Source organism: Camelus ferus, chromosome 6, assembly GCF_009834535.1.
Source record: "Camelus ferus isolate YT-003-E chromosome 6, BCGSAC_Cfer_1.0, whole genome shotgun sequence".
Classification (NCBI taxonomy): domain Eukaryota; kingdom Metazoa; phylum Chordata; class Mammalia; order Artiodactyla; family Camelidae; genus Camelus; species Camelus ferus.
The window spans coordinates 41,381,986-41,454,074 of NC_045701.1; the positions used below are offsets into that span (position 1 = coordinate 41,381,986).

Here is a 72,089-nt window from a genome sequence, read left to right on the forward strand (position 1 = left end):
ATGATAATCTTTTTTCTGGAGGGGAGAGGTAATTAGGTTTATTTATTTATTTATTTTTAAATGGAGGTACTGGGGTTGAACCCAGGACCTCGTGTGTGCTAGGCATGCACTCTACCACTGAGCTATGCCCTCCCCCCATATCAGCATATGATAATTTGAACTATGAGATAATGGAATCATAATAAAAACATAAATATGGGGACTAGGAATGTTAACAAGTTTATTGTTTAATTCCAGAACTAACGTCTACAAGTAGACAATTAATACAAGGATAGGCCCTATACCAGTGAACAGACTATTTCAAGCACCTTTAGATTGTTTTATTCTTATGTGTTTTATTCTTATGCAATTGGAATCATGGTCTTATACAATTGTATAATTATAAATTGGTCTCATTTAGTTGTCACGGTAAGTCTCTAAAGACCTACATTTAGTGTGAATGATTAAAGTGTTTACCCTGATTTGAGTATTAGCCATCAGTTGCTGCCTCTTGTCTCCTGCGTTTGTTTTTTCCAGCTACCAGCATCTGGCCTGGGTCAGTCAGCAGTGACAAGGTCCGTAGATGTACAGCTGATGTCTCAGCTCCACCATGTGGTAGTGGTTGGAATTTAAATTGCTTCCCTTCAGAGGCAGAATCTGCTGATGAAAAACAAGAAAACAATATAATGAGGGTGAATGAGTAAAAAATGGGCTTATTGCTTCTTTCCTATATCTACTTTATTCCAAACAAAGATGAAATTGAAAATTACATAAACAGAAGTTTTAATATTTTCTTCCCATTCTCCAGGATATATTCCCTGGATACACATGTCCAACTTTGGGGAGCCCACTGACCTCGAGAAATATACACATGCCCCAAAAGATACATATAAGAATTTCATTGACGCAACTGTTTTTAATAATGAAAAAATTGGAAGCAATCTAAATGTTCATTAACAGGTAAGTGAGTAAAAGTTTTAATATTCATTCAATGGAATATATATATACTCTGTGGATTACCTTACAGCAGGTTAAAATAACTGTATTAGAGCTACCTGTTTCACAATGGAAAAGACTCAAAAACTGTTGAAGACAAAGAAAGTTGTTGCGTGGAATGTAGTGTATGAGACTACGTTACAATATGTTAAACAATCCTTTCTATTGTTTATGGATACATACATATACAAAAATGGTATGTACACCTGCATAGCAATCAAAAACACCAAAGTAGGGATAATGGTTACTCTGGAAAGGGAAGGAGAGAACTGGGATTGAAGAGGGGTCTGGAGAAAATGTGGTAAAATGCTAAGATTTGACGAAGCTTAGGGGTGGGTACTGTTTTTTATATATATATATATATATATATATATATATATATATATATATATATATATAAATCAAATATACTGAATACCTTTCAGTGTGTTTGTATTAATATGTAATATTAAAATATTCAATGAAACATATTGGGAAAAAGTTACCCCACAAAAAGTATGGGAAGAAAACTAGAAAGAAAAGGCCAGAAATATTTTATGTCTACTCTGTACTAGAGCAAATGCAGTAAGAAATAGAGTGGTATAGGATTATCTACATGAATACTAAAATGACCAAGAATTATGATAGATGTACCATGGGAGAGAATGAACCAAGAGCTAAAATCAGAAAATGAGGGGGAGTTCCCCCAGGAGTATGTACATGACAGCCACAAATAGAGATCCTGTGTGGTATATCCTGGTGACAAGCTGGGATTTTCGAGGGAGGAGTGGGGAGGATGATCTGGAAGGAACAAGGACGACAAGGCACATACCTACTCCATGACAAGGCTCAGTGGGAGCAGGGGTGCAAAGGCAGCAAGGTCCCAGGGGAGAACCATGTTTCCATAAGAAAAGAAAAGTTAAGGGACCATTCAGAGAAGAGGGCGAAGACATAGTAGATTTCGCTGATGATTGACCATAAATTTTAGAAGGGTCTCCATAAATATGAATGGATTAATGAAAAAGTGAGACTTAAAATGTATCTAATGATTCTGTAAGCCCTATGTAAAATGTAAAGTGCTGCAGAAATGGATGGCATCGTTTCTACCTTTTTAAATGCCTTGATTGAGGAAACTTCATTCTGCTTTCATGGTTTTCTTTACATTAATCTGTATTTTCTAAATTGACAATAGTCTTTTCCAGCCTTACTCATTTTTTTCCCCACATGGTTCCTTCTACATTTCCTACACATCTTTTCTAAAATCTGTTCGGGAAGAGGAGAGAGAAACTTTCCTGTTAAGCAAAACACAATCATGCAACTCTAAACTTTTTTTTTAAATCAAAGTATAGGCAGTTATAATGTGTCAGTTTCTGGTGTACAGTATAATATTTCAGTCATACATATATATACATATATTCATTTTATATTCTTTTTCATTATACGTTACTATAAGAAATTGAATATAGTTCCCTGTCATCATGAAACTCTAATTGCACAATCTCCTATTATTCTGTCTGCCGTAAACATAAATATAATGATGACAGGAATTTTAGAGCCGAAAGGGTACTTAAAGAACATAATGCAACCTTCTTATTTTACAACTGACTAGAGATTATACAATTTGCCAAATTTAATTGGCTGGTTACTAGCAGAGCCAGGGCTAGAATTCATGACTCCTTTCCAGCTTCCTTCCGTTTTCCATTAAACAGCAAAAACATAGAAAGCACCTGCTAGAGGGGCACTGTATGCTGGTGGTTGAGTGCAGGCTCTGATGTCAGATTACTCAAGTTCAAATCTTAAAACCTGCTACCTATTAGCTGTATGACCTTAACCAAGTAATTGCCCTATGCTTCAGTTTCTTCATCTACAAAATAGAAGGCACAATTATATCTACTTCATAGAGTTGTGGTAAGCATTGAATGAATTACTGTACTTAAAGCACATAACAGTGTTTTGCACATAAAGAGTGAACAGAAATCTGAGCTATTGTTACTATTTAGGACATACTCTCATAGCTGCTGATATAACAGAGATTAACGGAGCCCAGAGATTTTACCCACAGCTGTTTTTGTTTGGTCTGGAGTTTAAGAAACCAAACCAAGACAAGAGCAAAAAAAAAAAGTATATATATATATATATATCACACTTCAGCTAATGTTTACAAATCTGGTTATTTCACATGGAGATATAAATTTCCAGTTTTTCTTGAAAATTGGAAGGTTTGATATCTAGGTCAGAACTTTTTTTTTTAGATAGGTTTATTTATTTATTTTTTCTGAGGCTTGAACCCAGGACTATGTGCGTGCTAAGCAAGCACTCTACCACTGAGCTATATCTTCTCCCTAGGCCAGAATTCTGATGCAGCATCAGTTGGCTGTAGCTAAAAGCAGCTGCCTCCTTTAGTCCCCACCACTCACATAATGTATGTGCATGTACTCATACTCTTGCAGTCTCTATCTTTTAACTTTACCTACCTGACTACTGCATGCCTCTGAAATAGCATCCCAGACTAAGACAGTCTCAAGGAATTCATAATCCAATAGGTGAGATGCATTGGCTAAACAATTCACAATACAGTATGATAGAAACAAGTGCAAAGTTTCAAAGTACAAAGTATACAGTAGCCTGAAGGAACATGAGTGTGTACTGAATGGTGGAGGTGCTGCTGCTGCTGTATGTTGTTAAGAAAGTGGCATTGAAAAAGAAGAGGAGTGGAAGAAGGTTGAGGGTTGCAGAGAGAAAAGGATGTGTACTGACAGATGACTGGATAAAGAAGTTGTGGTATATTTATGCAATGGAATACTACTCAGCCATAAAAATGATAAAATTATGCCATTTGTAGCAACATGGATGGCCCGGGAGAATGTCATTGTAAGTGAAGTAAGCCAGAAAGGGAAAGAAAAATACCATATATCACTCATATGTGGACTCTAAAAAAAAGACAAATGAAATTACATATAAATCAGAAATAGACTCACACACATAGAATACAGACTTATGGTTACTGGGGGGAGGTGGGTGGGAAGTGAGAAGCTGGAAGCTTGAGATTTGCAGATACTGACTGGTTTATATAAAATAGATAAACAAGTTTATACTGTATAGCACAGGGAAATATATTCAATATCTTGTAGTAGCTTACGGTGAAAAAGAATATGAAAATGAATATATGTATATTCATATATGACTGAAATTGTGCTGTACACCAGAAATTGACAAAACATTGTAAACTGACTATACCTCAATAAAAAAAAGAAAAAGGATGTGTTAAGACACTGAAATGGGAAACAGTTGTGTTTATCAACTGAGTTCAGTTTTGGACATGAGAAGGGGACAAGTAGGCTGGCACTAGATAATAAAAACCCCTTAATTTGGATTTAACCCTGTAGGAGATAGATAGCCTTTGAAATGTTTTCTGTCATTAAATTCCAGATCTAACTTTAATGAAGTTATGCTTGGATATCTTTTTAACCATTCTCTGCCAAATGTCTTTGGACCTTGTGTTTGAGAAAGAAGTGCTGTATAATCCACAATATTCTATGAAATATCTTTCAGTAGCAAATTGTCACTTCAGGAAGAAGCCCTGTCTTTATAATGGATAAAATACAGTTTTTAGGTTTGTCTGCAAGTAAAGTTTCCTCATCTGTAAAATGGGTATAATAATAGCACCTACCGCAGGGCTATTAAATTGAGTATTAAACTCAATATGTCATGTAAAGAACTTGCCAGGGTACCTCATACAGATTAAAAGTAGTAAATTAATTTGTTATTATTATTATGATATCTAATGAGTTCTCCTTGCCTATCATCCCTACTGTTGAGAAAATATAATATTTCATTAAGTCAAATACGTATTTTTCATTAAAAATTGAAGTTAAATCAAGACGGGTGGCATTTTTAGGCTGCATATGGTAAAAAGTAAACCCCCAAAATACTAGATGAAAGTGCCAAGATAAAATTTCCTTTCCTTCCATATTATTGATTGCACAAATTTCAAGAACAATTTAAAGGTTTTTGTGCAGCACAGAAAATGCAAGTTATTGTCTGCAGAAACTAATTCAATAATAACAGTTCATTAGTGGCAATAAAGGTGCTTAGGTAAAGAGACATTTCTCCAGTTCCCCCAGCCTCAAAGAGGAGGAAAAACACAGAGACAAAAGACCTTTTCACATCTGACAATAACATCTTGGTCAGCCTGGGAGCTCAGACAATCACTTGGCGGGAAAAGAATAAATACAGACCAAATTCGCACAATCTGTTTCTGTTTAGGTTATAAACTGCGATCGAGTGTGGCAGCTTTCGTGCCTTGTGGGACTTGAAGTCCAGAGGGGAGAAGTGATCGCGGCGGCCCCTGCAGGTCTGAGCAGAAGGGACTACAACTCCCGAAACACAGTGCGAGGCCGCGCCGTAATTACCGGCAACCAACCCGACGGGAACAGGACAAGCCCCATCCCCCGGCTCGGAGGACGGCCTCCGCCAATGGCAGAGCTCCCAGCTCAGAGCCTGCGGGTTAGGTTGTGAGGCTCCGGCCGAGGGCGGGGAGGAGCCGAGGGGGTGCAGAACGAGCTCGGCCGCTGGGTGGGTCGGGGCGTTCGGCGCGCCCTTCATTGAAGCGGCGGTGGCCGGGCTGGGCGCCGGGAGTGGAAAGCGACGGCGCGGCTGGAAAATGCCAGTCCACTCCCGAGGGGATAAGAAGGAGACGAACCATCACGATGAGATGGAGGTGGACTACGCCGAAAATGAGGGGAGCAGCTCCGAGGACGAGGACACCGAGAGCTCGTCGGTCTCCGAGGATGGAGATAGCTCAGGTATGCGACCCGGGAGGGCTGGGACCCGGAGACCTCGCGCCGGGGTAGCGACAGGCCGCTCTCCGCACGCCGGCAGCTGCGTCCTGCTGGGAGAGCGGGGCGGGGAGAGAGGGAAGGGGCGGAGACTGGCTCCCGGCCCTCGGCGGCACCGGGACTATTCGCGGGGCGCTGCCTGGCTCCTGGCGGGTCCCGGTTGGCGGGGCGGGGCGGGGCAGGGCGCGGGCCTGGATTCGCCCGGCTCTGGGACGCTGTGCCGTCCTGCGCGCGGTCCTTCCTGCCCTTGGGACCTCCGGGCAGTGCCCGGGGCTCTCCCGAGCGGAGAGCGGAATGTCCCGCCTCTTGTCTAAGAGACCCTGGAAATGCCTCCTCTTCCCAGACCGCCGACTTCTTATTTTTCGGCTTTGCAACCCTTACTTCTCAACGTGGGTGGGTTATCGGAGCCGAGGATAGATTTGTTTTGGCTCTTCGAATTTGGCTGGCTGGCTTAGAATTTATTAATCTCAGCTTCCAAGTGAGCCTGTCAGTCAGCCCTTGACATCGGTGCTCTTTTGGGGGCTGACGTGGGAGCTGTCCGATTTACAGCATCTCTCCGAACTTTTCAAGACTGATAAGAAGAGCCCAGCATCAGGGGTGATTTGGGATCTTCATATGCTCATAAATAGACTAGTATTTGGCAACTTTGAATTTCTCCTGATGTTTTCTTCCTTGCTATCTTTGGGTTCTTTTAGGGTGGGGTTCTTGTTTGTTTGTTTTTTGCGGGAGTGGGATGGAGTGGTGGAGGGCAGATTAACACCACAAATCAATTTTTGCAAAATTTTAGGAATGGTTATTTAAAAAAGAAATGGAATTTGGATTACCTGGATTCTTTTTCTTCTATCCGTACGATGAAGGTGAGACTTCTGTGTCTTGGCCTGATTTGGGCCCTGTAAAGCAGGGATTGATAACAGATTGATGACAGTCTATTGTGATCTCGACACCCTCTTTTCAGGTTTCCTTTTCAAAGAAAATCTCCATGGAAGTATGTAATTTCAGTCAATAGATTAACTATCTAAAAATAATTGTTTACGAGTGACTTCCTTGTGCAGCACTGGGTTCTACTGTGAGGTATAAATAGTTATGATCTGATCTCAATTAAAGAGTTGCCCTAAGTCATCACTTGATTAAATTGCCAAATGAATGTTTAACAGTACTGTAGGAATTCAGAGGCAGAGGAAGTCTTTTCAGAATAGGGTGGTCAGCAAAGGCTAGTTGAAGGAGGTGGGATTACCTGAATTATCTTGAAGAATGAGTAGACTTTGGATTGGAGTGGTAATGGTCAGGTGTTTCTTTAGGGGGAGGAATGCAAGAAAAAAGTGCAAAGGCCAGTGCTTAAGGCTTATTTAAAGGAGTGAGAAAACCAGTTTGGTTGGAAAAAGGATTTCAGCTAGAAAAGGAAAAGATATATATGTGAAAAAAAATTTTTTAAAGCACAAAGCAAGATTGATGACTACAAGCTTAGGAGTGAGGGTAAGAGGAAAAAAGCCCAGGTACAAGAATGGTGGTAGCATGAACAGAAATAGAAAAATAAAAGATTTGAGATGAAGATGGAAGATACGGTATTACAGACATGTCCAATTGACAGGTTGAAGTGTGGCATTGGAACCTGCTAGGGATGGGAAGCATAATTTGGAAGTCATCTACCTAGTCATGAAAACAGGTGAGATTTCAAAAATGAGGAATACGGAGAAAGAACATCTAGACTGTATGTGAATATATTTCCTAGGTCTGTAAAACATTTTATCTTCGATTGCTCTTTGTTTTTGTTTGTTTGTTTGTTTGTTTTAACAGGAGCTAGAATCTCACAAAATGACATCTATTTACTAAAATTCTGCCTGTCTGATTTTTATGTTGACTCTTGTGATTTCTCTCTGTTTTTTTATTCCATCCTCGAAAATAACAGACAACTTAATTTGTGAAGAATAACAATAATTTGAACTACAAGTCAAATTTCTTAAGTGGAAAGAAATTATTTAGGTAAATTTTGCCATTTTGCGTCCTGTGAAAGCATCTCCTTTCTACCACATGTCTTGCATGTTGAACTTCTGCAATTTTATTCTTCTCCAGCCTTGGTCCTAAGGCTGCAGAAAATCTCTACTGTCCAGAGATGTTGGGGAGTGAGTCATCTTGAGGGACCAAATTTTAAATAGCCAAGGAATAAGCTATTAAGAACCAGAAACAATTTTAATCTGTTTCTGAAAAGTTAAAATAATTGCATACTTCCTTGTTATACAAAAACAACATAATTTAATTTCCACATAGTTTGACCTTTATTTGATGAAGATCAATTTGCTGATCATTTTGTGCTTTAGTTATTCTGGTGTCAACTATATGTGATGTAAAAATAGAAGATATGAAATATAGGACAAAACTAGTAATTAACAGTTGCTTTCTTTGAAAAGTTTTCTTGTTTTTCTCATTTTTCTCCCCTCACTGACTGACAGTAATTTGGGGAGTGGGAACCAGTGGGAGTATAAGAGTAAGAGAGCAGAAAAAAAAAAAAGTAGGAGACCAAGATATCTTATGGTAAACATAATGAGATTCGTTTTCTTTTTTTATGTGACTGGCAAACCATCCATGAGAGCAGTACCAAAGGAAGAATTCCATAAGTGTTTTTGAGCAATATTAACCTTTAAAGGACATAATCATTTTGGTGCTTAAGTTCTGGTGAGTTGATGGAAAACAAACCAAAAGTGGGTTAATCATAGTCATAGTTTAATATCAGCCCTTTAAAATGATTTAAAAATGAATAAAAATAAGAAGTTCTTGAGAGACTGCTATTGTTTTAACTCTCATCTATATTTTAGGTTAAAATCTATATGGAAATTATTTTTGATAAATATTTATTTGGTGTTAAAGCTTAGTATAGGCCTTGCGTATCTAACTTCATAGTTCGTTTTTTTTTCCTTTTTTACCATTTGAATTAACATTCAGATGTATTTGGAACTTAAAGTTAATTTTATCTTTGATATTTGCCTTCTTATTGACAGAAATGGATGATGAAGACTGTGAAAGAAGAAGAATGGAATGTTTAGATGAAATGTCCAATCTTGAAAAACAGTTTACCGATCTCAAGGATCAGTAAGTAGTGACTTCAGAAAGTCATTGTCACTGAATCTCAACCACGTCACTAGCATGAGAGAAATTATATTCACTCTAAACTATTTTCCTTTTTGTATTTTATGGGACTGAGTGATCTGAAAAAGGCTTTAGCTATTGTTTGCCTGCTGAAGACCGCATTAACTAAATTTGAGGCTGTTTTTTGGGGGGCTGTCGTAAGATTTTTATGTGAGTGTTGATCATTAAGATGTTTCCGTAGGTCGTTACACCCTTGGTTCAAATCTGCTTCATTCATTCCTGTGTTAAATAATTGGATAAAGACAGCATTGTAAAAATAGAGAATAAGATTTTTCCCGAAGACGGCATAGTGATTTTGTTTATATCTTAACATTGGATACTTCATACATGACATGTTTCATGTGCATTATTTAGTTTGCTTCTTGCAGCAACTCTGTAAGTTTGGAAGGCAGTCTTATTTCTAATTTACCTGTGAGACTATTGATGCTCAGAGAGGTTAAGTGATTTGTCCATAGTTCATCAGAAAATGATAAATTAAGCCAGGCTTTCTGCCTCCTGTGCTATGGTGTTCCTTACATTAAGGCATGTTACTTTGGAGGAATTGTAGTGGAATAGAAAGAGCATAGGCTCTAAATGCAGGCTTTCTTGACAGATTATAAAGGTATAATAATAGATCCTTTATTATCTGCTATAAAGATTGAATGAGCAGTATGTAAAATCCTCAACCCTTTGTCTGGCATGTCGTGCGTGTCTATTAGATACTGTTTTTTTCCCCTCTTTATGATGTCAGAACTCTTAGGTAAAGTTGGTAACACAGGAGCGGGCCCCAATGATTTCAGAGCATAGAATAGATGCAAATGCAGATTAGAAAAACCTTAAAGGTGAGCTTTCTCTTTGGAACTTGCTGGCAAGGTCATGGAGCATGCTACATTTTAGACTAAATGAAAGAGAGAAAATTTTGAGACTATGGACATCTTAATTTATTCAGAAGCTTGTTCTTTAGTTTATGAATTCTTAGTGATTTTGCTGCTTATTCTTTTTCTCTACTTCTTCCCTGGAGAGGCCCAAAGAAGAGATGAAAACCTGTTTAATATCTGGAATTGCCAGACTAAAATAAGACATATTTGTTTACCGTATGAATCTTGCTTTTATACCATTTCTGGTCTTAACTTTCATTGATTTTAGAGATGAATGTATAGGTATGTTCCATGCTAGTGCAGGAAATTAATATAAGCAATCCAAAATAATCCAGGCTTTAAAATTTTGACTTTAAAAAATGTGATATCATTTTCTTATCCTAAAGATTTACATTGTTAACTTGAAAATAGAATTAGTTTGGATCTCCTAAGAATCCTTTGTTGGGGCAACATGGAGAGTTTATTCAGGATGATTCTGGAAAAGAAGAAGCAAATTTGTATTTTTGTATTTTAGCACAAGTAATTCATGAGTGAATAATTCTTACACAGTTAATTAAGATATACCTACTGAGTTTCTTAAAGAGCATTTTATGGTTGTCCAAGAAATGAAAATTGCAGCAGAGTTCTAGTATAATGTATCACATAGGAGAGCTATGCGTCTAGTCGGCCATTTGGCCTAGTCTTGTTCATGCTGGGGCCGGCAGTTGCTGTGATTTTTGCTTTCTCAAGGCTCACTGTGACCACAGCCAGTTACCCACCCCTATCAGCTTCATTCATTTCTGAAAGGATTAAAAATAGACCCATTACTACTACTTAATAGGAATTTTCCCCAAGGAATTGGTATCCAGAAATATGTTCTAGAAAAAAATAATCTTGGCACCATGTTTATAATTATTTTTTGTCTTGCCCCAATTGCTTTGTTGTTTTTATCTTGTCATACTGTGTGTCTCCACAAGCTGTCCCTAGTCCTCTTTGGAAGAGGTGGGAAATGTAATAATAATAATAGTAACAACATCAACAACAATAGCAATAATAAAATTATCCTGCTCTGCCTGTTGTAGCACTGCAGGGCACAGTAGCACTCCTTTCATAAGGCAGAAAATCTGCAGTTTGCAGTTTGTAAAGTGGTGGAAGGTGAGTTCTTCCACCTCCTTGAAAAGATAGAGGAACTTGTGCCACCCAAGCTTCCATTCATTTCGGTGTTCAATACCCAATAAACATTAGTTTAGCTTCTATTTTGTGAATAGTATTGTGATTGCTGCTGAGGGACTCGTGATCCATGCCTTTGATGAGTTTACATTTGAATTGCAAGGTTGTAGAAATCATATTGATTTTGAGGAATCTATTCTTTTAAAACTTTTATTCTCTTAGTTAATTGAATATTGTTAATTCACATAGCCTCTTCATTCAAGATACTGTTCACCTGTTCAGGATACCTTATCAATATTTTGTTTGATGTTTTTCAGTTGCAGTCATTTTTTGCATCAGATTTTTAGCATTTTGCCTAAAGTTGTATTTATAATTTCAGAAACTACTAGTATCATGTACTTTTCTGACTTTACACATTTGTTTATCACTGTACATTGAGTTTTAGAAAAATTTAACCCAGGCATGATAATATATTGTTTTGGTCATTAATACAGATAATTTTTCTTTCTGTTTTTAAAAAAAGAATATTTATTACATTAACATTCAAACTTGCTTTATTCCTTTAGAGTCATTATGTAAACCTCTACGCTAAATATAAGGACCATTAATAGGCAATTAATATTGATTGCCTTAATTGTATTGTATTGGCTTATATTTTCAAGAGAATAGAGCAGAATTTTATATGAAAGACAGATATCATAATGTTTTCAAAAGCTAGTTATACTGAAACCTGCAAGCATAAACTGTGGTTTCTTTTGGAAGTTACTACATGCCATCCTTGGACATTTTATGACATTTCTCCACCTATAATAAAATAATAAATGGCAAAAAAAATTTACAAAGTGATCTTAACTTGTTAATCTGCTTTGAAATTTTGGCCTATCCATGGAATGCCAGAAAACCAGGATTAGAAGTGCCTTTCATAAAAAATGACAATTTAAACATTTTCCTGTTAAAAAGTTAGTTCTGTCCTGCAGGATTATGGCTAAAAATAAACATTGAGTTGTCTCACATATTCTGTCTTTGATAATTAAGCTAAAGATGTGACAGCTGGTAAATTAGAAGTATTTATAGGTGGGCTCATTAATACAGGAACAGGGAACTCCTGCCCACTTTTCATTTCCCCATCCACTGAGCAACTCATATTGTTATAGCCTATTCATTTGCAGTCCAGATGAACTGTGTATGCCAGAACACGAATTCTGGAGTCATTAGTTTTACCTTCATCACTCTACTTCTTTGTTCTTTTAAAAAAATCAAGTAGGCTGAATATTGTAATACTGACTCCTTTTCAGGAAGCTTGGAGAGGAGACAGGGAATTATTTATTTCTGACGACTAGTAATGCCTATATCTAAATCATCCAAAATGATCTCTTTGTTTCTTTTAAATTCAGTGTTTATTTGGTCTTTTCTTTTGGAATTGATTTATTGTTCTGTAGTTAAAACAAAAACACATGTGGAATGCCCCAAAGTTGTCATTTCAGTTGTATTTTTTGTATTGTAAATTAACCATTAAAGAGTAATATAGCTAAAAAAATAGAAAAACATTTTGTGATAATATGCATGAAGTCAAATAATGTAACTGAGTTCTTCACTTGAGTTCAAGGCAAAAATACATTTGGTAGGTTATTAGAATATGAACAATGCTAAGAAGAGATAATGTATAGAAGTGGTAAATTGTTAGCCTTTGTTGGGCTTTTAAAATTAATATCTTAATTTTTGCTTTGTTAAGACTTTATAAAGAACGATTAAGTCAGGTGGATGCAAAACTACAAGAAGTCATAGCTGGAAAAGCACCAGAATATTTGGAACCACTGGCAACTTTACAAGAAAATATGCAAATTCGTACAAAGGTAGCAGGTAGGAAAGTGAAACATCTTTTCCATATAGTAGAATATGAACTCTTCACTAGACTTAAAAGGTGTTTTTCAAGTGAGTGGTTGTTGTTAATGGAAGTACGGATATATTTACATTGACCAGAGCTTTTCATTATCAGTCAGCCCACATTATTTATTAAATGCCTCAGTGCTTTTATCTGTTGCTGTGGGGGGTTAAAAAAAAAAAATGCCCTCAAAATTGCTCACAGTGTTTTTGAGAAGATACCTCCATGTGTGAAACACTTAGAATCCATGCTATTTTCATTAAGGGATACTGTTACTATCACAGTTTAATTTCCTGTTAAATATATTAAGGTTCAAATTAAGTCCTCTTAGCATTTTTCAGCTATAAGAGTGGTAAGTATTTTTTATTTGTAAAACTATTTTTTTGAATGTTTGATCAGGATATTATAGAACAGGGAATTAGTCTTCAAACTTACAACTTAGTGATAAGTTAATTTTGGTAAGTCTGATGACTCATTTGTGGCTTTGAATAAATGAAGATGTACTACGTACGTATAGTTAAATTTCAGTCTGTTATGTAATACCTAAGGCATTATTGATAATAGATTCTTTTTGTACTAAATTCAAATTTTGTTCTTGAGTGCTTAATATTAAGTATATAGATGATGTGATACTTAATCTGCTATCTTTGCATCTTGGCTTAGCACACCCTTTTAAAAGTAGACATATTCTTAATTTTACTTGGCATTCTGAAAGAACTGAGTGAGACTTACTGGCTGTTTAGGAAATATTACTTTATTACTTGAGTCAATTATTCACATTTCTACTTGGTGGCCTCCTTTACTTTTTGATTGTATAAGAGTAGTGGGTATGAGTGTGTTGCTAATAGCATAGTTCCAGATATCTGTCCCTTGCCTTTTCTATACAAGACAGAATTGTATTTCTAGGGGCAGTTTTGGCATAGAGTTAAGTATATACTTCTGGACCTCTTTCTTTGCCGTTTTTGTGATGGCATATTTGAATGGTCACATTGCCTATTTTATGCTGTTGTCCTTATACCTCTAGGTTAAACTCTCTTGAGCGTCCATCCCCTAGGTAAAGCCCTGTCAGGAGCGCTCAAACATCATATCAGTTTATACATTTTGTTAAATTAGTTTATATATTTAATCCTCTTGGAAGCTTTGGAATCTGAAAATAAGTAGTAGTTGGAAAACAGTAGTTTTGCTGATTATAGTATCCAGGTGTTACTTTGAGTTTATATGATTAATGACACTGGGGTTTATTGGCTCTGTTTCCATTATGAGTCCTGAGAGATTGTTTTTCATAGGTAGAGTTTTATTTTCATTTTAATCATTCTCTATCAAACATTTAGGAGTATTCTTCAGAAAAATAGGTTAAGAACTAAAAGTTGCAGTGTAGCTTCTGTCTGGCTCTTAAACTCTTAGTATTCTAGTCTTCTCTGATATTTATTTTAACTGAGCCTTTTTATTTTTAGTTTTTAAAGGTTAAGTTAGACTCACTTGCCAATTTCTTCTTGGTTCATCTTATAAAATAGTTAGGACAGAATTCCTGTAGGGAAGTGATAATGAAAATCCTTATTGCTGATATAATCAGAGTAATTGTGTTTGGTTGCAGGAATCTATAGAGAGCTCTGCTTAGAATCTGTAAAGAACAAATATGAATGTGAAATTCAAGCTTCTCGCCAGCATTGTGAGGTACTGTTATTTTGCTTAACTTTTAAGCTGATTTCAACTCTTCAAGTCTTCTGAGTGCAGCAGTTAAAAAAGTAAATAAAATAAGTGAAACAAAATTAAATAGTACTTCAGCTCAGCACTTGTGTGATTTTTTTTTTTTTTATTTTATACAGTTGCACTGGAAGCTGTATTGGAAAATAGGACACAAAGAAGGGACCATAGAAAAGAAATAAATGATATAATTTTAGAAGTTTTGCAACTATTACCTTAAAAAGACTTTGTAATGATTATGTCATCTGGCATCACTGAAAATAGTGTAATTAATATGATATTCAAGGCTCAAAAAATGTATATCTGGTAGTACAATTAGAATGTTGGGCCATATTAATTTCTTGATTTCTAGATCTGTTTCCACATCCTAGGATGAAAATCTCTGCAGGATAAAAACAGATTCTATATATTCTGTTTTGAATAGTATTTAAAAAACATAGTGCTGATTTTGTAGATAACTTTTCATGAAACTTAGACAAGATTATAAATACACTAGTGAGAAATAAGAGGATAAGTTCTATGATGATTCTTATCTTACTTTAATATATCTTTATAAATCATTAAAATACTGAAAGTAGATAGGTATAAACATGGTGGAGCTTGTTGTTTCATTTTCTTGATTATAACTGAGATGAAACATCTTCTGGTGGTTATTGGCTGCTTGGAATTTCTTTCCTAAGAAGTGCCTGTTCATATCTTTTGCCTTTATGTTGGGCTTTAAGTCTTTTCCTCAATGACTGTAGAGGTTCTTTTTATGTTCTGGATTAAAATGCATTGCTGGTTGTATGCTTTGCACATATTTTTATCCAGGCAATGTGGTATCTTTTCACTCTTTTTGATGACTTTATGAACAAAATTTTACATTTTAATGTAGTTGAATTTATCATCTTTCCTTTATGATATATGCTTTTTGTGTGTTCCCCACTTTGAGGAAGAACAATGTACTGTATTTAAATTTGAAAGTTTGCTTTTTAACATTTAGATTGGTAAACTACCTTTACTTGTAACTACTTTTGATTAAACTATCTTTAATTTTTAATTGCTAAACTACCAATTAATTTTTATGTGTGGTTAAAGAATGGGTCTAATTTTACTTTTTTGCATATGGATAGATAATCTCAACACTACTTATTACACACGTCATTGTTTTCCACTAATCAGCAATTCCATCTCTTTTTATATCAAATATCCGCATATGTGCTGGCTTGCTTCTAGCTTTTCTCATTTGTTCTCTTGGTCTGTTTGGCTCTTTCTGCACAGTGTTATAGGTTTTTTTTTACAGCTTTCCATCTAGTAAGTCTTATTAACTCAATAGCCTAATAATTTTGCCTTATTCTTTTTCTTCTTACAGTTGTTATTGTTAAAAAATTTTTTGTTGTTCGGTAACAACTTTAAAAAAATTACTTTTTATTTTCTGCTGCCACACAGAAAAATAATTTTGTACATTGATATATCCAACCTTATCTACCTCTCTTAATTCTAATAATTTAATTACAGATTCTTAGATTGTCCATGTGGATAGTAGTGTCCCTTGTAAATAATGGCAACATATTTCTTCCTTTCTCATCTACTCTGATTTGTTTTACTTGTCTTAATGGCACTGATAGAACCTCTAGTACTTCTTGGAATAGTAGCAGTGAAAGCAGGTCATTACTGTGTTCTTGATTTTAAGGGAATGCTTCTAAGTTTTCTAATAAGTGTGGTATTCACTGTTTGGTTCTGATAAACATTGTTTTTATCAAGTTAAAATTTATTTCTTATTTTCTGAGAATTTTTCCATAAATATTGACTTTATTAAACACTTTGCCTGCATCTATTGCATTAGTCATTTTTTTGCACTTATGTGAATGTAGTGACTTAGATTATTAATGTATTTTCTAATGTTAAACTATCGTTGGATTCCTGGAATGATTTTTCTTGTGCATACCAGATTCAATTTGCTAATATTTGTTTAGAAGCTTTGTTTCTATGTTAATAAGTGAGATTTAATTTTTAATTCTTATACTGTCTTTGATTTCAGGATTCATAAAATAAGTTAGGAATATTCATTTTTTTCTTTTCCATAAAAGTATATATTTAAGATTGCAATCATCAGGTCCATGAATGCTTAGTACATACTGCCTGTATGCTACATTTTTAAAAACAATCTCATAGTAAAGCTGAGAGAAAGTACAAAATAACTTTTTTGGTGAACATGAGAATCAGTTGGCAACATGATGCCCCATAACCCTTGAATACTGTAATGAATATTTCAAACAAATGAGGGATGTTCTCTTACATAACCACACTCCCATCAAGTCTTCAAAATCAGGAAATGTACATTGTTGTTACTACCATCTAATCCTCAGAGCCCATTTAAGTTTCAGCAGTAGTCACAATAGCACTCTTTAAAGCAAAGAGATCCAGCTCAGAATCACATGTTGTCTTTGTCATTGCATCTGGTTCTCATGTCTTTTTAGTCTCCTTCAATGTGAAACAATACCTCAGTCTTCCCTTGACTTTGATGATCTTTGCATTTTTGAAAATTTCAGGCCAGTTATATTTTAGAATGTTCCTCAATTTTGAATTGGTCTGCTGTTTCTTCATGATTGGGTTTAAGTTTTGCTTCTTTGATAGGAGTGCCACAGCAGTGATGCTATGTTCCTATTGAATTCTAACAGGCAGTGCCCAATTTTGGTATGTACCATTGTTGGTGATATACACTGATCACTCGATTTAAGTGTTGTCTTCAAGGTTTCTCTAAGTAAACTTACTTTTTGTCATTGTGATAAATAAGTATTTAGAGGAGAAGTACTTTGAAACTGCAAATATCTCATTCCTCATAACACTATCTATCTATCTATCTGTCTATTTATTTATTTGTATATATATATGTAAGTATATACATTGTTTCCTCTTTTTTTTTTTATTTTTGGTCGGCTTCATCTTTCAATTACTAAACGAGATGAGTCAGAATTTCTCTCTGTGATGGTGGATTTATTAATAACCTCCTTTTATTTATTTATTTTATTTTAGTTACTAGTTTTCTTTTTTATTACCTAAGAAAACCCATATACTATTCCTTTCAGAATAGTTAAGTCATTAACCATTTGAGATCTAGGGGCCAAAAGTGCTAATGATGAGATGCCCCACAATGTATGTCCACTGTCACAGATTTCTTTGATCAAAAAGGTTGGTACTGTCCCAAAGACACTGAATGCTTATGATTCCAGAGTGCCCCGTTGAAGCTTATCTCTCATGGAATTTCTTTTATCTTTTTCCTTTTTTTTTTCTTTTTTCTCTCTCTCCATTCCTTCCTCCCTTCCTCCCTCCCTCCCTCCCTCCCTCCCTCCCTCCTACCCTCCTACCCACATCCTATTTCTTTCTCTTTTTTAAATTGAGATAAGGATACTTAACATCAGATCTACCCTCTTAACAAATTTTAAGTATGTAATACAGTATTGTTAACTATAGGCATACTGTTGTACAATAGATCTCTAGAACTTAACCGTCATGTGTAACTGAAACTTTATACACATTAAATAGCAAGTCCCTATCTTCCCTTCCCTGTAGCTCCTGGCAACCACTGTTCTGCTCTCTGCTTCTGTGTGTTTGACTAGTTTATATACCTCATCAATTTGGTATGCAATATTTGTCCTTACGTGACTGGCTTATTTCACTTAGCATAATATTCTCAAGGTATATCCATGCTGTGATACGGCAGGATTTACTTCTTTTTTAAAATTGTGTGTATATATCATATTTCCTTGTCCATCCATCCTTCAGTGTATATTTAGGTTGTTGTTGCACTTGTTGGCTATTGTGAATAATTCTGCAATGAACAAAGGAGTGCAGATATCTTTTTGAGATCCTGATTTCAGTTCTTTTGGGTATTTACTCAGAAGTAGGATTGCTGGATCATATGATAATACTATTATAAATATTTTTGAGGAACATCCATTACCTCCATTCTGTTTTTCACAGTAACCACACCATTTTACATTCCCAAGAACTATGCTCAAGGGTTCCAATTTCTCCATATCCTCACCAACAGTTACTATCTTTTGTTTTTTGATAATAGCCATCCTAACAGGTGTTAAGTGATATCTCATTGTAATTTTAATTTGCATTTTTCTTATGATTAGTGATGGTGAGCATCTTTCCATGTACCTGTCAGCCATCTGTATGTCTTTTTTGGAGAAATGTCTATTCAAGTCTTCTGTCCATTTTTTAATTGAGTTCCTTATATATTTTATATAACTCCTTAACAGGAGGATATTAACCCCTTATCACATGTATGGTTTGTAAATATTTTCTCCCATTCTGGTAGTGTGCCTTTTTACTCTAGTTGTTCCTTTGATATGCAGAAACCTTTTATTTTGATATAATGCCACTTACCTTTTTGGGTTTTTTTTTGGAGCGGGGAGGTAATCAGGTTCATCTATTTATTTACTACTTTTAGTGGAGTGACTGGGGATTGAACCCAGGACCTCGTGCATGCTAGGCATGCACTCTACCACTGAGCTATCCCCTCCCCTCTTTTTGGGTTTTTCTGTCTGTGCCTTTGGTGTCATATCCAGGAAATCATTCCCAAGACTAATGTGACAAAACTTATCTTCTGTATTTTCTTCTAGTAATTTTACAGTTTCAGGTCTTGCATTTAAATGCTTAACCAACTTTGCATTGATTTTTGTGTATGATGTAAGATAAGGGTCAAATTTTAGTCTTTTGCATGTGGCTTTCCAGTTCTCCCAAAACCGTTTGTTGAAGATCTATTCTTTCCCTATTATGTATTCTTGGCACCTTTGTCGATGATCAGCTGACCACATAGGCATGGGTTTATTTCAGGTCTGTGTATTCCGTTCCATTGGTCTAAATGTTTATGCTCATACCATATTGTTGTAATTACTGTAGCTTTATAATATGTTTTAAAATTAGGAAATGTGAGGCCTCTAGCTTTGTTCTTCTTTCTCTAGATTGTTTTGGCTCTTTGGGGTCCTTTGTGTTTCCATATGAATTTTAGAGTTTTTAAAAATTTCTGTAAAAAAAAAAGTCATTGGAGTTCTGTTAGAAATTACATTGAATTTGTGGATTGCTTTGGGTAGTATGGACATTTTAACAATATTAAGTCTTCCAATTCATGAACATGGGCTCTCTTTCCATTTGTGTTTTCCTTAATTTCTTTAACCAACATTTTATAGTTGTCAGTATATAAGTCTTTCACTTTAGTTTGTTCCTAAGTATTCTATTATTTTTGATGCTTTTGTAAATGGGATTTTTAGTTTACCATGTCTCCTTGCATTTCTATCAGTTTTTGCTTTATACTGAGGCTATAATATCAGACTCACACATTTTAGAATTTTTATATTTTTAGTAAATATAGTATTTTTCCTTTTTTTATACACTTCTATTTCTGTAACAGTGATTTTTGCCTTAAAATCTATTTCTTCTGATAATTGAAACAGCTACCCTAGTTTTATTTGGTCTGGTGTTTGCCTGATAAAAGGTTTTTTTCATCCTTTTTTCCCTCCCAACTTTTTTTCTGGCCTCATATTTTAGGTGTATTACTTGTAAATAGCATATGCCTTGATTTAAAATAAAATCTGTTTTAACAATCGCTGTGTTTTAACTGGTAAATTTAGTACAATTATATTGATGGTGATTATTTTGATATTTAATTCCAACCTATTTTGTGTTTTCAGTGTTTTGCTTTATCCTTTTTTATTCATTCCTGACCTTTTTGGGAGGTATGTGGGATTTACTGGGTTTTGCAATTACATCATATTAATTTTTATTTTATTGATTACCCCTATATCGTACATTTCTGTGTTTTAATGATTACCTTAAATTTTCAGCATGCATGCCTACATTAGTAGAATCTAAATATTAATAACTCTGTCCTCATCCTTGGAACTCCTATGAAGGACCTTAGAACTCTAACTCCAGTTACTCCCTCCCAAATTGGAAGTTAGATGTGTTCACTATTTTAGTTCCATGTTGTTTTTTATACTTCAGATGAGACATTATTTTGATCTTGTAGATTTGGTTCTTTTTAGGTTAATCCACTTTTACTAGTTTCTTGTTCACTGGCTTTGAGTTGCAGCCCTCCCTTGCAGGTGTATTTTTCGCTTCTTGAAGAACATCCTAGGCATTTCTTCACTGAGAGTCTCTTAATGGAAAGCTCAGCTTTTATTTGTTCAAAAATAGTTCTATTTGTAAAAATTCTGGAACTGGAATATCTGGTTTAGGGGGATATAACATTGTAACATAACAAGTATTTCCTCTTAATGTTTTTAGGATCTAACTTTCCTCAGTCTGTGCTAGAAGTCTATAGTCATTTGTAGGTAACTTTTTCTTCTCCTCACTGGCTATTGTAAGCTCTTTTCCTTATTGGTCTTCAGTTTTTCTACTTTGTGTCTCCACAGAGATTATTTTTCTCTCCTGATTTGGATTTGTGCTTTCTGAATCTCAGAATATGTTTTCTATTAATTCTGGAAATTTCTCAGCTGTTATCTTTTCTGGTATCTCTTCTTCTTCTATTTTCTCTACTTCTGTCTTCTGGAACTCTAATTAGTCAAATGTAAGTCCTCATTCTGTCTTTCATATCACTTAATAATTAATTCATATTTTTTATTCAATAAATTAGTGTCCGATGTTCTTCAGAGCCTAATTCTGCTTTTTTTCATTTCTGCCAAACCTCACAGCTTATTTCCCTATTTCATGATTCTGGAGGCTTTCTTGGTAGGAATTCTGTGAGCCTTGGACAGAGGATGTAGCTCTTCAGATAGTATCTGCTTTTATTTCGGCTGAGTTGTTTCAGCCAGACATCCTGCTGTGCCACCAGCACATGACTGCTTTCGCTTTTGTCTTGGGATTTTCTGAAAGATGCAGGGTCTGTATTTGAATCTCAAATATGTAGAGATGAGGCTTGAGATGACATGTTTTCAGGGGAAACTTTTTCTCACTTATTGCCTAGGCTGAGACAGATAGCTTTCCCTCAGGTGGATTGTTTCTGGTCTGCCTTTTCACTGAAGATGGTAACCCTCCAGGGTTGTGCAAGGATCCCAGTTCCCCCCACGAACCTTCTGTTTTAACCACATTGCCACTAAAAACTGTGCCTCTCCATTCAGTAACCAGCAAATACCCTCAAGAAAACCACAGCTTCAACATCAGGTTAGCATGCTGGTTTCTAGCTCCTTCTTTATTTTTGGTCCTTAGGTATATCTCTTATTTTCTCAAGAGATGATCTCAATACAAAGATGTTTGGTATTTTATCTAGAATATCTGTCTAAGTGTGTTGGGAGTTTTATTTTGTTTTGTTTTGTTTTGTGGATAAGTAGTCCACTATATTGCCATAAATAAAAGTCAACAAGATATCTTCAAGTACTGTTTTTACAGTTACAGACAATTATATGAATATTCTTTCTCGTCCAAAAGTTTTCAACTTTGAAAGTTCTCCTTCCTCCATAGAGATGCTAAATATTTACCTAAATTTCTTCTGGTCGAGTTAAATGGCTTGATGTTTTGTATGTTTAATATATAATTAATGTTATAAATAATCTGTTTAATTATATACTTAATCTGAAGATACTTCACCCATTCAGGGGCATTTTAGATAGGAAATAAACAGTGAAAGGGAACTTATATTTAGAGTGTTACATGTTTTATGTTCATGCTCTCATTTTAACCCTTACGACAATTTTATAGAATAGGAATTATCTTGATTTTATGAATGAGTTAACTGAGGCTCAGAGAGGTTAAGTAATTTGCTTGGGGCTTGGGGGTGGTCACATAATTAAACAGAACCAGGACTGAAATCCTTTGATCTTTCTAGTTACTCATGTGGTTTACCATTCAGTCTGAACTTTGTTATTCTGGGCTTTGTATCTGCTTATTCCTTAGATCTGCATTTGACTCATATAGAAATAACCTGAGAGGCCAGGGAAGTGGGAAGAAGGAAGACACACTGCCAGTTGTCAGAGTAAAGGTTTGACTAGTGGCAGATAGAAAGGAGGGGCCACGACCAGACGCTAGACAGGTTCACACAGGTGTGCACACAGAGAGTGCCAGAAACCACAGAGACAATCAAGGCAGCAGATAGTTTGTATCAAATTAAGGAAGGAAATCAATTTTATAGAGTACAACAGTGTGCCAGACACTGAGATGGGTGGAGATGCTTTATTTAGGTTATCTCAGTTAAGCCTTCCCACAGAGCTGGAAATGAGTATTAAGATGTGACAGCAGGCAGTAGCGAGGCCTCAGTCAGGCCCCTGGGGTTCAGATTCCAGTTCTTGAGAAGACTGGTGAGAGAGCTTCACAGCTCTGATCTTTGGTTGTCTAGTCATTTAATTTTTTTTTTCCTGATTATAACATTAAAAAGTATCAATTGAGAAAACTTGAGAAATAAGTCTAAAGAAGGAAATAAAAGCAACCATGATCTACTAAGCAGAGGTAATCACTGTTAATAAGTGTGCAGAGGTTTGTAGAACTGTTTTTCACATACTTGGTATGACTCTGTATATAGTATTTTGTATCCTAACTTCTTTATAAGCAGCATTTCATGGACATTTCCTTATGGCTCTTAATCTTTTTTTTAGGATCATTTTGTGTTCTTTTAAAATTTATTTTTAAAATTTAAAACATTTTTTCTTTCAATTTTATTGAGGTATAATTGATATATAGTGCTGTATAAGTTTAAGGTGTACAGCATAATGGTTTACGTGCATCATGTCATAATCATTAAGTTTAGTACATAGCCATCATCTCATATAGCTACAAAATTAAAGAAACAGAAAAAAATTTTTTTCCTTGTGATAACTGTTAGGGTTTACTCCCTTAACAACTTTCATATATAACATACAAGAGTGTTAATTATATTAATAATGTTGTACATTGCATTACATCCTCAGTACTTCCTTATCTTACAACTGGAAGTTTGTACCTTTTGAATGCTTTCATCGAGGTTCCCCTCCCTAAATATTCTTCCCTCCCTCCGTCCCTCCCTCCTTTCATTCTTATTTTGTACTTTTTAAGAGCATATTCAAATTTCTCTTTAATCCTTCTACTGAATATTTTATTTTAATTTTACATTTAATTTCCAAGAGCTCTAATGTCCTGTGATTGCTCATTTTTTATGTTTTTTTATAACTCCTGTTCTTTTCTCATGGATATAATCTCTTGCCTCTGTGGATATTAAATAGAGTAGTTGCTTTGAAATTTTTTTCTGTGTCTTCACTTGTCTCTGTTTCCTTATACTTATTTTTATTTGTTTTTCTCTATGCCTTTTGTTTTGATGCTTTTTGCAAATAACTAGGCACCTTTGGCCATCATTCCTATTTCAGAGTGAGTCAGTAAAATCTGCCTGTGTGCAGAGCTTGTCAGCTGCTGACCTCTGGAAGTTTTCTTCTCACTGGCGAGCCTAGCACGATAAGGAGGGCTTTCTCTCTCTAGGGTTTTCTATGTACTTTGCCTAGACGGCCCATCCAGACCCTCCTTCATTTCTTCCTAGATTTGGAAGTATGACTTTTCAGAATACTCCCCCCTCCCTGACATTCTTTTTTTACAAAGCACACACTTGTGTGTAATGTACATAGTGCAGATTTGGGGTTCTGTCTCAGTTTAGTTAATGTGTTCAGATATTATGGCATGACAATGGTGCCCCTTCCTTTGTTTGATAACTGCAAGTGTGGTTTGTTGATTTATTTTGCACATTTTTTGTGTGTATTTCATTATGTTTTAGGGGAAGAAAGAGTTTATGATCTGGGTTAATTTGAAATCTTATCCTAGAAGTTTTTCCCTACTTTGTGAATTCTGAATTGTTAGTGTATGGATGTACAATAATTTATGTAGGCAATACTCTATTTTTGGATTTTACTTTGTTCCTCATTTTATGCATTGCACGTATGGCTATTGTGAGCATCCTTTTACATACAATTTTAGCTGAGGTTGTTATTTCCTTAGGATGGAATCCTAAGTGTAATTACTGGATCAAAGGATACAGTCATTAAGGTCCTTAATACTTGTTTCTAAATTACTTTCTAAAGTGCTGTTGGTTTATATTCTCAGCATCAGTAGACATTGTTTATTATAGTTAAAAAAAAGAATAACTTTGCAGGTGAAAAGTAATATCACATAATGTACATTTTAATTTGCATTTGTGTTTTCTTTTTCTCTCTATCTCTCTTTTTGGCCTATTTTTGGCAGTGAGTATGGACAGTATTTAGATTTTTCTTACTGATTTATCCATGCTTGTTTAATGACATCTAATGATTACTAAGCCTTTATCATGTTGCAAATATTTGTATTGCCTTTCTTTTACTTTTGATTGCTTTTTAATGTATTTTTAATTTTTATACGCATAACTAATCTTTTAAAATGGATTAAACCCTTCTAATTTTTGTGCTTTGAAAGGCTTCCTTCATCCCAGCATCAAAGAGTCACCATCCTTCCTTTAGCTCTTTTAGATTTCCTTTTATGAGTTTAACTTTTTAGTCCATTAATGTTTTTGTATAACATGAGGTAAAGAACATGAGTTTTTTCTCTATACAGTTAAACTCATTTTTCTGTTGTTATTATTGTCATCAGATTTCCAAATGATTTGAAAAGTCACCTTTTACATAAAATTTTCAATAACCAGGGTCTTTCTTGGCTTTTAAATTTTATTCTGCTTATCTTTTTAGTCCAGTGCAGCACACTTTAAAAAAAAAAACGATTCTAGCTTTTTAATATGTTTTACTCTCTGGTGATGTTAGTCCTTTAAAATCTCCCAGGACTCCAGTCCTGAGGGAAGTTGGAAGCCGTGAGGTGCCTAAGTCAGGGAACTGCCAAAGGGGAGTTTGTTCTGAACACAGGCCAGAGGGACACCAGGACAAACGTGGAACCTTGGAGCCGCTTTCCTGGAGCTCCTTGAAGTTGCCTTGAGGAGAACCAGCATAGATGTCAGCCTGGGAGAGGGCTCAGTGAGCAGGTTCACTAAGCATAGGTGGGGTGATTGGAGGGGCGTGGGATAAAGTGTAACTAGTAGGACTTTAAAAAATCTAAATTATCAATTGACTATAGAAACCTCTTCAGGCACCACAGCAAGGGAGCTTGGAGGCCTCTTTCTTTTCCATGTGTCTTCTAGCTGCTTCATTATGACTTTCTTTCCTTCTCGGGGAAGGCTGTTAGGGGTTGGGGATAAGGGAGAGAAGAAAAATGAAGTAAGAATGAGAGTAGACTGAAGGCACTTCCATTTGTCTACTTTAAAGTACACCTATAATATCTTTAGAGGCACTTTCAAAGCTTCAGACATTTCAGTCCACATTTCATTGTGGTGATCTTTCTTTCTTTTTTTTAATTATCAAGAATGGTAGATTTATTTTAGAATTTCTGCTTGGCTTAGGGCAAATTTATCAATAGAAAGAGAAGGCACCAGTTACATTTTTATATTCTTAATAGCAAAACTTTATCTCATTCTTGCTCTGTATCCAGAGTCATCTTTGGTTGGAGACTGTGGCTGTGTTCATAGCTGTCACACGATCTTGACCGTGGCTGCAGCCTGTTCTCCCGTTTTCTCTGCTGTGTAACATTTCCCAATTCTTGTGTACAGTGTGGATAAGGCTACAATATTCTGTAAGACTTTACCAAAGGCAGGGGAATAAGTAAAAGGAAGTTAGCATAAAGAGTAGCGTGCAACGGTGTAATTTTTCACATGAGACCTGGTTTTAGTCGTCTTTAGCTTTGCTTTCTCTCTGGCTTCTGGATTGCCTCAAGTTAACAAAAGCCATCTTTTCTCTGCAACTCAGGAGATCCTTCAAGCATGTGTAGACTCGAAGTCAAACCCAAAAGAGAGGACTTCATGATTGATGCTGGGAATGCTGAAAATGGGCATGGCTTGTACCTTCCACAAGAAATCATACCTAACTGTATTCTAATAGCCTCCCTGAGATAGTCATATCTAGCTGTATCCCAATAGGCTAATATTCTGACCAGAGATAAGCATGTGGTGGGTGGGTGGGAATCTGTCATAGATTTTTATAAAATAAATCTATAATTATACTGCTGTGTAATTTTATGGCTTTTAAAATAAGAGGTACAGTGTTTTATAATTTAAAAAACAGTGGGATAGAACCACTAGACCTGGGTTCTTTTCTAATTTGCTAGTAAACAGTCATTTTTTTAGCAAGTCACTCAATCTTTCTATAGTTTTGTTGAAAGAGTTGGATATAATTAGTCTGTAATATTATGATTTTTGGCTATAACTGAATTATGATAATAAAAGTTATACCTGAATTTTTCTTTTGATGATATATTAGTTTGTTTTAATGTATCTGAGATATTAATGAGGAATAAAGGCCTGATTATTGTTCTGATGAGAAAAAATGATCCATTTTATAATGATACACTTTATAGGACAGTCTCTGCACTTATGGTGACAGGTGGGACCTGCTTTTATTTAAAAGGGGCCACAGGGGTGGAGGGGAGCTATAGCTCAGTGGTGGAGGGCATGCTTAGTATGCATGAGGTCTTGTGTTTGATTCCCAGTACCTCCAGCAGAAGGAAAAAAAATAAAGCTACAAAAAAATAAATAAAAGGAGCCATGGGAGCTTACTGTGAGTTTTTTTTTTAATAAAGTAAATTTTCATCTCTTTAGTACATATAAATTTAGATGTTCTTAAAACAATTTAATTGTATGTAGTTCTGTCTGTATCTAGATTCTGTATTTCTAGTTCATTCATATATTTGATATGTTATCTTTAAAATTTTTAAGTTGAAATTAAACAAAAGCACCATGTGTTAAAGTACTTTTAGAGTGAGTTATTTGGTACTCTTAGTTACCATAGACCAATTTTTTCTTTCTACTTAGGTGTAATCTATTTTTTTTTTCCAGAGTGAAAAGCTTTTGTTATATGATACAGTCCAGAGTGAACTAGAGGAGAAGATCAGAAGGCTTGAAGAAGACAGGCACAGCATCGACATTACCTCAGGTGACGGGGTGCTGTGACTGGTGTTTGTGACACCTCGCCTTTAGTTTACTGCCGTCTTGTAATGTCTCGTCCCCTATGCAAGTGTTAATGTAAATGAAGTGCCCTAACTGGGGTGGGGGGGACTGCTGAAGAATTTGCTCTGATTGTGATTGTTGCTTTGTGATTTGAACTCACACTTCAGAAAGACGTAGGAAATGAAAAAGAACAAAATAGAAGTGTGACAGGAACTATAGGCAGAAGAATAGGAAACTACAAGAATAATGAGCTATTGTTATAAGAATAGAATTGGAAGACAGCTATAGTATATGTTCTTTCCTCTAAGTCTGGAAAGATTACCATGTGGAAGAAGGAACTGAAACCTTTTCTGTTTGGTACCACACAGACTAGGACAAATGGATGGACATTACAGGGAGGAAGATTCTTGTCTCAATGAAAAGAAATACTGATTAATTCTTAGATCAGTCCAAAGTGAAACTGGCTTTTTCAGAGGTACCGTGGAAAGGCTTTGTACATTGGATGGAAGATTTACTGGGTTATCCTGTGGTTCTTGCATATGTATTATTTTCCTTGTTATAAATTCTGTTTCTCCAGTATGGAGTAGGCAGAGTGGACAAGCTGAGCTCTAATGCCACTGCTCCATTACTTACTAGTCGGGTAACCACGGGTGACAGTCACTTCAGCTTTTCTTAAATCAGTCTCCTCATGTAATTGAAGTAATGAGAATGTAGAGGTAGCTTTAAGGGTTAGTTGAGACAATTCATATGATGTATATTTAACAATGTACCTGACATATGTTCATCAGTTATGAGTCATTAAGTCCCAAGTTGATTTTTACTCTGATAAAGGCAGAGGAAAATTCATAAATATATAGCTGCTCTTGAAATATATATAGTCATGCATATACAGTATATAAACATAGCCACCAATGAAGTTTTGCTACCATGAAATTATGTAGTCTTTTTACCCTCCTTTAATATCTAGAAATCTGTAATACTTAATTTTTATTTCCTTGCCAGAGCTGTGGAATGATGAGCTTCAGTCAAGAAAAAAGAGGAAGGATCCTTTCAGTCCTGACAAAAAGAAGCCGGTTGTTGTTTCAGATATCCTTTCCCAAATTTTCTGGGGTTTTTTGGGTTGTTTTGTTTTAATGTACATTTTTGAGTTGTGCATATCTTTGTAACTTTTATTAGTATACATTGTCTTTATTTGCATGATCCTGTAATAAGCAAAAGATGATTTATGGAACTGATTGAAGGCAGAAGAATGTAGTAGAGATTAAGAGGGGTAGGGGAGGAGTAGAAATTTAGTCACAATCTCAGTTTTGAAGATTAATATGGCTTTATAGTTCATGAGGGCTTCGATATGAAATAGCTGTTTATTGTATAGTGTGATTGCTAAATTGTCATATGTACTTTTTTTTTTAATAGATTTTATTCTTTTAGAGCAGTTTCAGGTTCACAGCAGAATTGAGCAGAAAATACAGAGTTCGCACAAAGCCCTCCCCACTCTCACATATATATTTTTAACGTTTTTACTGTTTCTCAAATTGGAGTGTCTTTATATTAAATTAATATGTGCATTCAATCTTGGCATTCCCTATGATACTCTCCCTGGACCCCTACCTTCCCCCTCACCCTCAAAATAATGATTAGGTTGGTGGTTTATCTTACTATCAATGTTACCACAGGATTAAGAGAAAATGGTTATAGCATCTGAAATTCTCAAATGTATGTATCCTGGTACTAAGGTTCCTGAAGAATAATTTGAAGTCAGAATTCAGCATGTTGCAGGGTTATGTTCAGAAGTCATTGTTCCATTCTCTGAAAATCAGAAGTTTGGAAATATAATTCTAAATGTGAAATTCCTACAACTAAATTGGCCTTGACTTTTCAACGTCCATATATAGTTTATATGCTGCAAGATCTTGATATTCTTGAAGACTGGACAACAATCAGGAAGGTATGATTAAAGAGTAATGGAATACAAGTATTTTTCATAGTTTCCTTTTTAAGATTCTATAATTTTTCACTAATACATCAAAATATGGTTATTGTTAATATGCTTACTTTGCACAGTCTCTCTAAGGCAGTTAATACAAATACAGATAACAATGGATTATGAGAGAATTTTAAGAGACATGTTAGGTGTTTGACTATTTTTTCCTGCGATAGTGTAATTAATAATTTCTGCAAAAGTACAGAAAATTATTCGGATTGCCCCAAATGATAACAAATTTCCATTTGGTGCTTAGTTCTTAGCCTGGTACTGGCTCACAGAAGGCACTCAGTAAATGTTTGCTGAATGAACGAAAGTGAATAGTTGAACCTTTATTATATATCTTGCATTCTGTTATTAAACATTCAAGACTTAAAGGATTTTCTGTGCTTGTTTGAAAGTGGAGACTTGTCTTCCTATTAAATTTTTCCATCTTCAGAAGCTTCTTAGTTGAGAATTAGAGATTATTTCAGGTATTGATAACACCTTAGGGAGAAATTGTTATTCTTTTTATGTATTCTCTGTGGTCTTAGACATTACCAATTTATTCAAGCAGCTGCAGATTGTATTTCTCTGTGTTTATTATTAAGCTTATCAGTACTGTTGAATATATTAAGTAGATTCCAAAATATACTTTGCCTTTGAACTCAGACATCTTTCTTCTCCCCTTTTTTTTTTTAAATTTTTTATTAAGGCGATGGCTACCCTGGGTCCACACAGGGTGAAAACAGAACGTAAGTCATTTAGTCTGAATTTAGAAATCTCCTCTATGGAGACTTGTTAGGTCATCAGCATACGAAAGAGCTCCCCATCAGTGGTTTCACTTCATCAGTGAACCCTAGAATTAGGAGGAATTCTCTTGGAGTCTTTGCCTCATGTAAAAGTTTCAAGATTTCTGAATGGGATGTATTTCTTCTTTCAGTGTTTCAGCTCCATTACAATTGCTAATAATGTCAGTAATTTAAAAGGTGTTTAATTTTTTTTTATGGGCTCAGCAATTCTATGGGGGTGGTGTTTAGAGTCCATGGATTGCCTTCAGGAAGCCTACGAATCCTCCGGAATCGTGAGCAGCATTTCTTCTGTGCCTCTGTTTTCTAGGAGAGAGATCAGAGTGGTGGCTGTGGAGTTCACCAAGAAAATTTAGGCACCTCTAAGATTTACACATTCTGATATGCCTTAGTAAAATCCATAGCAAATGATACCTTTGCAGTTGTTTGTGGAAGTCTGAAATCACTGCCAAAGTAGTCGTGGGCATTCTTGTCTAGGATAACTTTCTCTATTTCTTCCTCCTTTCACTATATATGAGATTTCCTAATCCTTCTAAAGACAATGAAGCTAGAATTTTTAAAAAACATGTTTTAAATACTAAAAGGAGTCACATTCCAACAGATAAATCTGTTTTCTAAAAGAGATCGATTTCTATTTTATATTTAACCCAAAGATTCTTCTAAACTTTATATGATGTAAGGAAATTAGCAATATTGTACTAAACTACTTCCCTTCGGAATTAACTGAAAGGGTAACAACCTAACTTCTGTATATTCCGAACCCTTTTGAGTCATGGGGCCCTTTAAGAGTATCTCTACACTGTTGAGTGGGTCTCCTGCACCCTGTTATCTTTAGCGTGTGTCCTGTCTGTTTTCTTCGTGGCACTTACCGCAGTCTGTCATTTTATTGATTGTTTACATGTTTATCTGTCTCCTGACAGAACTGTAAGCTCCACAAAGGTCAGAAACATCTTTCTTTTGGTCACAGTGCTCAGAAGATATTTGTCGAATGAATGAATGAGTTAATACTTATTATTATTAACACCTTCTACATACCAGGCACTCTTTGAGGCTCTGGGGATACAATGGTGCAAGAGACGGACCTCCTGGAACTTCCGTGGGGGAAGCAGAATAATATATATGTAAATAAATAATTAACAAGATAATGACCTATTATAGTAATTGCTATGAGAAAAATATAAGTCTGTGATGAAGATTAACTGAGGGCTGGGTAGGGTGGTTGGGGAAGACATTCCTGAGGTGGTGGTGATGTAATAAGGGAGAGGTACCTGTTTTATGGTTTGCTTTTGATGGGGTGCTTCCAGAAAGAACATTTTTTTCTCTGCATGAGGTTATCTGATTAATGCCAAACCATTTCTAGGGTTTAAAAGTGGAAGTTCTACTTGGGACGTTTCCTTTTTAGAATCAAAGGCCTGGTTAACTCTTGGAATATATTATACTCTGCTCCTTTGGAAGTATCAGCTGCAGGGGAGAAAATATGAAAAATACAACTTTCAGTGTAAATATGGTAATTCATATTTTAAATCTTAAGATCGGCACTAGTGATTGGTAATGTACCTGCTTCTCCTTTTTGCCCTTGTTTAGTTAATTGATTTATTCTATATTGTTAAGCTTTATTATTTAGCTATATTATAAACTTAATGAAGTATGTAAAAAAGTAAGAAATTAAATTCTCTTATTTTTATTAGATTTAGGTATTTTTAGTGTTTTTTTCACATATGTGCATGGATTGGTTTTAATACTTAGTGTTCTGCAGTTTTGTTCTTCTGACAATGTCTTATTAATATAACAGTTTTTGAACTGATCCCTTTAGCACCTGTGAAACTGGAAAAACACCTGCACAGTGCTAGATCTGAAGAGGGAAGATTATATTATGATGGTGAATGGTATATACGTGGACAGACAATATGTATTGACAAAAAAGATGAATGTCCTACAAGGTAAAAAGCCTTTATCATTTCATTGCTGCTCAATATTAGTGTTTACTGCATTGTTGTCAGTAAATATTTTCTTCTTCTGCAGTACATTCATAATGCGTTATTAATTGCTTGTGGATTCTTTTTTTTCTCTTGGCATATGATTTGATTAGCATGTTTGCACAGCAATATTAATATTATACACCAGTTACTTATTAAGTTCACAGACACAAGCATTAACACAAATAGAAATGTTGGAATTACTTAGCCAGGTAAGAGATCCCGTTTGTTCCTTCTTATCATAGATGACTTTGTTACGATTCTATGATTATGACCTTTAAACCAGACTGTTACGTACTTGACAGTGTGCTTCCACAGTGTGGCTCTATTAATCCTTAGCTTTTTTGGTATACTACATTATTTTGGGTAAAAAAAATTATATTAATTAGAGTGGGAAAGGAATGGAAAATTATGAAAACTTAGAGTAGTGGTAATTAAAGTATAACATGAAAACTGAGGGTTGTCTTTTAAACAACTCAATCTAGGCTTAAATAAAATGTATGTAATTATTTATGGGGCCTTCTAAGTTTTATCTGCTATGTCTTTTGGAAAATATTAATACCCTTCACTGCTTTAATTCCTTCCATAGTTTAGGATTTAATTCTCAGAGTAGTAATCTATAGTAAGAAAATAATCTTTTTCTAGGTGTCAGTAATAAATAAAGTGTTTGCATTTAGTATAGAATATTCATTTTCCAAATACAGTGGTATTAATTGGATTGTAATTTTATCTTTAAGTTTATAGGATACCAGTAGCACTGTGTATAGAACTTTTCTCTTAGCTCAGTGAATTAGTTACTAGGTTATATATGATACCCCTGGATTCTTTGCTTTATCTTCCTGCTTTTGAGACATTTTACTAGTGACTACTTAGTATAAATGTGGAGATGAAATAGAATAAAAGAGGATTAAACACAAATCTATTTTTAGAAAGATTTCTATGTAAAGATTAGAGGGGTCAAAAAAAAACAAACAAAAACCCAACCCAAACATACAAGTACCACACGTGCTTGACACTGCGAATTAGGATTGGTATTTGAAAGATTTCCTACAGCCAAGGCTGATAGGAGTTGGATGTGTAATACTATGTATGGAGTGGTTTTAGCTCCACTCTCTTCTTTTGGAGTTGGGGTCAGAATGGAGTTAGTGTCAATGTTCTTTTAGTCAATTTTACTAACTCTATTAGTAAGACAAGAAGGGAGTTTTTTAAGTGTTGCTGAATGTGATATTTTTGACAGCATGCCCTGCTGATAGTCAGCATTCTTGTAGATGTCAGTTAACATACCTGAATCTACTGTTGTAGTCCAGCTATTGTGATTTTATAGCTAGTGCTCTAAAATGAGTGGAGGAGGCATGTTGTAATTCATTCATTCATTTTTTTTCCTTTTTAGTGCCATAATTACAACAATTAACCATGATGAAGTTTGGTTTAAGAGGCCTGATGGAAGCAAATCTAAGCTTTACATTTCACAGCTACAGAAAGGAAAATATTCAATTAAACATTCGTAATCATGATTTAAGTGTTATCTAAATCTACCTTATTAGTGTTACCAAGTATAATGTGCCATGGGAATAAAAAAACATATTCAGTAACTTAATATTCTCATCAAATCTTGAGAGACTGTGTATTTGTAGGTAGTACTCTAAGTAGACCTCATGTTGATATGTTATTAAAAGAGACAGTAATAAACGTTTAATCATAATCATTACATTTATTTGCCTTTTAGGTCTAATGACCAATAGGTATATATGGTAAGGGTTTCTTACTAAACTTTGTTCTTTGGTTTTTATGTAAATCTGTCTTCTCTTTAGTGAACTATGTTGCTAAATGGCTACATTTATCTGCAGTTTTCTTGATTTTCAGTATCTGTCATTGATCATGCATTTGTAAATAAGCCTGATAAAATGTTTCCTGTAAATGGTTTATATTAGTACATAAGTGTTAAATCAGAATTGAACTTTCAGCATATATACGTGAGTATATATAGGTGGCATCGTCAGCTTGTTTAGAACTGATGGCCTTACTTTACAATCTTGTTTTACCCAAAAATCAAGCTATTGCGTTTGAAAGCTAAAAGGAGCACTTTTGTAGGCTAGCAGCTTTCCTTCTCCTCTCCTTGATTGTATGGTGGTGACCTATTTTTACAAATTACACTTCATGTTGATTAGTAAAACTCGTGTCAAGAAATAACATGCTTCTACCCATGTTTCTTGTGAACCTTTAGAAGGCAGGTATTCATGCCTGGTGTTTATGATGCAGGATATAAGTGGTGAACCGTAACTGACAGTATTGTGGTGCTTGCTGTATATGTCTGATCTTTTGAAACAGATTTTTAGTAAGCATTTTCCAGAGGTAAAACTAGATTCTTATCCTAATTTTATTCCTAGGGCAAAATAGACAGGGATGATCCCCTTGAATCTGTTCCCAAATTAATATTTTTATCTTTGGTGTTTCTACACTTTAAGGCCACTTGGTGCAATTTAGAAAGTATTGGCCTCTCTTCCCCTAGTCACATTCAAAATTAACTTCTAAAACCTCAGGAACAGTACAAAGACTCAAAGCCCTCAATATGGCAGCGCAGTTGGCTGTGGAATATATTAGGGTACAACCAAATCAGGTATTCCTGGTGGTCTTGTGCACTTTAATTTCTGTTATATTGAGACAAGGATGAGGAAGAGATCTACTTTTTAACACTTAGGGCAGTAATATCTGCATTATTCCGTTTGTTTTCTTACTATTTTGCCTCTGCAAACATCTTTCTGTACAGATCACTACTTCACAGTTGCCAAATGTTAAAATATTTGACTTCTGAAATTTGTTATCAAAGTTGCATACTTTGTTCTGTTTCTAATTAACCTTAGCAAATGTACATAGTGTCATAATCCAATAGTATTTGACAGTACTTAATGTATACAATGTTTCATAAGCATTTTTAATCAGATTTGTATTTTTAAATTTAGTATATAATAAAAAGATGTGGTTGAGTGTCATTTGTAGTGTCTTGAATTATTGTACATAAGTTCTTTTATTATTTATAACTTGTCTACTTCTAAGAAGGATTTGAGCCAACTTGCATTGGCATGGAATGTTGGAGTGTTGAACAAATGTTTCTGCTTCCCTGTACCACAGTTCACCCTCTCTTGGGGTGTATTTAGATATTTAAGATATCTAAGTTACACTTAATTTAAAATATGCATATATGTTATCTTAATAAAAATATACTGTATAAGTTCTGAAATTCTAAATAGAAAGTCTTTATCTTAAAAACTATGGTTTAGTACATTTACTTTTAAAACCTCAATATTTATATCGTAGGTAACTATTCCATAATACGGATACTGATTCAGGTAAGCTTATACTTGTCTTTGATTAAAATACTATAAAATACATTTCATTATTGGCAGTTTGCCATTAGACTTCTGGCCGGAAGGTTTGGTTTAGGGGAATTGTTAGGACCTGCAGCATGCGATATAGCAGCTGCTGCTGTTATGTCTATGGTCAGCCTCTGTCTTGGGGTCAGTGTGTGGGCCTTTCCGTCACAGCTCCCAGTAGCTCCTGTTTAGTCTATCCCTTCTCACCATTTCCCTTTAAAAGAATTTAATCATCACGAATCCAATTCATCACTAATAATTATTAACAAACACTAATGTGCAGTCCTCATTCTGTCCCTTTTCCTCACTGGACACTGAGGACTTTTCATTGCAACCTTCCTCTGTAAAAGTTGTCTCGATATATGTGTTACTCAGAACTCAAACACCACTGACAGAATCATGTACAATCTTAAATAATTGATAATTATTTAAAAAGTACAGGGACGTCTGTTATTTCTTTGTTTTTGTGCAGTTTTTTTTTTTTAAGAAATCTTATTTATTTATTATGTTTGGGAGGAGGAGGGGGAGGTAATTTGGTTTATTTTATTTATTTTAATGGGGGTATTGTGGACTGAACCCAGGACCTTGTGCATGCTAAGCATGTGCTCTGCCGCTGAGCTATACCTCCCCCGGCCCCCCACCCCTCCGTTGTGTGTTATTTCTGATTTTGTTTCTGGATTCAATAAGTCCAGTACACTAAAACTGAACTAGAATGAATTTATAAGATAAGGAAAATGCATGTAGGATGAATGAATATACCAGTTAGGATTTATGTATCTCTTGCCAAGTTGGAATATAAACTATTTTAATTGCTAAAGATAAGGAAATCGAAAATATTTTTAAAAGGACATGAACGCTCAGAATGGGGTTAGGGAATAAGCATGTTCCTTGCATTGTCCTAATGGATGCACTACAGGAAATGGGCCTGCTGTGTCAGGTGACATTAACTGGGACAACTTCCCTCATTGATCATTGTGGCCCAGAGTCTTGCCCTTAACATCAGGCCCAGAAACTTACACTTTATCCACATGCCTTGTTATGGGCTGAACTGTACCCTCTCCTCCTCCCAAATTTATATGTTAAAGCCATCACTCCCATTACCTCAGAATGTATTTGGAGGTAGGCCCTTTAAAGAAATGATGAAGTTAAAATGAGTGTTGGGGTGGGCCCTACTCCAGTCTGACTGATGTTCTCATGATAGGAGGAAACTTGGACCCAGAAATTTGGACAGCAGACACGTGCGCACAGGAAAGACCATGCAAAGACACTGGGACGGCTACGATCTGCAGGCCAAGGAGAGAGGCTTCAGAAGAAACTCAACCTGCCAACTCCTCGATCCAGGACTTCTGGCCTCCAGAACCATAAGAAAATTAATTTCTCCTGTTGAAGCCATCCAGTCTGTAATAGTTTGTTATGGCGGCCCTAGCAAACTGATAACATGCCCCATGTTGACAGCTCTGGGAAAGTTAGACCGACCAACTCACAATGGATTGAAGTGACAGCCAAGTGTCAGTTTAATTGTTTACTTGGGAAGTATAACTGAGAAGGAGACCTGACTCCTCAAGTCAACTGGTAAACATATTCTTTCCTTCTAGGAAAATCTGTGAAAGCAAACTTGGAATCAGAAAATTTCTTTGTTTAGTTGAAACCTCAGGTAGTCACCAGCCCTCTCGTGAGGTAGCCCCTTCCTGGTATTGTGCTGGATACAGGTAGATAGGCCTGTGGAGGACAACATGGAAAGCTGGAGACATGAGAGATGGACAGGTGGTTCTTGACATTTAACTTCCTGCTTCCAGCTGACCCACATCCACCTGCACCCCAGTCTTCCTCATGTTACATGGGCCTTCTAATAAAGACCCCCTTTTCTAATTTTTTTTTTTGGAGCTGGTTTCTGACTCTTACAACATTTATCACAAACACTAGGGCTTCAAATTCTATTGATTTCCATCTTAAAAATCATAATAAACTTTTATGATTTCACCACCAATTCAAGGAATAAAAAGGTATCGGGAGAATTGCACATGTTCGTGTGAGAAAGAGAAAAGCAGTCCCTGGCCACTGGGAACGGCCTGGCCCTTAGTGCTGCGCCCTGGTGTTCTGCTGAACGTAAACAACCTCGCAGACACCAGCATCGCACAAGGCCACTCTGTGTCCGTGATGAAAGGAGACAAAAAATCAAGACCCTGTTCCCCCTTGTAACCTTGTCTAAGTATAGACAAAACCAGGGTCAGCCTGCCAACCACAAAATCCAACCCCCACCCCCATCCCCATCCTGGCTAATATGAACGGCTGCTGCTTCTGCTTTATCAATGCCAGCTTTGGCCTTATTTCATTCCTACTGCTTTATAAGTAAGATTTATTGAGATGCCCAACCATGGAAGTGCCCCAGCTTCCTGACAGTATCCTATCCAGAGCAAAGCCCCACGTCTGTGAACCCAACCTCAAATCTCCTATTACAAGCCCAAATCCAATAAGTCCTTTCTTACACCTTCAGTCTCAGACACCCACAGCTCCCTGTGGCGTGTGTGCTCCCTCACTGCAGTGAGCAGAAAACCCAACATGTTCACTACTGCTGTGTTCCTGGTGACCTTTGGCTGCAGGGCACTGACCCATGGAAACTTTAAAACTGTTTTGCTTGATAAATTGGGAGTTTGGGATTTGCAGATACTAGCTACTATATATAAAACAGATAGATGACAACTTTATACTGTATAGCATGTGGAACTATATTCAGTATCTTGTAGTAGCCTATAATAAGAATATGAAAATGAATATATGTATGTGTATGTATGACTGAAGCATTATGCTGTACACCAGAAATTGACACAACATCGTAAACTGACTATACTTCAATAAAAAAACAAAAAACTGTTTTGCTTGAAGACTTTCTCATTAGATTTAGCCAAAAGATACTTAGGTATATTCTGACAGTGTTCTGGGAGCTCCCAGTGTATGATTATAGTTACAACGACTGATAAACACTGTAGGCGTTTTCAGTTACATTGTAGAAGAATCATAAAAGACAAGGCACGACGAAAGGCATTTCATGGAAGACACTTGTACTGCCATCTAAGTTAGATAGCACAAACCAGAAAATAATGTTAGTATTTTAACTGCATTCACCAGGGGACTGTCTCCTGGAAATGTAAAAGCTGTACTACAATTGTATTTTGATTAAAACCTGAAGGTGGCAGTAAATTCCTACAAGACGGAGGTGCTTAGTTTGGAATTTGTATTTTTTCTTCTAATTATTCAAAATCATATAGTGAGACTGCAGTTGTATTTAATTCTATTGCAGACTAATTAAGGGATATTCAGGAAGAAGAGAAAGTTCTAAACAAGCATTATATTGTTATTACTGTTTACTGACTGAAAAGAATTTGCCATGTAAAAAGGCTTAGGAACATTGCAAGGGATTATATGCTTTAGAGTTCCTATAGAAACAAAGTGTGAAACTAAACAAAAGGAGACAGAACTTTTCATACAGATCAAGGTGCTCTGAAGGGATGTGGTAGTAAACAGTTTGATTTGTCTATTAATTTAATAACCCTGTTGTAGGCTTTTGTCCCCTACTTCCGCAATTTTATCCTCAACATTCTTGAAACAGCTTTGTATGCTTGTGTTTTACCCAATGACCTACTTATAATCAATAGAACCTCTAGACTATTTTTAATCAAGAATGGCCTGATAATTTAATAAAGAAAATTTACAAATAGCAAATTAGTAAGTATTAACTCATATTGAAAAATGAATTACTTCACTGATCTTTTATATAAAGATCCAGAACTAGATTGTTTCATATTTCTTTCTCCTAGGGAATAAACATTGTCATTGGTACATTGAGTTTTACCCAAAGTTAGAGTGGGAAGCATAGGATTTCTATGATCTTTCTAGATTAACGTTAAAATAAACAGGTACTGTGTGTATTAGTGTGTAAATACACAAAATAAACAAGTTAATTTTTTTGAGTAAGATAAATGATAATGACATTTTAAATATCTTCAAATACCATGCTGACACAGGAATAATGATCAGTTTAGAAATTATTAATATGGAAGATCTGAACTTTAAGGTATTATTTAATCTAATTTTATTAACTATTTTAAACTATTCAACTATTTTTAAGGTTGTAGTATAGAAATAAATGACTTTATTAATCACAGTGAATGTAACTTTAATTTTCATACTCCCATAGAATTTATTTTTATTATTTTTTATGGGCATTGTGCCCAGTCAAATTTTTACATGAAGAATGAAAGAGGTTAGTCATGGGTTTATTTTTGACCAGGGAAAACTGTAAAGTTAGAAGCACAGACATCTGACATATTTATTCCTGAAATATTGATAACTGTTCATAATACAAAATTTCCAAAATATCATTTTTAACATAACAATTATTCTCAGTAATTACAAACAAATAGTCCATGTCATTTTCAAATAGTGTTTAGATTTGTTTTTAATATTTGAAAACTCATAATAAAAAAGTCTTAGCTGTAGATTCCATATGAATTAGAGCTACTTTAGCTTATGTGCTTGAATTCCGTCTTGTCAGTTGGAGAACATAATAGTAAATATAACTATAACTCCTTATATGTGATCACCAGCTTAAAATGGGGTTGTATACTAATAAAGCCAACATTACTAATTATTTGTAATTATTGACTATAGTGGTGGTTAATAATGGTTGCCAGCAGAGGGCGCTTTGAGGTTTCTCTGTTAGAATTCCAAGACATTGGCAGCCCGAGTCTAGACTATTTGTCTTCAAACTGTTTTCCTAAGAGTAAAGACATTTCTAACATCTCTTTATTCCCAATGATTCCCTGTCTCAATTTACAAACTCCAAGACTGTCTGGCAAGGGATAAGAAGGCCATCTGAAAAACCAGCTGCAGTTCCCAGCTGAAAGCACAAACAGGTGTGTAAGTGATGGTCCTGTGTGCTGAGATCTGAGGGAAGAGGGAAACTGCCTGGATTTTTTCGCCCAGCCCCTTTCAAACTTCATGATCGCTGTCAGCAGTTTTCCCTCAGAGAGCTGTATGGAGCCCAGAGATTATAGCATGTGGTTTACATATATTGTAATAGTGAGACATATGAATGTTTTGTTTTCCCAGTGCATATGAAAGTTATGTTTACACATACTATAGTCTATTAAGTGTGCAGTAGCACTATGTCTAAAAGAACAATGCACCTACATTAATTAAAAAGTAATGCTGTTGGAAAAATGGTGCCAATAGACTTTCTTGAGGGAGGGTTGCCACAAACCTTTAATTTTTAAAAAGCCCAGTATCTGCCAAGTGCAATAAAATGAACCTGTATGCCAGTGAACCCTGCCTGAGGAATCTACAAGAGAATGCGCTTCAGACAACCAGAATGACAGGAGAGACATCAAAATAAAGGACTTAAATATATGGTTGTCTGTATAAGTAAGACTGAAGGATATGAGTTGTGGTGTGTTATTTTAGAAATAATATACACTTCAACATGAATGTTGGTTGATATTTTTGTTTACATTAAAGAGTAAGACAAACGTGAAACAATGAAGATGTGTATCAGAAGTTCACTTATATGTGAATGAAGCAAGTGACCTGTTTGATGAATTGGTAATTGTTTTCAAATATTTCCTCATTTTGGGGGTGCTATTCAAAATGTAATGGCTATAAAGCCAATAAACTTAAATTTAATCTGCATTATTAACTTTTCTTCTTTCATGTTCTTAAGTCTAGACAATCATACAAACCAATGAATCAAGCCCTAATTTGGAGCATTTCCCAATTTCAGTGATGTGAGTACTCCCACCATGGCAGATTTCAGGCTACCAAGGTGATGTCACTGAAGGTGGGGTTGAGACAAGTTGAGCAGCCGGTCACCATGATATAGTAATACAGTGTTTCCACCATGCAGGTATAATCGATGTAAATAACCTTAAAAGCATAGCTAGTAGTCACATGTAGTAAAATAATTAATAGACAATGAGTTTTTAGTATTTCCTACCTTTGCTTTTAATATGATTTAATTGTAAGTTAATTTAATTTTACTAGTGAATGTGTTCAACAACCAGCTTGCAGAGTTCCTGAAAATTTAGCAGCTAGCTCTCCTGAGCTGATTAGAGTTGGCTCCAGTCTATCACTGGACAAGAGGGAGAGAGTATAGGTAGTATGTAACAGTCTGACAAAGTAATGAGCCACTATTTAAGAATCGGAAGAGAAGGAGGTGCCAAGATGGTGGAGTAGAGACTCACAGCTCACCCTCTCCCACAAATACACCAAGAATTACATCCACAAACCCACTGAATCACACAGAATGTTACCGGGAAAAGGGAAATAAGATTTACCTTGGTTCTTAGTCACCTCCAAAAAAAGAATTTTTGATGGGAGACAAAAAGTGTGATATAAGCAAGATTTTTATTAGTGAAGTAAAAAAACATATGTGAAAGATAGTACACTCCAGAGAATTGGGAGCGGGCCAATCCAAGAGAGGAAGAATGGCGCTGTTCCCTTGGTTTTCCTGTTTTTATATCCTGGTTTTGTGATTGGTTGATTGATTGACTGATTGACAACTCAGGTTCCCTGCGCTCTGGTTGATTGATAGCTCAGGTTCCTTATGCTCTAGTTAATTGACAGCTCAGGTTCCTTGTGTTCTGGATTGTTCCTTTCCCCTCCCTCTCTCCCTGCCCAGTGCTCATTTCTCTTTAAACTGCCTAACAAGAACACCTACTGACCTCTGGCAGAGTGTCTTGCTTCGAAATACAGAAGGATTCTCACAAAATCTGGTAAGAGGGAAAAAACAAAGAAAAAAGAAAAACTAGGTGAGGACCGGTCCTGCAGGGAGGGAGCGGCATAGGAAGAAAGGCACCCTCAGGCTGGGACGCCCCCTCTCCAGCCGGGAGGTCAGTGGGGACAGAAGTGGAGCTTCCAAGGCTCAGAGGAGAAAGTGGCAGCACTTGGTAGGCGGAACTAAGATAAACTGACACAGAGGGTCCCTACCATCCCCAGTCCTAGAGCGAGCCGGCAAGGCCGAGCTGGGACTGACTCCTGGAGGTCGGTGAGGAGCCCAGGCAGAGGTCTGGGGCCCTCTGCACAAAGGCAGCCTCAGGGGACTGGAGGGCGGTGTGAGCTCTGGCTGGGGGTGTGTGCAGAACAGAATACCTGGGACCCCCATAGAAAAGCACCATTGCTGGTGGGCGTTGGGAGGAGGGGCGCAACGCAGCTGCGCCATAGCCTCTTTCCCCGCTCGGCTCCATTGTTGGTGTATCCTCGCGAGAAGAGAGGTGGGGCTCTTCATAGCCATTGCGGCTGCGCAGAGGTGGGGCTGAAGGCTGAATCCATACCCTGCAGCCCTGCAACTTCACGGGACTGAGATTTGTTTATAGGTCCAGGCGGAGAGGGCGGATTTGCTCTCTCTGGACCCTTTGTAGACACGTTCCTCTGGGACAAACTGTCAGTGAGCGAGTGAGTGGAGTTCTGGCGCACAGTGAGGTGAGTACAGGTTTTTACTACAGGTCGGCAGACGGTTTGCAGAGGCAGGGCTGGGGTCTGACCCTCTGGTGCACCACAGATTCAGGTGTGTGACTGCCTGCTTGCTTCGGCAGTCCCTAGCGCCTGACATTGGTGGATCTTTGCTGGTGGTTCCTGGGCCCAGAACCTGGAGGACACCAGAGTGTATGGCTGATGTTCCTGCAGCTAAGACGGGGACAAAGGCAGCGTCAACAAAGAGTACTTTGTAAGCCCGCATAGCGAGTGACAGACAACACCACAGAGGGCACTTCCCAGTGGACATCTCCTGTGGAGGTACACTCAGTGACAATTCTTCCCAGCTGAAGCGCTCCAACCCTGCCTACCACACACCATGGCTCAGAAACGGGCCTATTTTTTTTTTTTTAAATTGAAGTATAGTCAATTTACAGTGTGTCAAATTCTGGTGTACAACACAATGCTTCAGTCATATAGGAACATACATATATTCATTTTCATATTCTTTTTCACCATAAGTTACTACAAGATATTGAATATAGTTCCCTGTGCTATAAAGTATAAATTTGTTGTTTATCTGTTTTATATATATTAGTTAGTATCTGCAAATCTCAAACTCCCAATATATCCCTTCCTGCTCACTTCCCACCCTCCCCATAACCGAAAGTTTGTTTTCTATGTCTGTGACTCTGTCTCTGTTTTGTAAATAAGTCTTTTTTTTTTTTTTAAAGAATCCTGCATATAAGTGATATTATATGGTATTTTTCTATGTCTTTCTAGCTTACTTAGAGTGACATTCTCTAGGTCCATCTATGTTGCTGCAAATGGCATTATTTTATTACTTTTTTATGGCTGAGTAGTATTCTGTCATATAAATATATGACAGCTTCTTTATTAACAGTCATCTGTTGATGGACATTTAGGTTGTTTCTATGTCTTGGCTTTTATAAATAGTGCTGCTATGAACATTGGGGTGCATGTGTCTTTTTGAATTAAGGTTCCCTCTGGATATATGCCCAGGAGTGGGTTTGCTGGGCCATATGGTAAGTCTATTTTTAGTCTCCATCCTGTATTCCCAGAAACAGGTCTAGAAGCCTCTATTCTAGCAACAGGGGAGCAGACCCAGCCCCTGTCAAGGCTGCAACAATCACAGAACAAAAAAAGAGGCCCCACTCAATAACAGCCATCAGCGCAGACCCTGATCATGACAGCACCAACCACACTCCCAATCAAAGGGATAAAAGCCGACACAAGTAAGGAAGACATGGCAATGACCCATAGTCAGAACAGCTTTTGCAGCAAAACTATTAGACACACACAGTCAACACAGGAATGTAGATTTTATATAAAAACAAACAAACAAAAACAGCCCTTCAAGACCACAGTAAATAACTGATACTCCTAAACCCACAGAGCCAGAGAAATATAAATAAAATGAAGAAGCAGAGGAACCACTCTCAATTAAAAAAACAAGAGAAGTCCCCTGAAAGAAAGAACGATGAGATAGACCTCGACAGTCTACTACATCATGACTTCAAAAAGGGGATGATAAAAGCGCTGAAGGAAATAAGACTATGAGCAGAGATAGGGAACACTATAAAAAGGAAATAGAAACTATAAAGAGGAGCCAATTAAAAATAGAAAACTTAATGGCTGAGATATGAGCTGAACCAAAGGCAGTCAAAGCAGACCAGATAATGCAGAGGAACTAATAAGTGCCTTAGAAGACAGGATAACAGAAGTCATCCAATCGGAACAACAGACAGAAAAGCAAGTAAAAACCAATGAAAGCAACATAAGGGACCTATGGGATAATATAAAGCATGCCAACCTATGTGTAATAGGGGACCCAGAAGGAGAAGAAAGAGAAAAGGGGATTCAAAAAGTATTTGAAGAAATCGTGACTGAAAACTTTCCAAAGCTAAAGAAGGAGTCAGATATCCAAGTACAGGAAGCACAGATGGTCCCAAACAGACCTACACCAAGACAAATTATAATATGTCCAAAGTTAAAGATAAAGAAATGATTCTAAAGGCAGCAAGAGTAAAACAAAGAGTTCATTACAAGGGAACCCCCATAAGGCTTTCAGCTGATTTCTCTACACAAACACGGCTGGCCAGAAGGGAGTGGCAAGATACATTCAAAGTCCTGAATGAGAAAAGGCTGCAACCTAGGATACTCTATCTGGCAAGACTATCTTTTAGAGTAGGAGAGAGAGTTTCACAGACAAGCAAAAACTAAGAATTCAGCAATACTAAACCTATCCTAAAAGAAATATTGAAAAGTCTACTCTAAATAGGAAAGAAGCAGGGAGTTATAGAAAGAAGAAAACCATAATTGGAAATGCGATAACTACAATGAGTTGTGAGAGAATAAACAAGAAGATGTAAAAAAAAAAAATGAAAAGAAAAAGGCCATCAAAATCATAAAAGATGGGAGATGGGAGCAAGAAAATATAAATTTTTTTTGTATCTTTCCTTTTTTTTTCTTTTTTCTTTCTTTTTTTTCTTTTTTATTCATTCTTTTTAGGAAGTGTTTGAGCCTACATAACTACTAGTCTAAAGTAAACAGATATAGTGAGGAGTTAAAATACTTGGTAAACAGGGTAACCACAAATCAAAAGCTTACAATAGAGTCTCAAAAACCAAAAAGAAGCCAAGCTAATACAAAAGAAAATTGTCAAACCAGAAAATATGATATCACTTATATGTGGACTCCAAAAAAAACCAACAAAAAACAAACCAACTTATTTACAAAACAGAAAAAGTCACAGACATAGGAAACAAACTTACAGTTACCAGGGGGGAAAGGGGTGCAAAAGGATACATTGGGAGTTCCGAGATTTGCAGATACTAATATATATAAATAGATAAATAACAAGTTCATACTGTATAGCACAGGGAACTGTATTCAATATCTTGTAGTAACTTATAGTGAAAAAGAATATGAAAACAAATATATGTATGTTCCTGTAAGACTGAAGCATTATGCTGTGCATCAGAAATTGACATATTGTAAACTGACTATACTTCAATAAAAATATATATTAAGAAAAAAAGAATAGGAAGAGTATATGAATTTTTAAAATGTTTTCTGTTATATTTGTGGTGATAATTAATATTATTCTGAGACTGTTGTGTGTGTAGTATGAGATCAACTAAGTGAGTAATTGTGGGATATATTCTCTGCATTCTTGAGGACTAGAATTCTCATGTGGAAGGAAGGAGATATAATAGAAAATAGGTCACATAAAAGCTGGAGTTGAGATTGGAATTATCACTATGGATGCAACAAATATTTCATATATATTTCCTAGTTCTGTCCACTGAACAGGTCTAAAAACAATGATCAACCCAGAAACAGGGTGTATCCTTGGTGCCTAAATGGTGATACAGTGTACAATTGTCATTACAATTTCTCATTAAAAGTTACCAGGGCATTTGAGAGAATTGGGCAAATCTAGGACTTGGGCAGGAAATGAACAAAACAAGCCTAGAACACCTTATATCACCAGAGAGAAAGAAAACTATCAAATATTGCTAGAGACATATCAAAAGGATTCAGGAGCCAACTTTCAAGGGCTCCTAATGGTCCTGATAAGATGCTTTGAGCTCAATAATGATAATAACTACAATGGATTGAAGCCTGTGAACATGTTTACTATGAAGAGCTCATAATGATTGTGTGTGTGTGTAATCTTTGGAGAATGATAAGGAAACAGTTCATTATTTTTTAATAAATTTTATTTATTTTTAATTTTTTAAAATGGAGATACTGGGGATTGAACCCAGGGCCTTGTGCGTACTAAGTGTGCACTCTACCACTGAAATATACCGTTGCCACCAATTCATTATTTTGAAACCTGGTGAATAAAGGGAAAGAATCCAACATTCATCCTGTCTTTCCTATATGAACTGCACCACTTGATAACAAAAGAGTAGGTTATTATAAAGGTAATCCAACAAATACATGAAAATAAAATGACAGAATTTGAATATCACCCTTTGGCAATTTCTAATGAACAGCTATAAGCATTAAACATCATTGGCTGCTAAGAGTGCAAAATAAAGAGATAATCAGAAATTATATGCCTCTTATAGTCTTGAGCCTGGGTTTGATCTAGTTTTTGGATCTAACTGACAATTTGCAGAAATTCAGAGGACAGAAGAAAATTTTGGATTGTACCAATAATATGCAATCAGCAAAATCCAGTCTGTGGGAAACTCTCCAGGTCAAATGGTCCAGGTTCTTCAGCTGAAAAAGTGTAGGGAAATGAAAAGAATAGAGGAAGAACTTAGAATAAGACATAATTAAAAGACATTCAATTTGTTTTTAAACCAGGCAAGAATAACCAATAGTGCCTAGGGATGCGCATTTGATTGGTGAAACTATTTTTGAAAAGCAAGGAAGTGATTATTATAGAAGCAGATGGTCATTATGTGGGAAGAGGATGGGCAGTGACTGGGATGGGACGCATGGAAGCAGCTTCTGGAACTGCTGGCAAGATTCTACCTCTTGACCAAGGTATGTTTACTTTATAATAATTTCTTGAGTTATGTATTTGTTTTGTATGATTTTTCTGTCTTCGCATTTTATTTCACAATAAAAAGATTCTAAATGATTAATTCCAGGTGGATTTTTGGCTTGCACCCATGTCCTTATGCATCTCACCTGGGAACCAGGGCTTGATTTTTGCCTCCTGCCAGCTAAGTGTAGGGAACATCTCCTGGGCCACAAGTGGGAGCTGAAGGAGAGGCGTTGGGATGACAGAGGCAGGGGAATGGGGGACCCGGCAACATGTTTGTGCTACTTATCTGTGCCCTCTGGATCTGCTCAGTCCTCCCTCACCTGCAGCTTATGTTCTCCTGTATGCAACTCCTGATGAACAGGTCTGGTCACACAGTCACTTGCTGTCCCATGGTCAGGCCCTCAGTCTCTACTAAGGGCCAACAGCAAGTCAGAAGCTGCTTTACAAATGATGTGCAATTCTCTGCTGTCATCCAGGACACTGGAGGCCTGCAGTCCAGCTCTTTGTGGGACTTGTCAGAGACTGCAGAGTATCCTTATCTACCAGCAACACCTCTAGCCCACAGGATTTGTTGGACCGTAACCTATGTGGCAGGGCCACTTTGAGCACAGCCTAGGTCTCCTGCGGACCCCTCTTTTCCTCTTGATGTTATTTAACACTGGCAGTGTTTTGGGGGGAGGGTATAGCTCAGTTGTAGAGTGTGTGCTCAGCATGTAGGAGGGCCTGGGTTCAATCCCCAGTACCTCCATTAAATAAACAAACCGAATTACCTCTCCCCCTCAAAACAAACAGAAAACACTGGCAGTGTTTGGAGTCATCTAATCAATGGATACCCAAATACGTACACTGTCTCCAAAATCTGTAGAGATTGCTATTCACTTTGCCTTTCTCAGTAGTAGGTGGTGCAAGGTGCAGTAAAATTGTTCTTTACCTTGGATAGTACGCTTTAGCATGACCTAGGCCACCCAATCCCACTCAGTATAACTTCACTAATGGGGCAGATCCTTGAATCATTGCATGGTCTTCTTCCACGTTCTGATACGTATGTTTCTTATCAGAGCATTTAGAGTACTTGTCCCCCATTCCCCTCACCCCATCCTCCCAGTTCTCCGGGTAGTTTAACAATATGTCATTAATATAACCGATCAGCATAATATTCTGTGGAGTGTCCAGACAAAGTTCCTCTGGACTCTGTTGTAACAGAGAGCAGGAGAATTAATCTAACCCTGGGACAAGACCATGAATGTGTATTGACGTCTGTTACAAGTGAATGTGACTTACTGCTGATCTTTTTTCCTGGTAATGATTTAAAAGACTGTGTATGCCAGATTAATACCTGGGTACCATACGCTGAAGTTTGTCAGTCTGTTCCATTAAACATAGCCCATCAAGATCGCAGCACAGCAGCTGTGACTGGGGCTATCACCTGGTTAAGTTTATAGCAGTTTACTGTTCTGCCAGCATCTGTACGGTTTTTGCTGGGACTGGATCTGTACATTAAAAAAGAGACATGGTGAGGACCACCATCCTGGCTCCTTTGCATTTTTAAGAATGTCACTACTCTGGCATTTCTCCAGGATACAATATAACTTCTAATTTACTAATAATTTACTGATAAATTATTCTGAAGCTTAATTTTTAAGTGATATGTATGCTTTATTGGTGTTACTATGAACAAAATCTATACCAGACTTGAACCACTAATAAGCTTCTGAATTTTCTGCCATGCTGCGATATTTAATGAGATTTTGTAAACCTAAACCTATAGTTTAAATTTATTGGTTAATTTACTATAAATAATTGAACATACCATATGCCACAATTCTAGAAAAAAATTTTTTTTGGCACTGGGAACAGTTTTCTCTTGCCACATATTTTGATGTAACTGTTTATTAGTCAGGGTTCTCCAGAGAAACAGAATCAATAGGATTTATCGAGGAAGAGATTTATTATGAGGATGGGGCTCATGCAATTATGAAGCTGAAAAGTCCCATGATCTGTTGTCTTCAAACTGAGGGCACAGGAAAGCTGGTGGTGTAATTCCAGTCTAATCTGGAGCCCTGAGAACCAGGGGAACGGATGGTGTAAATCCCAGTCCAAGGACAGAAGAAGACTGATGTCCCAGCTCAAAAGGCAGGCAGGCAGGAGGGAAAAAGGAGCAAATTCCTCGTTCCTCCGCTTTTTTGTTCTATTCAGGCCCTGAAGGGATTGGCTGATGCTCACCCACATTGGGGATGGCAATCAGTCTACTTTTCTGAGTCTATGGATTCAAATGCCAATCTCCCCAAGACGCAGCCTCACAGCCATGTCTGGAAATTATGTGTAATCTGGGTACCCCTTGGTCCACTGAAGTTGGCACGTAAAATTAATGGTCACAGACAGATAACTGTGTCTCTTTTTTTTCCTTTTTCTTTTTCTTTTCTTTCTTTGACAATGTTTGAATTGTTTCCAAGTGGCTTTTTAAGTTTGGAAGTTTTTAAGCTTTCATTTGTAAGTCTGTTATTAGAAATTGAGATCTGTTAGTTTATTTGGGTTTTGCACATTTGCTAAAATCATATTTTAAAAAACACATTTATAGGACTTGCACGTAATTTTTTCTTTTTAAAAATAGTTTAAATAAAGTCTAAGATTACTATGAGTGTGGAGATTCCTCAAAGACTGGGAATAGACTTACCATATGACCCAGGAATCCCACTCCTGGGCTTGTATCCAGAAGGAAATCTACTTCAGGATGACACCTGCACCCCAATGTTCATAGCAGCACTATTTACAATAGCCAAAACATGGAAACAGCCTAAATGTCCATCAACAGGTGACTGGATAAAGAAGATGTGGTATATTTATACAATGGAATACTACTCAGCCATAAAAACCGACAACATAATGCCATTTGCAGCAACATGGATGCTCCTGGAGAATGTCATTCTAAGTGAAGTAAGCCAGAAAGAGAAAGAAAAATACCATATGAGATTGCTCATATGTGGAATCTAAAAAACAAAAACAAAAACAAACAAACAAACAAAAACAAAGCGTAAATAAAGGACAGAAATAGACTCACAGACAGAGAATACAGACTTGTGGTTACCAGGGGGGTGGAGGGTGGGAAGGGATAGACTGGGATTTCAAAATTGTAGAATAGACTACACTGTATAGCACAGGGAAATATACACAAAATGTTATGATAACTCACAGAGAAAAAAATGTGACGATGAGTGTGTATATGTCCATGAATAACTGAAAAATTGTGCTGAACACTGGAATTTGACACAACATTGTAAAATGATTATAAATCAATAAAAAATGTTAAAAAAAATAAATAAAAGGATTCCTTCCTAAAAAAAAAAATTACTATGAGTGTTATTCTTAATATTATTACTATTTAAATCCCCAGATCGAGCACTCGGACTTGAATACACCTTTAAAATTTTTTTACTTTATCATTTATTTCTTTTAATAATAAGACCATTAATTTAAGGAACAATTTGTACCAATTGATATCACAGATTCCCTTAACTAGACTTATTTGTTTCCCAACCTGAGGCTTACTCAAGACCACAAGTCCATGGACTCCCTAGTGTCTAATTCTTAGACTCTGGTTTTTTATTTTATTTTATTTATTACTATTTTTAATTGAAGTATAGTTACAATGTTGTGTTAGTTTCTCATGTACAGCATAGTGATTTAGTCATACATACATATATATTTTTCTTTTACACTATAGGCTATTACAAGGCATTGAATATAGTTCCTTGTGCTATACCGTAGGACCTTGTTGTTTATCTTTTATATATGGTAGTTTGTATCCATTAATTCCAAACTCCTAATTTATCCATCCCCTCCTTTCCCCTTTGGTAACCATAAGTTTGTTTTCTATGTTTGTGAGTCTGTTTCTGTTTTGTAAATGAGTTCATTTGTCTCTTTTGTTCGATTCCACATATAAGTGATATCATGTGGTATTTGTCTTTCTCTGTCTGACTTCACTTAATCTGATAATTTTCAAGTCTATTCATGTTGCTGAAAATGGCATTATTTCATTCTTTTTAATGGCTGAGTAATATTCCATTGTATATATATACCACAAGTTCTTTATCCAGTCATCTGTTGATGAACATTTAGGTTGCTTTTATGTCTTGGTAATTGTAAATGGTGCTGCTGTGAACACGAGGGTGCATGTATCTTTTTGAATTGGAATTTTCTCCAGATATAAACCAAGGAGTGGATTGCTGGATCATATGGTAACTCTAATTTTAGTTTTTGAAAAAATTTCCACAAATGATAAATTCTAAAGAGGGTGTGGAGAAAAGGCAACCCTCTTACACTGCTGGTGGAAATGTAATTTGGTACAGCCACTGTGGAAAATAGTATGGAGTTTCCTTAAAATGACTCTGGTTTATTTTTTGATCATCCACCCAAATCAACAGCTTTTGATTAATTTGTTTCTAATCTTCCTCTCACAGTCATGCATGGCAACTTTGTGAAATGTTAATTCCTTTTTGCCAGACTTGGACCTAGGACCCTACTCAGCTCTCTCAAGGCCTATATCTGCACTTGGAAACTTTGACTTTTCATATCCAATTGACCATGAAACTCTGCCAATTTTGTGTCCTAGAAATTTCTACAACCTCTTCCTTCAGCATTAGACAAGGCTGTTTCAGTTGCAAATTACAGAAAAACAGTTCAAGCAAGCTTTGCAAAAAGGAATTTATTCTTTTTCGTTATTAGAAAAGTCCAGCGACTGAGTCAATTAGACCATGTATTCAAACAATGTCCTCAGGACCCTACCTGTCCCCCTCCCTCAGCTCTGTTCCCCTGTGCAGCCTTCACTCAGTTTTTTATGAGGCAAGGACAGCCCTCGGTGGCTCCAGGCCCACACAGGGCTTACAGACCTGACCACTGGGTAAGGACACTGGGGGACTGGAGAGCAGTGGGGTGGGGCTTACTTTACCAGGATTTGAACTTTTTACCTTGTGCTACTGATTAAATACGTGCACCAAGACACTGTTACAAATTGTACAAAGTGGAAATTCAATCCAGAGATCTGAACCAGGTTGAAAAGAAAAACTGGGTTAATGAGGCAGTGGGTGACAAGGGCACGGTCAGCAGTATCAGCTACCATCCAGGGGACCAGCGCACAAAGAACTGAAGAGTGACTGAGCAACGTGGAGGGCAGTGATGAATCTGACAAGGGAAAAAAGGTGTTGGGCGTAAGAGCTCCAATGTGGTGGGTTGTGAAATGAAAGGGAGATGAGGAAAGGAAGCGGGGCAGAAAGGAGGAGCTCATGGGAGGGGAGCTGTTGCCAGGAGAGAGAGGCAGTTAGAAGATACAGGCAGAGGAAGGCACCTGAAATGTCATAAGAGGTAGGTCATTCTTCCTCTGGAGCAGGAGGGAAGGCAAGAGGGTTCATACACAGGTAGCTGTGTATTACTCTTCTGGGGGCAGGAATTTGAGGGGGTCCTTCTGATGACTTTTGTTTCTCCGTGAAAACAGCAGTCTGATTGTCTCAGATTGCCTGCTGAGGGATTCTGCTGGACTGTGGGGAGAGGGGTGTGTGTGGCTGAATTCAGAGGTTCGAGAAGAATGGAGATTTTATCTATCTATGTTACAAAGATGTGAAGAAAAGAAAAATAAGAACCAGAAAAACAGAATTCCACAGTTTCTTTTCAGTGCTGAGAGCCCATGTGAGGATGTTGACCATAAAACCAGAGTAGATTCCATCTACTTGGCAGTGGTTTTTCTCCAGCAAAGCCCAGAGGCCAGTGGGAGGAGGTAGGGGGTTGGTGTCAGCCAGGGTTAGAAGGACAATGGGACAAAGGGACTTAAAGCAGTGCCCTTAACATATAGTCTATTCTGCCTTCTTTGATGACGTTTTCCATTTCTTCTGTGGCTGCTGATCTGATTAATTAATGCTTGTCATTTTTATTTTCTTAGAAAATTCTGTCTTTCATACATATTTTTGAAGTTTTAGCATAGGGTGGTCGGTAGTATTTTGTAAAGAAACAACCTCCCATGTCTGTGATTATAGCTCCCGTTTCATTCCTTACTTTCTGTATATAGTTGTTCCTTTTTCCTGGCTAGTAGAGGTTTGTTTGCTTTCATTTTTCCTCCTCAGGGAAGTTGTTCTTAGATTTATTTTTCAATCGCGCTGTTTTTAAGCCACTTTAGGGTTGCTCCCATCCGGTTCAGGTTCCTGCGTTAGACGGTAAGCTGTGAGTGGAGAGAGACACGCCTTCCTATTCCCACTGGCGCTTGACTCTGATGTCTTCCACAACCACGGGATTCACTTCATTTCGATAAGATTGACTTCAGTCTTCATGTGTGATAATTTTCTTTAGACTTTAAAAGAAGCTAAGAATTTTTATTAAACCTGCTTTAGTTTTTTTTTAGTTTCGAACTTACAAGTGTGGGTTCCTCCACTCTCAACAAATCAATGGAAAATTTTTGCACGTGACGTTTTGCAGGTTAAAAGGCTCTACTTACTTGGAGGCATGTGGGGAAGGGAGGAGATGTCAGAAAACTCTATTTTATGGTTTTTGAAATGGGAATTAAGAGCCGATGTTTGAATTGTTATCCGGCTAGCAACTTGGTGGCTTTGGGTATAGCGTCATCGCACAGTACTAAGTGGTATGAATACAATAGAATTGAAGAGGTTAATTTTCTTTAAGAATGTTTTGGTAGCGTGTTAGTGAGTGGGTGAGATAATGAGCATTTGGGCCTCTTGTACACTGCACTGGGAGGTGACAATCATTACAGCCTGTATGAAAGGCTATTTGGTGATATCAAAAGCCTTAATTATGCACACACCCTTTGTCCCAGAAGTACCACTGCTAATGATGTATCCTATGACAATAATATAGACAAGAGGGCAAAGATATACATATGGACATAGATATTTATTGCATCATTATTTAGAATAGAAAAAATGGAAACTGTAAATTTGGAAAAATAGTAATTTGTGTAGATTTTGATATAGCTATACAATAGCTGGCAAATTATGTAGATATTTTGTAAAAGCATGAATGTGTATCTGTGTGTGTGTAGTAGTTTATTCTTAAAAATCTGAACGGGGTTTTAGTTAAGGTATCAGCAGGACACAGATGGCGCATTCAATGTGAGTAATTTGAGCAGAGTTCAATACAGGGATTATTTACAAGGTGTGGGCAGAACAGAGAGAGACAACAAGGAATCATACAGAACCTGAAACAGGTAAGGGTGTGGATGGTAGGATGTTCTTACCACCTGTAGGCCTCCTGAAGGAGCCAGAGGAAGGGGCTCAGGCAGGGAGAGTGATGAGGAGACAGCCTTTGGGCAGGTTTTGGGACTTCTCCTAAAGGGATGTAGGCGTCCCACAGCAATTCAACAGTGTGGCTGCTGGAAAATGAATTATCCTGGCCTCTATTTCCTTCCTCCCCCTACTCTCTTAGTGGTGTTCCTCATTCACTGAGCTCAGCCGAAAGTCAGACTGCGAAGTGTTCTTCGATGGAGTCAGGTTAGATCAATCTGTACGGCACCAGGGTGAGGGGTGGGTCGGACTGAGAGTATATCTAAAAAGGCCATCAGGAAATACCCAGCTCAACAGGTGCACAGCAACACGTTAACAGAAGTTATCCTGGACAGTGGGATTTTTGGGTTCATATTCTTGTCTTCTAATTTTTTGAAAATGAACACATATGACATGAGTTTTTAAAAGTTTAAAAAGTTGTGTTTTTGTTTGTGTGTGGAAATAGTTTACCTTAAATTATCTGAAAAGTATGAACTTGTTTTGCCAAAATTCAGTTGTTTTGTACCTATGCAGCTGAGTGCCTTCACTTAACCCTGAAACTTTATTTACTTAAAAAATATCCCCAGGGTTTCTTTAATTACAGAATCAGGAGTTTGCCTAATTCCAGCCAATGTTAACATTTGGGGGGTGGGGTGGGGAATTGGCTTTATTTGGGAACACGTATTGCTTCTGGATGAAATTCTTGGGACCATTGTGACATTTAAAGCTATTATATGTAAAAGAAGTCTGAGTTTCTCAGAAGAAAGGAGCTTTAAAAACCTAGTGTAATTCTTTCATCCTGACAGAATGTAGAATTTAGTTGGAGTAATAGCATTATTAAAGGATTGTTCTTGAAATGAATTTATTAAACCAGATTAAGATAAAATATCCTGCTTTATGTCCTTCAGTGGTACATACAACATTTACATTATTGATTTGTGAGCACTGCTCTCCCATGAAGCATCATTAATGTTTAATTCTTTTTATTCCTTTATTTTGAGGTCTTAGGACTTTGACGATAATATGTAATCATTATAAAAATGTTGTTGCTATGCCTACAGTTAATGAAGAAAGGAACAATTTTTTTTTTAAGGTCAACTTTCAACAGAAAGTTTTGTATAAGTAACCCAACTACACATTGTTAAATTTTCTCTTCCTCTTTTTCTTAGCTACTGCTTTTCTCTTAACAGCACACAAGATTTTTAAAAATTACATTTTCTATTAATGTTTTTTCTGGGGGAAAAGATGGGGCTATGTGTATGGCAGATAAAGATGCTATCAAAACCAGTAATAAAAGGAAATCTTAAAGGCAGTCAGAGAAGAAAGAAGATATTATATTGGTTTCCTATAGCTTCTGTAACAAATGATCTCAAACGTAGAGGCTTAGCACAACCCAAATTTATTATCTTACAGTAGTGGAGGTCAGAAGTCTAACATGGGTCTCACTGGGCTAAAATCAAGGTATCAGCAGGGCTGCATTCCTTTCTGGAAGTTCTAGGAAAGACGACTTCCTTGTCTCTTCCAGCTCCTAGAGGTCACCCATATTCCTTGGCTCATGGCCCCTTCCACCATCTTCAAAACCAGCACATAGCACCTCTTTGATCCTGCATCCACAGTTACATTTCTTTTTCTGACTCTCTTCTATTTCCCTCTTCTACGTTTAAAGACCCCTGTGATTATACTGGACCCACCCAGATAATCCTGGGTAATTTCCCTATAATTTTATCTGCAACCTTAATTACCCTTTGATATAACATAACATATTCATAGGTTCCAAGAATTAGAGCATGAACATCTTTGGGAGCATTATTCTGCCTAGTATAGTCCATCTTCTAGCCCATAAGTATACCTATTCCTGTCCCACATATAAAATGTGTTCACCGTATCCCAAGATCTCCCATTATAGCATCAACACAGTGTAAAAAATTTTCATCTAAATCTCATTAGCTCAAAAGTCCCAAATCTCATCATCTAAGTCAGGTATAGGTGATTTTTCTGCCTACCATGTACATGTCACATAGGGAGGAATAAAGATAAGTAGATTAAGACAAGTAAATGAGAGTAGATTTCGTATCTGAAATAATACAAGAGAGAAAATAGTGGAGCAGTCTCTTTCAAGTACTGAGGAAAAAACTGCTAATCTAGAATTCTATACCCAGCAAAATATATTTATTTTATTCAATCTAAAAGAAGGCAGAAAAGAAGAAAAGGAAAAAGAACAGATGGGACATACAGAAAACACAGTAATATGATAGACTTTAACCTAATCATACCAATGATGGCATTAAATGTATATGTTTTGAACATCTTAATTACAAGGCAGAGATGACCAGATTGGATTAAAAAAGCAAAACTCAATTATATACTGCTTACAAGAAACACACTTTAAACATAATGAAACAAATAGGTAAAAAACTAACAGATGGGAAAATGTATTCCATGCTAATACTAATCATGTAAAAGCCAGAGTGGTTATTAATAGCAAACAAAGATTTCAGAATAATGGCAATTAGCAGGGATATGATTTCATAAAGATGTCAGTTCAGCAAGAGGACATAACAATCCGTAACATTTATATACTTAACAAAAATTCAACATACAAGAAACACGAACTAATAGAACATTAGGGAGTACACAAATCTACAATTATAATCAGGAATTTAAAAATCTTAATGATTAGTGGACTACAAGACAGAAAATAAGCAAGGTTATAAAAGACTGGAAAAATGCTATTAACAAAGTTGAACTAATTGACATTTTAAGAAAACTCTATCCAATAACAACAGAATTCACATTATTTTCACATGTACGTAGAACATTTTACAAGATTGTATCTTGGGGCATAGAACATGACTTAGTGAGTTTAAAGATATTCATGTCATAAAAACATTTTCTCTGGTCACAATGGAATTAAATTAGAAATCAATAATCAAAAAATCTCTGGAAAATTCCCAAATGTTTGGAAACTAAAGCATACACTTCCAAATTCTAAATAACTCATGGGACAAAGAAGAAATCAAAAGAAAAATTACAGAGTATTTTGAACTGAATTAAACTGAAAACACAACATATCAAAACTTTTTGGTGACTGCTGCAGAAGCAGTATTTAGTGGGACATTTAAACCACTATGTGCCTATATTAGAAAATAAGAAATTCTCAAATAAATTATTTCAATTTCCACCTTAAGAAACTAGAAAAAGAGCAGATGATATTTAATGGAGACAGAAGAAAAGAAATAATAAAGACAAGTGTAGAAATCAATACAATAGAAAACAAAAAACAGTAAAGAAAAGTCAATAAAACCAAAATAATGGTTCTTTGAATAAATCAATTGAAGTGATAAACCTATAGCCAGAGTGATCAAGAAAAAAAGAGACACAAATTACCAATATCAAGAATGAGAGAAGAAATCACAGTGTCTTAAAGCATTGAAAGGATAATTACAACTTTATGTCAATACATTTCACAACTTAGATGAGATGGAAGAATTCCTTGAAAGATGCAAACTGCTAAAGCTCACTCAAGAGAAATAGATTACCTGAATAGTCCTATATGTGTTAAAGAAATTAAATGTGTATTCAATGCAGTTAAAAATCTTTCCACAAAGAAAATTCCAGGCCCAGGTAGCTTCATGGTTGAATTCTACCAAACATTTAAAGAAGAAATAATTCTAACACTATATGAACACTTCCAGAAAATTCAAAAAGAAGGAATACTTCTCAATTCATACTATGAGAACAAAATTACTCTGATACTAATAAGGGAAGAAAACTACAGACTCATGTCTCTTATGAACATATTTGTAAAAGTTCTAAACAAAATTTTAGCAAATCAAGTTCAACAATATATAAAAAGCATACATTGTGGCCATTGTAGTTTATCCCAGGGGTAGAAGATTGGTTTAATATTTGAAAACCAGTCAGCAAAAAGGAGCATATTAACAGATTCAAAAAGAAGAATCATATGTGCATCTCATTAGATACATAAGTAGCAGTGGACAAAATCCAAAATCCATTCCTGATAAAACTCTTAGCAAACTATAAATAGAAAGGAACTCCCTTAACCTGTTAAAGAGCATCTTACAAATTGACAGCTAATATCGTACTTAATGGGCAGAGACTCAATTCACTCCCTCTAAGATCAGGAAAAAGGCAACGATGTCTGCTCTCACCATTTCTATTCAACATTGAATTGAAGGTACTATCTAGTGCAATCAGGCAAGAGAAAGAAGAAAAGGCATCCAAATTAGAAAGGAAGAATTAAAAAATCTGATGAATTCTACAAAAAAAGTCACTAAATGTGATTTTACCAAGGCTGCAGAATATGAGATATTTAATTGTGTTATATTAAAATGTATTATATAACATGTTATGCACTATATATTATGATCAATTGTGTTTCTATACACTTGTGATGAACAATTAGAAATTGAAATAAATATCATATAATATCAAAAATATCTAATACTTAGAGATAAATCTGACAAAAGATGTGCAATACCTATATATTAGAAACTGTAAAATATTATTAAGGGAAATTAAAGAGCTAAATAAGTGGACTCAATATTGTTAAGATGTCAGTGTTTCCAAACTGATCTATAGAGTCAATGGAGTCTCAACAAAAATCTTAGCACATCTCTTTTTTTTTAGATATTAACAAGTTGATCTTAAAATTCAAATGGAAATTGCAAAGAATATAAAATAGCCAAAACAATTTTGAAAAAAACAAAAACAAAGTTCATGGGCTAAAATGACCTTTGTTCAAGGCTTATGAAGCTGTAGTAATCAAGACAGTGTGGCCTTGGGGTAGAGAGAGATGGATCAAAGTCAGAGTAGAGAATTTAGAAACATACTACGCTTTTAAGACATGATTGTTAACAAAGGTACAAGGCAATTCAGTGGAGAAAAAAATACTTTTAAACAAATGGTTATGGAATAATTGGATATCATATGCAAGAAAATGAACTTTAATACTTTGTGCAATATATAAAAATTAACTAAAGATGGATTCTAGATCTAATATAATACCTAAAATTATAAAATTGCTAGAAGAAAAAATATACAAGAAAATCTCTGTGACTGTGGGGCAAGCAAAGATTTCATATATGTGACAAAAAGCACAACCTACAAAAGAAAAGCTTGATAAACTGGACTTTATTAAAATTAAAATTCTGCTCTTCAAAGACACTGTACGAGAATGAAACCACACCCTGGGAGGAAATATCTGCAAAGCATACATCTGATAAAGGACACAGGGTTCGATCTAAAAACAGGCATAGAGTTTGAAAAGAAATATCGCCAAGAATATACACAGATAGCAAATAAACACATTAAAAGATGCCCAACATCATTATTTATTAAGAAAAAGCAAATTAAAACCATAATGAATACCACCACACACTGTTTAGAATGGTTAGAACAGAAAAGACTAACATATCAAGAGTTGATGCAGATGTGGAGGAGCCAGAACTCTTCTATATAAAATGGGGATGTAACTCAGTACAACTGCTTTGAAAACTGGTTTGGCAGTTTCTGAAAATGTTAAACATACTCTTACCATATGACCTGGTCATTGCGCTCCTAGAGAAAGGAAAGCCTATGTCTGTATGTAAACTTGTACATCACATGGATGTTCTTAGCAGCTTTATTTACAACAGCCAAAACCTAGAAGTAGCCCAGCTATTCCTCAAGAGGTGAATAAAGAAATTGTGTTATAGCTATGCAGTGGAATACTACTCAGAAATAAAAAGGAGTGTGCATACAACAACACAGATGAATCTCAAAATAATTATGCTGATTGAAAGAAGCAAGACACAAATAGTACCACTAACATAAAATTCTAGGAAATGTAAACTAATCTAAATTGATACAATGCAAATCCATGGTTGCCTAGAGAAGGGGGAGGGAGGGCGGGAGAGGGGCAGGAGGAGGGACTACAAACAGAAATGAGGAAAGAATGTGGTGGTGATGTCCAGCTGTAGACATAGGTTAAATGCCAAGGTACACTTGCATATAACCGGTTTATTGCATGTCTGTTCTACTCCAATTTTTTTAAAAGATGCTATATTCATTCTTTATTGTTCAACTAGTAATAAATTGTGATTGCAATGAAAAATTCTTAGAATATATGTAAAATGTTAGTTTGGGAGGCACAAAATTTCATGAAGCCATTTTTCTCAGTGATTCCCTTTGAGAACCAGTGTACTGCATCCAGACCTCAGGGTCACTACGCAGTTACCTTCTGGTTATTATTCATGGAGTGTTAGTCAAGCATTCTAGACAAACAACAAATTTCAAAATCTTTTTTCTTTCAATGTTATACAATAGTGATAAACACTTTCCAGTGCTCACTTTGATAGACTGTAAAGACACCTGAAATTGACTCGTAATCTTCCGAACTGTCTCCTTTCACATCCTCAGCAGTTAGTGCACATGTCCCAGAATTCTAAAAAGGAAGCACATTGAGGTGGTGTGTTGGCTGGTTGGGTTCCTGGCACTCCCATGAACTTTTTCATTCATACACAAAGGGGGCTTTTAGAGAGAAACTGTATATTTGTTTTCTGTGAAATAATTTGTTTTCTTTGATGCCAATGACATTTTTCAAAATTTAGGATGCAAAACATACTTCTGAACAGCAAGTGTTTGGGATCCCTGGAAATTCTGGATAGCAGAGATTCTTCATGAAATTTCTCTTTGAGGAATATTAAAAATTTGGGAGTTCCCCTGGTTTCTACTCTTGGGTTAAAGATTAGGCCAGAGATTGGGTCTCTACTTAAAGATTATTCCACAACTTTCTTAACTAGCGCATTTCAGTCCTAAAGGAGTGGAATCAACCTCTTTACAATGTATTTTACGTCCATCCTCATCTGGTCTTCCTCAGTTGCTGGTTGTCTCTAATTTCAGCTAAACTATATGATAACTGACGTAGAATCTAAAATAATCTTATTGGTCATTTTTGTTGCATTTAAAAAATGCCAGCATTAAGGAGATCTCCAAAGGTGAAACAAGGTGGTGGATACATAGACATCAGTGGACATCACCTTTCTTTTTTCTCCCCCTTTACAGTTATGTACATTTATGGCTTATAAGGAGCACATAGGGCTGATATTTCTATTTAGAGCCAATTGAGGCAGGTGGTTTCTCACTTTCTAAGGTAGCTATTAAATAGCTCTGTTTTTCAGCCCTGACTGCAATGCCCTTGGTTCGACTGGCATTTTTACATTTGTTTAGTTTTCATTTTTCCCAAAGTCAGAGTTCAGATTATATAAGCTAAGATCTTGCATAATACTCATTGAATTATTTTACCCTTTAAAAACAATACAAATATGTGCAACAAGCTAGCATATATAATATATATTATTTATATATGTTTTTAAATAATTGTTTTATAGGAAGCTATAAAAATTCAACATAAATTTTATCAATTATATTCCGTACCATATTTTTAAGTCATAAAATGCTGTATATATACATACACACACACACACACATATATATATACACATATATGCCCTACTGGTGTTACTGTAAAGTAATAGTTTTTATGTGTGAGTTGTGGTATAAAACTCAATGCTTGATAATCAGATTTCATATATTTTCTTTTTGCTCTTGGCTAGAATGATCCAGGTACTTGAAATATTTGTGACTTTTTTTCTTTTAAAGGTCAAAGTATTTAAACAATTTTACTTTAATAATGATCAGAGTCCAGTTCTACAGATAAGACAAAAAGGACAAAACTAAAGTTACTAGTTATAAAACTATTAACTAAAGTTGAATAAAATGTCAAATTATATTTAAGGTGCATGTGTATCTCTTAAACATTTTTGAACCTACCTTAGTCAGGGATCTTATACTTTTCACCTGGAGTCTTAAAATATCCTTGCATTTGGTCCTTTCAAGGTTCCAAATCTAATGATTTCAAAATCAAGTGATCATCAAGATTACCCTCGGTGGGCCTGGCTTAATCAGGTGAAAGCCCTTAAAAGAGGGTCTGGGTCTGTCCTGAGGTGAGAAACTATTTTGTTGGCTTTGAATAAATAAGCTGTCACAAAATAAGTGGCCATGTGGAGAAGCCCATGTGGCAAAGAACTGTGAGAGGTATTTTAGGAGCTGAGGATGACCTTGAGCAAGAAATTAAAACTCTGAGTTCTTTCTATATGGCAAGGAAGTGAATTCAGCCGACAATATGAGGGAGCTTGGAAATGGATCTTTCCCTTGTTAAACCTCTGATGATCCTCCTGACACTCAGACTGCAACTTGGTGAGGCCTGAAAGCAGAGCTTAGGTCAGTTTAGTTTCCAACCTACAGAAACTGTGAGGTAATACATGTGTGTTGTTTTAAGTTGCTAAGTCTGTAGTAACTTGTTATACAGCAGTAGGAAACCCATACAGTCCCCTTACTTCTAATTGCTTTCTTCTAATTTTTCTTTCCTGCTTCAGCTAACACGGGTTTTCTGAATGAAAATTTTGGTAGTATTTCTCCTCTGCTTAAAAGCCTGTAATGACCTTCTGTGGTCTAGAAGATGAAGTCTATACTTCCCAAATGTGTTCAGAGTCTTCATGGTTTGGCACTCACCTACATTTTTCTCTCCTTCTCTCACTTTTCTAGAGCATCCTGTGCTTTTATAGTTGAAACTACTACGTACCAAACACTTTTTCACTTTCATGCCTTCGTGCCTGTCCTTTTCCTTGGCTTACTTACCCTCACCACCCCTGGGTAGGCAGTAGGATTATTCACCAGTGTTCCTGTTCTCTTACTTCTGGGGATATTGTGGGATGGAACTTCTCTTCCCCATTAAAGCTAGGTGTGGCCATGTGACTCATTTTGGCAAATGAAAGCAAAGCAGAAGTGACAAATGTCTTATAGATCAAGACTTGAGGAGCTGGTGTGTGATTTACGAAATTCCCTTTTCTTGCTGTAGCAATTGGTGAGGCTCTAGGCAGTGGAGGCTCTGTCCGCCTGGGTTCCAGGGTAAGGAGACATGAACGTCTCCAAGCCAGCCTGACATGACAGGGTTTGTGAGCAACTATGAATCTTCGCTGATATAAACCACTAAGATTTGGGGATTGGGTTCCTGCAGCATCCCTGATGTTATACTGATCAATAGATCACTCCCTCTGGTCGAGATGTATGTCCTATAGACTCAGCTCAAATGTCTGACCTCTCTAGGCAGTGAAGGGTTTTCTTCTCTGTGTGCTGACAGATCTTAAATGTACCCTTTTATCTCTGTCGTATGTATCTCATAGATTGCTGTGAGGGTTACTTGAGTAAATATAGAAGGTGCTTATTAACAGTGGTTGGCATATTATAAGTCCTCAAAAAGAATTAGCTCTTATCATCATTACTGTTTTATAGCACTTCTTTTATTGCAGTTACTTTTAAAATACTTGTCTCCTTTTAGACAATGCTCATTTGGAGGGCAAGGGCTATGTCCTTGTACCATGGACACCTAGCCTAATGCCTAGAACAGAGAAGGCACTTCCTAAATATTTGCTAATAAATGTATACTTTCACCATTTATTATAACTTTGTTTAAGTTACAGTAGAAATCCCTATTTCTCTGTTTAGAACCATACTCCCAATGTGTATTTTGTTACTATAAATTATAGTGTATATAAGAAGGTTATGCTTTTCATTATTTTCATAGCTGTCGGAGAATAAAGGACAGATACTAGACTACATTTGAGATTTTAGTAGATTTGAATTCAATCTATGACCTTCGACATGTTATTTAACCCTTATAAGCTTTTTTTCCTCATCTGTAAAATGGATACCTACCTACTTCATGTGGTTGTCATAAAGAATTAAATTATTTTTGTAAAATAGCACAATACTTGGCACGTAGGAAAATAGTTAATAAGTTATTATTTTTTATGGTTTGACTTCCATATTTTGAAATAATAAGTTTAGTTAGCATCCATCATCTCATATAGATACAATGAAAAGAAAGAACAAAAAAGAAAAAAATTTTTTCTTCATTATTTGTTATTTGCCTTTTTAAACTTTTTACTTTGGGTAGAGGGAGTAGTTAGGTTTACTTATTTATTTTTAGAGGAGGTGCTGGGGATTGAACCCCGGACCTCATGCATGCTGAGCATGTGCTCAACCACTTGAGCTATACCTTCCTACTTATTTGCTGTCATTAGTTCTTCTTTTTACCTTTGGCTTTTCTTGGCTAGTTTGAACCACAAGTTTAGATGTCTGAAAAACTAGAAGTCTAATACTTCCCCCTTTATTTTTCATAGAAATGACCTGATAATTAATAATTTTTACCACATGTCTTGACTTTCATACTCTAATTGTAATATGAAATGATATTGTGTATATTTAACTATTTGAATTAGAAACAATACCAGATGGGCTCACACGTTACCTCTCATCTGTGAGGCCCGCTGTTGTTTATGACAGTGTAACCTAATAAAATCCTTTTCTATTAAAAAATAAAAAACAAAAAACAATGCCAGATGTTTTTGTTATCATTGTATGAGAAGTCCACTAATGTATTTAGCATTCTCAATATAATAAAATTCTACAAAGAACACTGTGCTTGTCCAAAGAGATGTTTGAAGTGAAAAGCATATCTTACATATCTTTCCTGCCAATATCACAGTTACACTGTTTCTATCTCAAAGAACCAAATATTATCTGTATTAAATCTAGATGCACCATTTTCTTACAGATCCTTGCATCTTTGAAGGTAGCTGCCAAAAATACTCTCAATGGGTAATCTTTAACTCATTCTAGAAAACCCGTTCAATTCTTTTAAAATGAAATTGCAATCTAGTTAAAACTAAGTATCCGTTTAAAAGCAGAATAGAAGAGTGAAGAAGATTAAAAAAGAAAACGGTCTAAAATGTGACTCATTCCTCTGGTTTGAGGTTTTAAAGAGACACACAGGGAAGAGCAGAATATAGATTTTTATTTCATGGTGAGTAAAAAATTAGTGGTAAAGTGGATACCATTTTGCATGAAATGTTCCAATTTCTTGAAAGAGTAATCTAAAAACTTATTTGGATCATTGTCAGCAAAGTTCAAACAAAGTTTCTTTAAAACATAGCTCCTAGTCTTTCCCCAAACTTTTCGTAGACCTACAGTGGTAGGATAAGGAAAGTATTTTGATACTAGAAGATATTTCCTCTGCATCGTAATGAAACTCCCAATTATCACAGTTCATTATTTCTAGCAAGATTTATATTCTTGTAGATGAATTTTAGTCCTTTTTTCTTATATCATGTTCCAAAATCAATTACAGTACTCTGAAATAGAAATGGTGGTGATAAATATTTGGAATTGATTTTTTTTCTTGTAAAATTTTTTAAAAGTTAGAAGTAGCCTTAAATGGTTGGGCCAATTTTAGATCTACTTGACTTTTAGAAGAAACTAAAATACTATGTTTCATCATTTATTATAATTTTGCTTTGTCACAGTTTTTCCTAGTACAAAGGGGGAATAGAGTTTACTGCTAACATAATTAAAAGTGATAGGATGGATGTTTGAAAAATATGGTTCTTACAAATTCTCAACTAAAATGACTTCGTGAAATACTGCTGGATCTGTTATTTTCATACCATGAAATTTCCAGATTAGAAAATTAATATATAGAATTGGCAATTATATATTTATTTGAGTACATACATAATGATATTTGATTATAGTGCCACTATCAGTAATATTTTCTGGTGCCAGAAAGGTTAACACCAAATATTTAAAAACCTGTTAATAAGTAACAATGTAATTGGCTTGTGTTCTTAGTACTTAATTGGGCTCATGTGAACAACAAAATAAGAACAAAAGCAATTTCTTTGGGGGCACATTATTTACCTTCTTTTTGTTAAAAGTAAATACTGCACAAGAAGAGTAATTTAGAAAAAAGTCTTTTATGAACAAAACATGTCATGTTTCAACTTTCTAACTCATAACAGCACCTGCATTTTCAGAGGTGTAAACTGTCAATCATGACAAAAGCACCGTATTCTACTATGGGGACAAGGTAGACATCACTGCCGTGACAGTCCCTTACATGGCGTGGGGTGTGTGATGTGCTGCGGTTTGGAAATCAGACAGACCTTGGCTTCATCCCTGGTTTCTCATTCTTGTTGTGTGGAACCAGCAAGTGACGCTGTGTCTCTCAGTCTCGGGGGTATCATTTTTAAAATGGTGATAAAAGCATTTATTTCCCAAGGCTGCTGTGAGGGTTAAATGAACCCTTGTGGAACATACTGCCTGCGACAGGATAAGCAATTAATACCTATCACTATTATTAGCACAAGTGCAGTGCTTTATACTTTTTACACTTTATACACTTTATGCTTTCTGTGCTTTACAAAGTACTTTCACAGTCTCCCATTTGAGATAATTAGCTCCTGGAAGAGGGCACAACTTTTATCACAGAACTACATGCAAGTATTTAATAAGCATGATTGCTACTGGGTTTGTTCAGATGAAAAAGCAACAAGATTATATTCCCCTTGCTTTGATATAAGATCACAATGTGTTAAAAGTACTTTTTTTTTTTTTTTTTAACTTAAATTGTTCCTGAATTCAAACCCTTTAAAGGCGTTTCATTCACCCTTGCCAGGCTTTATCCCACAAAGCTATCTTTTATCCTCTCTTTAGAAATGGGGAAGAGAAATGTGAAATAACTTCCCTAAGGCCAGAGGACAACCAACCCTCACTTGATGACGAACTGCTTGGAAGATGCTCTCTTGTCTAGCTCTTGATAAATCCTGAAATTTGCAAATCTAGTGGGTTAGCGTTTGAATGCACAGAAATGCAAAGCAGGTTAAGAGAGGGGTGCTGTGAAGCCTTTGGTGGGGGCCGTGCCATCCAGTCTTGGCTGTTTCTGCCTTTAATCTTCTCAGTGATCAGCAGGTGTTAAGTCCATTTTAAAAAGTACCCTGTAACCTCCAACCATAAGAAGATGAATAATGGTTTGGGGAACAGTTAAAAGCCCCATTACATGTGGAGCCTTTTTTTTTTTTTTTTTTTTTTTTACGAGATTTCCTGAAAACACATTTCACCCAAAGGTTGAGAGGTTTTTTTCTCTTGGTCTAGATGGAGTTAGGTTCTTGCCAGAAGGAAGCAGGGTAGTATTGGTAATAGTCTCGGAATGACCTAGGAGGACACTGTGCTGTAGGGAGTGTTTCTAGAGGCAGGAGACAGCTACTGCCAATCTTTTACACTAAACACGCTAGTGATGATGGTGGCCAGTTTGCATACTTAGCAAAGATGTCTGGGTTGCAACTGACTTCACTGTCAAATTTCAATTTTTTCCTGGGGACAAAAAATGTTCTAAGAGACTTCCGGGAAAGGGGGACATATGTGGAGCCACTGTTATTTCATTCGGCCTTATGCACATTGCTATTTATGAATGACTTCCTTTTCATTAGGTATTTAATTTAAAACAGAACTTGTGACTATAATAACCCCCTAACCACAAACTTGGAACATTAACCATTGGGAGGGGGACTCAAAAAGTCTTTCAATCACAAGACTATAATTGATTGTATGGCACATGAAAGAATTCTTTATTATTTTACAGGATAATTGTGAAAACATTATGAAAAACAGCTTCTACTGCTAAGTAAAACCTAACTTCCGTTTTTCAGAATTGCAATTTTTGTTGTAAAATTTTTTAACTCAATGCACATATTTCTTTTAATTTTTTGAGTAAGTTAGAAAGGGTCTTTAATTTGAGTGTTTAACCGGAAAACTTATTTGGAAAAGGGAAAGATAAAAGTATTAAAAAATTTCTTGTTCCTTTACAGATGGTTTCCAAATCTGAAGGCCTGACTTACGACAACAGTAAATGGAAAAGGGACAGTAAATGATTAATGGTCATAGGAAAGAAAGCACACTAAACCGAGTCATCAGTAAATTTCTATAACCCCCAAACTCTAACACTGTTGAAGAAAAATAAAAAAGTCATGGCAAATAACTCTTAACGGATTTACTAAACAATTTTATCCCCAGATAAAAATTAAAAGTGTTTCGTGGAACCATTCTGAGAGATTGTTTGAAGTGTTAGCAAAAAGGAACTGGTCTGTTTTATACTTTGTGGGGAAAATGTTCCTATTTTAGAATAGCATTCTGTGATTATTTTTAATAGGAAAATAAAAGATGGGTGACTTCTCCAGGAATCAATCTCCTCTCTTCTCCATTCTTGGTGTTTTGCAGGCTGATTAATTTGCAGAGGTTGAGTTTGATTGCTGCTGAAGTAGAAAGCATTATAGATTCTCCGTTATTCTTTAAGCCGCTTGGCTGAGGTCTATGGCTCTATCTCTATGTATTTATCCACCTTTCCACATGGTGCTCAGCACCGGAGCTCCGGGCCTCTCCTGAACATATTGTGAAAATCTATTGTGCTGAACTCTCAAGTCTGTTGGTTGAATAGGTAACTACTCCCCTATTCCCCAACCCCCAGGAGAGCTGTTCTGTGAGGTAAAGGTAAATGAGTCAGACAGAAACAGGCATTTAGAAAACAGTTTTGTGTGTATATGAAGGATGTATCCTGCTACATTTTGAAAGCAAAAAGGTGAGGGGGCAATGAAGGTCATAAAATTTATATAAATCATATAGCAACTGAACTAATTATGACTGAAAGAATACTTGCTCAGCATCTCAGGTGCGATATTCTTAAATGGTTGAATGGAAGAATTCAGTATTTCTCATCTTTAACCTCCCTGTATCCTGTCTTGGTTATGGTTGTTGGCTACTGATCAATCTGGGATAAATCTTTTTTTTCAGTTTCTAATAAACAGCTTATTCAGTGAACATCAATATTCTCTAAATTGCCTCTTTTCAAACATGTGAGAGAGAAATAAAGTCTAAAGCGTTGGTGTTTTTGGTCCAGTCTAGCTAGAAATGTTTTTGACAGATCAATTCTTTAATCAAGTATTTCTCTATTTTTGGAAATATTTCATCATCTAATAGTGGAATTATGATAAGTTCTCTGACTTTTAAGTGTAGGTATACTCAAAGTTGCATAAATGTACGTGTTGGAAAAAGCTCGGTAACATCTGTGTAGCTCCAAAGGTTAAGTTGGTTTAAATACAAACTCAGTCAAGTACTATAATATAAAAGCCTTTCAATATTCTTGATCCATTTTTTAGTCATTTGTTGATAACTCTTTGTACAGCTTGTTAGAGTGACTGTCAAAACCACTTTTAAAAAAATACAAACTATGTAAAGTCATGCCATTTAGAAGGATAATTCAGTTATAAAGTAAATATATTTCTTATGCAGAAAGAGATTTAAGCTTTAATCATTATAGTGATTTATGAATAATGAAAAATTGGAAAATTCTTCAATTGGTAGTTGTTTAAAATGTTATTTAATTCTTCATATTTTCTGAAATATAAGTATCGTAGTAAATACTTTAATATAGAGTCTGTGCATAAAATAATTTGAATTCTTTTCCAAAGCAAATCCAGAATCATATTGGTGAATCAACACCATTATTGCTACTGCAAACAGCTACTTAAAAAATCTGCTCCCAATTAACCTTATAGACAAATGAAAAACGGTCTTCTAAAAACGGACATATTTATTTCTGTAAATATGTAAATTCCTCAGCATTTCTACAATGTTGAAATAAACTGTTTTCCATCTATATTTATAGATTAGAGTTGGGAGCAATTTCTCTATCCTTTCCAAACAGCCTTGACTGCCTACTCTGAGTTCAAAACTGCCTTAAAATGTGTTATTTTTTTGGTATACAAAAGGCATTCTAAAATTGTATTATGCAATTATTGTGCTGAAAGAATGACCCTTGCCATGCTTTGTTTACTGAATGTCAAATTTTCATTTGTATTACAGCTGTGTACCACAGCAGTTTCGGTTTTGTATGAAGGGCAACTAATGCACAAAACAGTCAAACCACAGAACAGTAATTAGTCTGGAAAAGATCAAAGTGTGCTCTTCTAAATCCAGCCAATTTGCTCTGGGTGTGCAAAACCAATAGTCTTTCTTTTGCTAAGGTCTCTTATTAATTTTTGCTTTCGTTTGCTGCAGAGCAGCTGCTGTACTGTCAATCCAACATCCTGCTTAAAAAAAAATCCATTTTGATGCCACAAATGCAATTTCAATGGGTTTAGGAATAATAACCAGCTTTTTTTTTTTCCACCCCACTTCTAGGAGATAGAAGCTTGAAAGTTTGCAGCATCTGTAAAGTGAAAGAAAGCGACAGAAGGCACAGCACTGTTTGGATTTGCTGCTCTAGAAGAAAGCTGAAGAAGAGTGATCTGTAAATATTTCTGCTTTTAGTGCTTTTAACCAGCTTGATTCTTACCGCTATATGGCTGCTTCTCTCCGCTCCTCTTAATATGAGTTCTTTTTATCCTTATGGTCACATTGTGATCTTTCATAGAAACAGTGAGTGATCTAAATTATTAACTAAATTTAATCTGGCAGAAAACAACCAAATGAATCGTTCACATATTTCAGGCTGAAAACAGTAAAATCAGTAGTACCACTTGCTACTTTCTGGATGTCCTTTTTATTATTTTTGACTAAGGATGGAAGTAGCATTTGAGGATGATGAATAGACTTTAGCACAGGAGGTAAGTGAATAAAACTTGTGAAGGAGAGGAGTACAGCGTCATCAACTAGCACACGAAACATGACCTTGGAAAATGCACTAAGTGTGGAGTATGCGTTTCTCCCCTTTTCCACTTCTGTCATTTTTCTTATCAATGCTCTCTCTGGCAGAAAGTAGAGAGAGAAAAAAGCTGGTTAGTTCATTGATTCTTATTAATATGACAGCTTTTCTGTGCTTGTTACCTTGAACTCTGCTCAAATATTTTGTCTATATAATACATATTTATTTGTTTTTCGTAGTAAATTTCCTTACTCAAGCAATGGGTATTAATATATATTAGCTGAGTAAATATATTTTTATGTAACTAGTGTTGCAACAATTTCCCTGGCATTACAACAAACCATTTAAATTTGATTCCAAGTTATAGACCACTCCAAATACGTGCCAAATATTTGTTTTAGTGTCAATATCACTTGCTCACTAGACACTAAAATACAGCCAAACAAAACAAAAAGTGTAATGACACACAGAATGTGCATAATGAAAAGAAGCACATACAGTAATTTACAGTAATTGATTCATGAACAAATGTGTAATGTCCATGGAACTACCAAGTAGGTTTATTGTGGAAATGTTTTCAATGGAACAGGAATTTAGTGCTATTGAAAAGTAACAAAATGATCATACAAAGAAGTTACA

At 35.9% G+C, this 72,089-nt stretch overlaps 1 protein-coding gene and 1 long non-coding RNA gene across 9 annotated transcripts in view; both read left to right on the top strand.

Annotated features, from left to right (window-relative positions):
- The first annotated feature begins 5,396 nt into the window (after positions 1–5,396).
- On the top strand, positions 5,397–37,474 carry BRMS1L (BRMS1 like transcriptional repressor). 8 transcript variants are annotated; one of them, XM_032481894.1, is made up of 13 exons: positions 5,625–5,759; positions 7,699–7,772; positions 8,383–8,462; positions 8,786–8,876; positions 12,672–12,799; positions 14,416–14,495; positions 27,373–27,469; positions 28,486–28,569; positions 29,364–29,428; positions 30,159–30,198; positions 31,613–31,759; positions 32,066–32,192; positions 33,619–35,218. In XM_032481894.1, exons 4-13 carry the CDS (start codon positions 8,788–8,790, stop codon positions 33,734–33,736), a joined length of 975 nt encoding a protein of 324 aa, XP_032337785.1. In that variant the 5' UTR covers positions 5,625–5,759; positions 7,699–7,772; positions 8,383–8,462; positions 8,786–8,787; the 3' UTR covers positions 33,737–35,218. The 8 variants fall into 8 exon arrangements, with proteins under 8 accessions (XP_032337781.1, XP_032337787.1, XP_032337786.1 ...); XM_032481892.1 differs by lacking the exons at positions 5,625–5,759; positions 7,699–7,772; positions 8,383–8,462; positions 33,619–35,218 and adding exons at positions 5,765–6,185; positions 6,580–6,649; positions 35,544–35,575; positions 36,801–37,474; XM_032481895.1 differs by lacking the exon at positions 7,699–7,772 and having other exon boundaries at positions 5,624–5,759.
- A 32,346-nt stretch (positions 37,475–69,820) lies between these two features.
- LOC116664234 overlaps positions 69,821–72,089 on the top strand; it is a 3,714-nt gene continuing 1,445 nt past the window's right edge. Inside the window, exons 1-2 of the long non-coding RNA XR_004320634.1 lie at positions 69,821–69,831; positions 70,870–70,874. This is a non-coding gene — a long non-coding RNA (uncharacterized LOC116664234). The remainder of the gene's footprint in view (positions 69,832–70,869; positions 70,875–72,089) is intronic.

What these genes read in the sequence shown, in the direction of transcription:
- BRMS1L (XM_032481889.1), top strand. Translation starts at nt 6,087, where the DNA reads ATGTCCCGCCTCTTGTCTAAGAGACCCTGGAAATGCCTCCTCTTCCCA. An exon ending in ACCCTTACTTCTCAACGTGG is followed by an intron (nt 6,186 to 6,579) that starts GTGGGTTATCGG and finishes GCAAAATTTTAG; the next exon opens with GAATGGTTATTTAAAAAAGA. An exon ending in CTTCTCGCCAGCATTGTGAG is followed by an intron (nt 14,496 to 27,372) that starts GTACTGTTATTT and finishes TTTTTTTTCCAG; the next exon opens with AGTGAAAAGCTTTTGTTATA.